Genomic DNA, 65,197 nt, shown 5'->3' on the forward strand with positions numbered 1-65,197 from the left:
GAGCACCAGGGACCCATCTGTCTTTGCCCCTCTGTACTTGGGTTACAAATGCACATAACCAGGGTTTTACATGGGTGCTAATGACCTTAGCTTGGGTCTGCATGCTTGCACAGCAAGCACTTACCCACAGAGCTATCTTCTCAGCCCTTGAATCATGTATTTTAAATATGAAAAATATAGTGTGTGAGTTGTTAAAGTTTAAACATTAACGACAACAAAGTGACATGCATTCAAGGACAGATAATGTTATATCAGCTATAAAATTTTAAAGATAAAAACCCATCTAGATGCAAAACAAAAAGATGAATTATGATGAATTGTAAGAGCAGGTGTTAATGATCACTGCAAAACATCTCTTGCTTAGCTGTTTGTACTTAATAATCTTCCTTCCCCCTCTGCTGGCCCCACCTCTCCTGAGGTGAGTGTACCCTCTGCTCCTGCCTGACTCCTGCCCAACGCCCCCATCACCCCCCCCATCTCTCTGTGCCTGTGCCTGCCATAGAGTGGACCCGCCCAGACAGGGAGGACCTCCCTGAGTCTGGAAACACCTCACTCTTCCTTCCCCCTCTGCCAGCCCGACCTCTCCTGAGTGAGGAGAATACCAGAAGAGGCAAGACCATCCAGAGCTGCAGACATTGAAGTCTTGGCCCACACACACCACCTGGTGACAAGAGAGAACTCCACCTGCACCCACTGGAAGAAGAGATGGGAAGAAGACAGAGTAAGAACACACTCAACAACAGAAAGATCAATATGACACCACCAGAATCTAGGGACTCCACACCAGCAAGATCTGAAAAGCACAACACAGAGGAAGAAGACGAGACAGACCTAAAAATCTACTTTATGAAGATGTTCAAGACCCTTAAAGAGGAAACAAGAAAATCTCTTAAGGAAATAGAAGAAAAAACAAACAAAAAATCAAGAAATAAGTAATTCTCTTAAAGAATCTAAAGAAAAACAAGTGAAGGAAGCACTCAAAACACTTCAAGGCATGAAGGCTGAAATAGAAACAATAAAGAAAATACATAATGAGGGGATGCTGGAAATAGAAAGGCTGGAAAAACTATCAGGAACTAAGGATGTGAGTATAACCAATAGAATACAAGAGATGGAAGAGAGAATCTCAGTTGTTGAAGACTCGCTAGAAGAAATACAGTCATCGACCAAAGAAAATCTCAAGTCCAACGAATCCCTAACACAAAATATCCAGGAAATATGGGACACTATGAAAAGGCTGAACCTAAGAATAATAGGTATAGAAGAAGATGAAGAAATACAGCTCAAAAGTACAGAAAACATATTCAACAAAATCATAGAAGAAAACTTCCCCAAACTACAGAAGGATATGACTATGAAAGTACAAGAAGCTTACAGAACACCAAATAGACTGGACCACAAAAAGAAGTCCCCATGCCACATAATAATCAAAATACCAAACTTACAGAATAAGGAGAAAATATTAAGAGCAGCAAAGGAAAAAGGCCAAGTAACATATAAAGGCAGACCTATCAGAATTACACCCAACTTCTCAATGGGAACTTTGAAAGCCAGAAGGTCCTGGATAGATGTCCTACAAACACTAAGGGAACATGGATGCCAACTCAGACTACTGTACCCAGCAAATCTTTCAATCACTGTAGATGGAGAAAACAAGATATTCCATGACAAAACCAGATTTAAACAATATATATCCACAAATCCAGCCCTACAGAAAGTTCTGGAAGGAAAACTCCAACCCAACAAAGATAACTACACTCACAAAAACACAGGCAACAGATAATCCAACTTTACCAAAAACAAAAAGAAATAGGAGGGTGAAATCCACACACAATGACACCACCAACAATAAACCCAAAACAAACAAGAACCAACAGTCAATGGACATTAATATCCCTCAATGTCAATAGTCTTAACTTGCCTATAAAAAGATACAGGCTAACAGAATGGATATGAAGACAGAATCCATCCTTCTACTGTATACAAGAAACACACCTCAACTTCAAAGACAGGCGTTACCTTAGAATAAAGGGTTGGGGAAAGATTTTCTAATCAAATGGACCCAAGAAACAAGCTGGTGTAGCAATCCTAATATCTAACAAATTAGACTTCTAACTAAAATCAATCAAAAGAGATGAAGAAGGGCATTTCATACTCATCACAGGAAATGTCCATCAAGATAAGTCTCAATCCTGAACATCTATGCCCCCAAAACTCAGGCACCCACATTTGTAAAGAAACATTACTAAAGCTCAAACCACACATAAAACCCCACACACTTATAGTAAGAGAATTCAACACCCCGCTTTCATCACTAGACAGGACCACCAGACAGAAACTTAACAAAGAAACAAAGGATCTAACAGAAGTTATGACCCAATTGGGATTTACAGACATCTATAGAACATTCCATCCAAACACAAAAGAATATACCTTCTTCTCAGTGCCACATGGCACCTTCTCTAAAATTGACCACATACTTGGCAACATAGCAAACCTCAACAGATACAAAATAATTGAAAAAACTCCCTGTATCTTATCAGACCACCACACTTTAAAGTTAGAATTCAACAACAATACAAACTGCAGAAAACCTACAAACTCACAGAAATTGAATAACACCCATTTGCACCATTCCTGGGTCGATGAAGAAATAAAAAAAGAAATTAAAGACTTCCTAGAATTTAGTGAGAATGTAGACACAACACACCCAAACTTATGGGACACTTTGAAAGCAGTGCTAAGAGGAAAGTTCATAGCACTAGTGCCCACATGAAGAATAGTCACATTAGAGAATTGACAGAACAACTGAACGCTTTAGAACAAAAAGAAGCAAACTCACCACGGAGGAGTAGATGCCAGGAAATAATCAACCTGAGGGCCGAAATCAATAAAGTAGAAACTAGGAAAACAGTACAAAGAATCAATGAAACAAAGAGTTGGTTCTTTGAGAAGATCAACAAGATAGACAAACCTCTATCCAAACTAACCAAAAGGCAGAGAGAGAACATGCTAATTAACAAAATCAAAAATGAAAAGGGGGATATAACAACAGACACTGAGGAAATACAGAGAATCATCAGGTCATACTTTGAAAACCTGTACTCCACAAAATTAAAAAATCTAAAGGAGATGAACAATTTTCTGGATAGATATCACTTACCAAAATTAAACCAAGAACAAATAAGCAGTTTAAATTGACCTATAACCCCTAATGAAATAGAAGCAGTCATCAAAAGTCTCCCAAACAAAAAAAGCCCAGGGCCAGATGGCTTCACTGCAGAATTCTACCAGAAATTCAAACAAGATCTAATACCAGTACTCCTCAAATTGTTCCACACAATAGAGGCAGAAGGGACATTGCCAAACTCTTTTTCCGAGGCTATAATTACTTTGATACCCAAGCCACACAAAGATACAACTAAAAAAGAGACCTACAGACCAATATCCCTCATGAACATAGATGCAAAAATACTCAACACAATATTGGTGAATCGAATCCAAGAACACATCAGAAAAATCATCCACCATGATCAAGTAGGCTTCATCCTAGGGTTGCAAGGATGGTTCAACATATGAAAACCATCAATGTAATCCACCATATAAACAAACAGAAAAAGAAAAACCACATGATCATCTCACTAGATGCTGAAAAAGCCTTTGACAAAATCCAACATCCCTTCATGATAAAGATCTTGGAGAGAACAGGAATAACAGGAACATATCTAAACATGATAAAAAGCAATATACAGCAAACCAACAGTCAACATCAAACTAAATGGGAAGGAACTCAAAGCGATTCCTCTAAAATCAGGAACAAGACAAGGTTGTCCACTCTCTCCATATCTCTTCAATATTGTACTTGAAGTTCTAGCTAGAGCAATAAGACAAGAAAAGGGGATCAAAGGGATACAAATTGGAAAGGAAGAAGTCCAACTTTCACTATTTGCAGATGATATGATAGTCTATATCAGTGACCCAAAAAACTCAACCAGGGAACTCCTACAGCTGATAAACACTTCCAGCAAAGTAGCAGAATACAAAATTAACTCAAAAAATCAGCAGCCCTACTATATACAGGTGATAAATGCAATGAGAAAGAAATCAGAGAAACATCACCCTTCTCAATATCCACAAACAACATAAAATATCTTGGGGTAACGCTAACCAAAAAAGTGAAAGGCCTTACAGTAAGAACTTTGAGTCTTTAAAGAAAGAAATTAAAGAACATACCAGAAAATGGAAAGATCTCCCATGCTCTTGGATAGGTAGGATCAACATAGTAAAAATGACAATCTTGCCAAAAGCAATCTACAGATTCAATGCAATACTCATCAAAATCTCAACACAGTTCTTCACAGACCTGGAAAGAACAATACTCAACTTTATATGGAAAAACAAAAAACCCAGGATAGCTAAAACAACCCTATACAATAAAAGGACTTCTGGAGGCATCACCATCCCTGACTTCAAGCTCTATTATAGAGCCATAGTCCTGAAAACAGCTTGATATTGACACAAAAATAGACAGATAGACCAATGGAATCGAATTGAAAATCCTGATATTAACCCACACATCTATGAACACCTGATTTTTGACAAAGAAGCTAAATCTATACAATGGAAAAAAGAAAGCATCTTCAACAAATGGTGCTGGCACAACTGGATTCAGACATGCAGATGATTGCAGATAGATCGATACCGGTCACCATGCACAAAACTTAAGTCCAAATGGATCAAAGATCTCAACATAAATCCAGTCACTCTGAATCTTCTAGAAGAGAAAGTGGGAGATACCCTTGAGTGAATTGGTACAGGAGACCGCTTCCTAAACATAACACCAGTAGCATAAACATTGAGATCTACAATTAATAAATGGGACCTTCTGAAACTGAGAAGCTTCTGTAAGGCAAAGGACACAGTAAGACAAAACGACAGCCCACAGAATGGGAAAAGATCTTCACCAATCCCACATCTGACAGAGGGCTGATTTCCAAAATATACAATGAACTCAAGAAGCTAGCCACCAAAACACCAATCAATGAAATTAAAAAGTGGGGTGCAGAACTAAATAGAGAATTCTCAACAGAGGAATCTAAAATGGCTGAAAGACACTTAAGGAAGTGCTCAAAATCCTTAGCCATCAAAGAAATGCAACTTGAAACAACTCTGAGATACCATCTTACACCAGCCAGAATGGCTAAAATCAAAAACACCAAATCAAAAATGACAGACTATGCTGGAGAGGATGTGGAGAAAAAGGAACACTCCTCCATTGCTGGTGGGAGTGCAAACTTGTAAGACCACTTTGGAAGTCAGTATGGTGGTTGCTCAGAAAAATGGAAATCAGTCTACCTCAAGATCCAGCAATTCCTCTCTTGGGCATATACCCAAATAATGCACATTCATAAAACAAGGGCATATGTTCAACCATGTTCATAGCAGCGTTGTTTGTAATAGCCAGAACCTGGAAGCAATCTAGATGCCCCTCAACTGAGAAATGGATATAGAAAATGTGGTACATTTACACAATGGAGTACTACTCAACAGAAAAAAGTAATAGAATCTTGAAATTCTTAGGCAAATGAATGGAATAGCAAAAAAAAAAAAAAAAAAAAAAAAAAAATCCTGAGTGAGGTAACCCAGTCACAAAAAGACAAACATGGTATGTACTCACTCATATATGAATTTTAGACATAGAGCAAAGGATTACCAGCCTACAATCCTCATCACCAAGGGAACTAGGAAACAAGAAGGACTCTAAGGGATAAATGCATGGATCCCGGAGAATGGGAAGGGGCAGGATCTCCTGAGCTAATTGGGAGCATGAGGAGCCCTCATCCAGTGGCTGATGGAAGCAGAGACAGTCACCCACATATATACACTAAAGTGAACTCTGAAACCCTGTTGCAGAGAGGGAGGAATGAAGATCAAAGGGGTCGGGACCAGGCTGGTGAAACCCACAGAAACAGCTGGCCTGAACAAGAGGGAGCACATGGACCCCAGACTGCTGTCCGGGAGGAAAGCACAGGACTGATCCAGACCCCTGAACATGTGTGCCAAGGAGGTGGCCTAGTCACTCTATGGGCCCCCTGGTAGTGGATCAGTGTTTTCCCTGGTGTAGGAAGGGACTTTGAGAGCCCATCCCACGTGAAGGGATGCTCTCTCAACACATGGGGGAGGGCCCAGGCCCGGCCCAGGATGATGTGGTGGATTTTGGGGAGCCCCCATAGAGGGCCTTTCCCTCCCTGGGGAGTGAAGGGGGATGGAGTGGGGGAGCTGGGGGGAGGGAGAGGGAGAGGGAGAAGGGAGAAGGGATTGACATGTGAAGCAAGCTTGTTCCTAATTTGAACTAATAATAAAAAATAATAATCTGATGTCATTATCTTAATGGCAAGGTAGAATATAAAAACTTGTGTTTCAATCTACTGCAAACACATAAAGAAATTAGAAAAAGCAATCTGCAGGCTGATGAGATAGCTCGTCAGGTAAACATGCCAGCTATTAAGCCTGATGACCATCTGCAGGATCCACATGGTGGGAGGGAAGAGTTGACTTCTGCAAGTTGTTATCTAATGCCCACGTGGAGGTGGTGGGGAGAGGAGAGGGAGAATAAATAAATGTGATAAAAAATTAAAGAAAAAGCAAGCAACCATGAGTGACGGATGGTTAATTCTCTTTTTCTCCTTTTTCCTATAGTTTCTGTATTTCTGTCCTACCTATTTCTTTGTAACTAGGAAACTTATCTTGTAAACATGGTTTCTAAATCATTTTATTTTCTAAACCTATTTGAATTCTAACAAGAAAAGAAAGCTCATGAAGCCAATCTTCTTCATGAGTGATAGGGTGAGCTCAATCCAGGAGACTAAGAAGCTGCATTCTTACCCAGTGTCAGGCTTCTCATCAGAATCTGTGTCACACAGACAGGTCCTTTCTTCTTCCCCCTTCCTATTCCTTCTTGTAATGAACATAGATGTACATGAGCACGCACACGCGCGCGTGCCCGCATACACACACACACACACACACACACACTCAGACACACAGACACACACAGACACACACACACACACACACACACACACACACACACACACTCAGACACACAGACACACACAGACACACACACACATACACACTCAGACACACACACAGACACAGACACACACACACACAGACACACACACACACACACAGACACACGCACACAGAGAGACACACACACAGACACACACACACACAGACACACACTCAGACACACACTCACACACACACACACACTCAGACACACACACACACACACACAGACACACAGACACACACACACACACACACACACACACACACACACACACACACACACACACACCTGACAAAGAAACAGAGGAACATCCTTTCCCCCAAGGATTGGGGGGAAAGCTGTTGGCTTCGACAGTGAAATTTCTAGGGGACTAGGAAGGAACAACCCCACAGATTCTCCACGAGACCATTAGAGGGCAGTATGGAGCCAGGGCCCAGAGAACTCAAGACTACAGAGAGACCTACCTGGCTTTGGCCTCCGAGACAGCACAACCTGATTAAGTTCTTGTAGCCCTAGGATGGCCACCGGTTAGCTTTCTCTGGCTAGCATTGGCTAGCTGTCTTTGAACTGGAGTTCTCTGCTTCCCAAGCAGGTAGATCCAACCTGCATCCTGAGAACGTGTGTTCCAGCATCCCTATGATTATGGCCTAAATACATCTTACAGACCACAATGGCATGTGTTAAGTCTCTGTCACTGTGACAGAAAATAACACCTGAGATACCCCACTAAGCAGGAGAGCTTTATTTGGGCTCGTAATCCATCCTATGATAAACTGGCCCATTGTTTCAGGCCTGTGGCCAGGCAGAACACCATGGGGTGTGCATGGCCAGAGGAGGAACTGCACACTTTCACAGCAGATGGAAACAAAGGGAGGGTATAAAGAGACTAATGCCCCACTAAAGCCCTTCCTTCTAAAGAGCCTACCACTCCCCATCAGCACCACAGGCTGGGGACCAAGCTTTTAATGCATGAGCCTTGGGGGACACTTACCCAAACCATTGTAAGTGTGCTTTCTGTAACTGTGAGAGGACATTGACCAAAACTTAGGAGAAGAAAGGGTTTATTTCATCTTACGATTTCTAAGCCACACTCCATCACTAACAAAAGTGAGGACAAGACCTCGAGGCAGGAACCTGGAGGCAGGAACTGAAGCAGTGACTACGGAGCAAAGCTGCCTACTGGCTTGTCCTTTGTGGTTCGCTCAACCTGTTTTCTTAGACAACACTGGACCACCTGTCCAGGGGTGGCATCAGCCACAGTAGGCTAGTCTCTTCCACATCAATGGTTAATCAAGAAAATGCTTTACAGAAATGCACACAAGCCAGTATGAGGGAGGCAATTCCTCAATTGAAGTTCCCTCTTCTCAGGTAACTCCAGCTTGTGTTCAGCCAACAAAAAGACTAAAACAGCACAATTAACCCCCTTGTCAACTTGACGCACAAATGCGTCACTATTAAGCTATAACCTTTCCTACAATTTGTTAATCCCAGGATATCATGTCATATCGCAACACAGAAACATAGCATAACTTTAAAAGTCTGACAGTCTTTAAAAAAAAACTCACAGATTTAAAAATTCAGTTCTCTGCATTGACACAGGAGACCACTTCCTAAATATAACACCAGTAGCACAGACACTGAGAGAAACAAGATAAATAAATAAATAAATAAATAAATAGGGCCTCCTGAAACTGAAAATCTTCTGTAAGGCAAAGGAAACCGTCAACAAGACAAAACAGCAGCCTATGGAATGGGAAAAGATCTTTACCAACCCTACATCTGAAAGAGGACTGATCTCCAAAATATACAAAGAACTCAAGAAACAAGACATCAAAAGAGCAAATAATCTGATAAAGAAAAACAGGATACAGATCTAAAAAGAGAACTCTGAACAGAAGAATCTCAAATGACTGAAAGACATTTAAGAAAATGCTCAACATCCTTAGTTATCAGAAAAATGCAAATCAAGACCCCTCTGAGATATCACCTTACACCTGTCAGAATGGGCCAAGATCAAAAACTCTGATGGCAGCTTATCCTGAAGAGGATGTGGAGTAAGGGGAACACTCCCCCACTGCTGGTGGGAGTACAAACTTGTACAGCCACTTTGGAAATCCGTATGGCAGTTTCTCAGAAAATTGGGAATCAGTCTACCTCAAGACCCAGCAATACCACTCTTGGGCATATACCCAAAGGATGCACAATCACATCACAAGGACATTTCCTCAACTATGTTCATAGCAGCATTGTTTGTAATAGCCAGAACCTGGAAACAACCTAGATGCCCTCTAACAAAGAATGGACAAGGGAAATGTGGTGCATTTATACAATGGAGTACTACTCAGCAGTAAACAACAATAACATCTTGAAATTTGCAGGCAAATGGATGGAATGAGAAAAAGCCATCCTCAGTGAGGTAACCCAGACCCAGAAGGACAAATGTAATATGTATTCACTCATAAGTGAATATTGATGGGGGATGTCCTTCTGTATGCTGTGAATATATGTTTCTCTTATTGGTTGATGAATAAATGCTGATTGGCCAGCACCCAGGCAGAAAGTATAGGCAGGGCTACCAGACTAGGAGAATTCTGGGGAAAGGAAAGGTAGAGAGGAGCCACAAGAGAGACACCATGTAGCTGCTGGAGGAGTAACATGCCAGAGCATTACAGGTAAACCATAGTACATGGAATGCATAGTTTAATAAAAAATGGATTAATAATTAAGAGAGAGATAACCAATAAGAAGCCTGAGCTACTGGCCAAACAGTTTATAATTGATAGAAGCATCTGTGTGCTCATCTGGGACTAAACAGCTGTGGGACCAGGGGACAGAAACCTCTATCTTCAGGACACTGGACATAAAGTAAAGGACAACTAACTAGCTTACAGGCCACAACCCCAGAGAACCTAAGTGACAAAGAGGAACCTAAGAGAGACATACATAGATCCACCTAGCAAGGGGGGAAAGACAAGATATTCTGAGTAAATTGGGAGCATGGGGGCAGGGGGGGTGGAAGGAGAGAGGGGAGGAGGGAAGGAGAGTGAGGAAAATTGTATAACTCAATAAAATAAAATAAAATAAAAATTCAAGTTCTCCTTAAAAATGCAAAGTTTCTTAACTGTAGACTCTTTTAAAATAAAAAAAAATAAAATAAGTTCAATAGTTTCTTACACCAACAAGGAAGACCAAGAGCACAGTTACCGTCAGATCAAAGCAAACCCAAATTCAACAGTGTAAAAAGCTCAGTGTCCCATGTCTGGGATTTATGCATGATCTTATGGGTTCCAAAGAGCTTGAGCAGCTCCACTTCTCTGGCTCTGGCTCCAGAACACACACTGTCCAGTCTACATCTGCCACTGTCCCGGGTGGTCCTGCCATCCAGCAATCTTGTCATCTCCAGTGTGCTGGGGCCTCCACTACAGCCCAGGCTGCACTTTCACTAATGTCCACCTTTCCTCTCCTGAGGGACCCTGGCACTGCCACATGGTTCCAAGCCTCAAATTTTCTTCACGATCACCTTCAAGCTTGCAGCTTCTGTGGTGTTAGTGGGGAGACTCTTAACACACCCCAAATTCAGTTGCCAGCTTATACTGCAGCCTTGGGTCCTCTGGACCACAGTTTGTGTGCTGGCCCTGGGGAAATACCTTATAGAAGGTTCTTCAGTTATCAGGTCTCTTATTGCTCTCAGCTGGTTCTTCAGCTCTAGCTAACCAGCAACCACTGACCGTTCCAGTAAAGCCAAGGTTTGACTTCAGTTTTAGTGTTAGTCACAGCCGATTCTTCAGCCTTTCCTGACCAGAAGTCATGGTTCTTAATTCAAATATATCACATAAATGGCCCTGATAGAATCTTTGCTTCCCTTTGAAATTTCATGAGCCAGACCTCTGCTGTTTGCATTTCTCTCAGCATTGTCTTACAAGTTCCCACAGAACAGTTCTCTTAGCCCCAAGCACTCAAGGGCTTCCCTAGCCCAAATTCCCAAATGTTCCTCCAACCCTCCCTTAAAAGACATGCTCAGGTCTGTCACAACAATACCCCATGTTCCTGGTACCGATTTCTGTCCTAGTTTGCTTTTCTCTTTTTGTTTATTTCATCTTATATTTCACAGATCACAACCCATCAATGAGGGAAGTCAGATCAGGAACTGAAGCAGAGACCATGGAAGAGTGCTTGATTTCCATGGTTTGATAAGTCTGCCTTCTTATACAACCCAGGACCATCAACCCACGGTGGGTTGTGCCCTCCCACATAAATATCAATCAAAAAATAAAATACCTACAGGCTAATGCAGAGGATTCGTGTACATTAGGACAAACATTTGAGTCTAAGATTAATTAATTAATGCAGCACATTGACTTTTCCAAAGATGGTCCATGATAATATCGCCTATTACATTTTTATACCCCCTCCCAAATTGAGAAGTACCATGTATGCTTGTTTTCAGTGCTGGGGATGCAACCCATAGCCTCATTCATGCCAGGCAAGTATTTAACAGCTGGCTCCATTCCCAGCTGGAGAAGTAAATTTTGTGTCCTCTAGTATAAGGCATGGAAGGGCTAGACAAGGTATATTGTGTTGTGGGATTTCAATCCATTTAGCCAATGACTTTTGGGACAGCAAACCCTAGGGTGTGGTCTTGTCTCCCTACATGACAGCTTAAAAGCTCAAGGAGAGGGTCATGCACTCTCTTGCTCTCGAAATCTCTTGGGTGGTAGGAGCAGAGCAGGCAGCTTTCGGTTGGTGCTCTTCATCCCCGAGCAGAACGACTGGAGAAGGCAGCTAGATCAGCAGCAGTGTCTAATTGATTCTGTATCAGTGAGTCTTTGTCCCTACCCTATACCTAAATAAATTCTTGAGACCCTTCAACAGATTCTAGTGGCTTCACATAGCAGTGTTGTGATTTGTATGGCTAACCTACACAAGATAGTAAACCTCTTGGTTTTCTTTGGCATGGGTATGCTTAGAGGTCAACTGTCATGGTATGAAGAACAAGTAGCCATCAGGGGGTTCCAGAAAATAACCCCCTTGTTCACCGGACATATAAGAACATAATCCTTCAGATGACTCTAGCTCTAGGGCAGAACACATACCTCCATGTCCCCACAAGTTAGAGACCCAGAAGACCTCTTTTTTACAGTTACCAATATCTGCATTAGAGAACTTATTTTTGTTTATTTTTGTGGGCTAATTTCTTTGGTTGTTATTATTGTTTGGTCTTGCTATGTGTCAGAACACAGTCTAAGAATGAAGCTGTGTGTGGAGAATTCTAGGAACTTGTGAGAAATCTCCAAGAAAACAAGGCAAGAGCCTTGTAATCTGTTCCTTCTAAACAGGGGTTTGTTCTGGAAACATGATTTCTTGCCCCTCCCAAGAGTGGGTTTGATTCAGATTACACATTACTGCTTACTTTTGTTATTCAAAAATATTTCCAAGGGTGGGTTGACCTTGTAACTGTATACAGTTTGAAGTCATATGAACTTTGCTCATATGACCCTGCTTAACCCTTAGCGAATAAATTGTCTGAATCTCTGAATAAAGTTGACTATTGCATGAGACTTTAGTCTGCTTCATTTTTAGGTTCTGCTTTTCCAGATTCATCCTCCAACTAGAGTGGTAATGCTATGTATTTCTGGCTGGTCTGTCGCTTGCTATGTAGACCAGTCTAACCTCTGTAAACATGTGTGCATGTTGAGTGTATATGTGTGTGTGAGTGTTCAGATATGTGTGTGGCTATGCAAGCAGTTCTGTGAACACAAATGTGGATACCGACAGTTGATATTGGGCATCTTCCTCAATACTTATTTATTGAAGTAGGGTCTCTTGTTGAACTCAGAGCTCACCAGTTCTGTCTAGTGTTAACTGTCCGGCTTCCCTGGGGATCTCCTGTCTCAGCTTCCTGGGTGTTGGAGATACAGGCAAGCTACCAAGCCTACCTGGCTTTTATGTGCGTTGTGTGCCTTTCACACCCCAGTTTTCTGTGCTTGCTCGGCAAGTGCTTTATCTGCAGATTCATCTCTGTAGCCTCAGAGCAAGTCTTAAAATTTCTTTCTGCAGTTTTTTTTGTTGTTGTTTTGTTTTGTTTTGTTTTGTTTTTTTATCAGTGCAGCCTTACATGGACTCTAATGTGAATAAAGCAGATACACCCGGTGCTCTCATGGTTGGAAGGACGGGGGTTGGGGAACACAAGCCACTGGCTTGTGTCGGCTGTTGCACCAACACTTTCCCCCATTCAGAAGCCACATTTAAAAAACTGGGTTCCAGGCCCACAGAGGTCCTGGTGAAGTTCTACACACAGCTATCAAGTGACCCCCTAGGTAAGTTCCTTCTCGATATTCTGACTCAATATTCTGAGACTCGGAGGTGTCTTCTCAGCACATTTATTATCTTTAGGGGGTTCTTTTATTGCCAGCCTCCTTTGTATAGGAAATGCACCCTTTTATACCCCAGCTCTTCCTGAGATCGCCAGACTCAAACCACTGAGCACTGTGTCTGTGGCGGGCTCCCTTTCGGCAAGTGAAGGGGGGCAATGTGCTTGCTCCTCTGGCCGCCACCACCAACGAAGAACTCTGGGTCACTCCCTCAACACCCCCTCCAGCCCTACCTCATCCTACCCCACCCTGCCCCACCCCTAAGCCCCACCCCCCACTCCCCACCTCCGGCCCCACTATCTGTTGCTAATGTTTCGCTTCAGGTAATCTGAGTAGTGTGTCAGGAGGAACCGCTGGAAGGCGCTGCTGTAGAAGACTCTGGAAGGGATCATGTTCAGGAGTATTGCCTGGAACAGAAAAAAAATGAGTGTCTGAGACAAGAGCAGAGCAAAGAAATTACAACTCAGCCAGTTCAGAGTCAATCACTTAAGGATTGCTTTCTCTGACGACTATGGTCAAGCCAAGTAGTTCTTTTTAATGCGTAAGGTCTTGTGACACTTTGCAACGGTGAACTTCTTGGACATCCGAGCTGTCTCTTTAAGTGCCCTTTGACCGTCCTGACAAGATCTTTCTGAAGGACATGTTAAAACAAGAGAGAAATTGCTCGTGCTGACCACCCCCACTCTACACCTCTTTTTTTGCCCTATGGAGCATTTGCTATTCCTTCGGGAAGCCCCATTCCCAGGTGGCTTTGTGCTCTTTCTGCCATGCTTCCTTCCCTGTTTACTCATAGCAAAGGAAAAACATTTCTTTAGGGGCCACCTTTACTGAAACACAGAGCCCAAGGAGGTGGGAGCGATCCAGGTGTTTCTGTTTTTCCTACCCAAGAACTCCCAGGAGCCACTAAGGGGAGCCTTGGTGTTATTTATAGGCTGAGCACAGATGCCTCAATTCTTACTACTTTCCCTTACTGCTTTCTCTGGATGTACTGTAGCATGCTGGCCCTGTGAGCTTGCTGTGAGAGAAAATGGCTGACTTTCCCGCTAGCAAGAAAGAGCAAGCCCCATCGTGCCAAGGACGTTGTCACAGCCTTCCTCCCTTGCTTCTAAATAAGGCATTAACTACCAAGATTTCATGTGCAAGACATCCACAGGTTTCATCTCCACTAGCGATGTATTTCAAGGACTCTTTAACAAACTCATCGGCAGTCTTGGTCACCATGTTGGTATTTAGATACTTTGTCATTGGAGTTGAGACAGCATAAGGGGTCAGGACCTGCAGAGAAACATGAAGAGCATGACACAGAACTGCATACCCCAGTGGAGACCGAGACATGAACACACATTTCACCATCCACCCTCAGTTCCTTTCTACCTGTGGACTGTTCTAAGAGCCTTGATAAAAGACACAAAGCTGGCACAAAACTGGAGAGCAGGAGGTTTGATTGCTCAAGACGAGGCCTCAACTGCTCATCTTGAGATGCTCAACTGCCCTTCAGTGTGCACAGGGCAACTGGTAAACCCAGAAAACAAAGGTGCTGCACAACAGTGAAAGCTGAAGTTCAGGGAGGGCTGGAGGTAAACTCAGAGGTAGAGAGCCTGCACGGGCCCAGAGTTCGATTCCCAGCACCACTTACACAAATAAAAAGAACTCAGAATTGGAGTTCAGACAAGCATAAATAGTCACCATAATTATGTCCCAAGTATTGCATTGAATGGACTTACACCAGAAAGTCAATCAGCCAGGAGTGGTGGCACAGACCTTTGGTCCTAAGGCTGGGGGAAGGGAATTGAAAGTCCAAGGCCAATGGGACTACTAGTAAAACTGTGTCTCAACAGACAAATTTATTCACATTCCTTTGAAAATCAAATTTAATTGCACATCCTATATTAAGTCTGGCAACGCTAAATGACTGAGGTTCTGTGTATGCTGCTGTTTTGTTTTGTTTTTCGAGACAGGGTTTCTCTGCAGGTTTGGAGCCTGTCTGGGAACTCACTCTGTAGACCAGGTTTCCCTCAAACTCATAGAGATCCATCTGCCTCTGCCTCACAAGTAATGGGATTAAAGGTGTGTGTGCCACCACCCAGCTCTGTGTGTTACTTCTAATACACATAACCAAAGCAGGAGCCACCTAAGGTGCTCTGGACTCCCCCTCTCGTCCTGTTAGGGTCGTGCACACAATCTTTTCTGTTGTAGTAAGAATTATAAACCACTGCACTGATGGTTCTCTGGGCAACCATGTCTAAACATGCTGCAGCCTGACTGAGGACTGAAAACCAGACTTCTGATGTTACTGTAGATGCAAAGACCTTCAAATTTTCAGTTAGGAAAAAAAACAAAAAAAAAAAAAAACAAAAAAAAAACAGGGATGTCAAGATGACTCAGCAGGTGAAGGTGCTTGCCCAGGTGACCTCATGGTACAAAAAGAAAATTGACTCTTCTGATTTCCACTCATGTGCCTTTGTGGGCTCTCTCTCTCTCTCTCTCTCTCTCTCTCTCTCTCTCTCTCTCTCTCTCTCTCTCTCCTATAGTAAAATTCCCAAAAAGAAAGGAAGAAAAGCAATTCATTTTAGTTTCCCTGGTTTCATCACGTCTCTTTTGTAATTATGTGGTTCTATAACTAAATCCACTTACTTGCCAGCTCGTCTATTTGAACTGGTTCTTGTGTAAATTAATGCTGTGTTTTATCTTCTTATCCATGTTCTCTGCTTCCAGGATCTCAAAGGATAACTCTTAGAGAAAAATTCCAAACCCAGTTTTCAGATAGATAGCAAAATAGTATTTTCATTCTTATAGTTAACTTTGGTGGAGAAAACACCTTTGTGTATAATGTAGGGACTCATTAAATATTTAATTATTAGATGCTATATGGTAGCCAAAATGTATGGTGATAATAAAGGCCCATTTCATGGATTGAGAAACTGAGGCTCAATTTAAACAAGTTATCCAGTATTGCTTGGGTAATGTGACAGAACTGGGATGAAATTCAGAGCCAAGGAAGCAAGAGACAACTCAGTTGGTAAGTACTTGATATACTAATGAGAGACAACTAAGGTCGTCCTAAGAACCCACACACACACATGTACACACATACATACCCAATCACACATACATACTTGCTCACACAATACATACCTGCTCACACATACATCCTGTTCACACACATACATACCTGCTCACACACATACATACCTGCTCACACACAATACATACCTGCTCACACATATACATACCCAATCACACATACATACCTGTTCACACACAATACATACATGCTCACACAATACATACCTGCTCACACATACATACCTGCTCACACATACATACCTGCTCACACACAATACATACCTGCTCACATAATACATACCTGCTCACACATACATACCTGCTCACACAAAACATACCTGCTCACACAATACATACCTGCTCACACATATACATACCCAATCACACATACATACCTGCTCACACACAATACATACCTGCTCACACACATACATACCTGCTCACACAATACATACCTGCTCACACACATACATACCTGCTCACACACATACATACCTGCTCACACAATACATACCTGCTCACACATATGCATACCTGCTCACACATGCATACCTGCTCACACACATACATACCTGCTCACATACATATATACCTGCTCACACACATACATACCTGCTCACACATCATACCTGCTCACACAATACATACCTGCTCACACAATACATACCTGCTCACACAATACATACCTGCTCACACACATACATACCTGCTCACACATACATACCTGCTCACACAATACATACCTGCTCACACACATACATACCTGCTCACACACATACATACCTGCTCACACACATACATACCTGCTCACACAATACATACCTGCTCACACAATACATACCTGCTCACACACATACATACCTGCTCACACACATACATACCTGCTCACACATACATACCTGCTCACACAATACATACCTGCTCACACAATACATACCTGCTCACACATACATACCTGCTCACACACATACATACCCACTCACACATGAACATGCAACACATACCCTCATATGCATGTAACACATGTGAAAAAAGATATAATTTTAACTGTGCCTACTTCGTCTCTAATAGTAGTTCCTAAAACGCCTTCCCAGACTGTACTACTAAACCAGGCACATGAAAATCACTGACACTTAGGCTATCTCATTGTTTAGGCCAGGGATGGCAGTGACAACCTGTTTCAGTTAGTGCAGGTAGTCTCCACAATGGCTCGGCTCCTCCTCCCATTGCCCAAGGACCAAAGTGTGGGGTGTCCATAGCCCATCACAGGTAAACCCCACCCAAGGAAAATCCATTTCCCTCCCCTAGTCCCAGCATGTTTCTTTTGCTCCTTCTCCACATATCAAGGAGGACCCAATAGTTAGGCCAGACTTCATTGTCTGTTTAATACATCACCATGCAGCAAAGGGTCACAGTGTTTCCCCGCAGACATCTCATGTAGCTAAGGCTAACCTTAAAACTGCTGTGTAGCAAGGATCACCCTAAACTCCTGCCTCCACCTACTAAGTGCTGACATCACAGGCATGCACCGCCACACCCATTTTTATGCAGTTCTGTGGATGATACTCCGGGCTTTGTGTGTGCTAGGCTACATCTCCAGCCCTCCACAGCATTTTTGAGCTACCACACCCATACTCGATTTTCCTCTCCAACCGACACCCAGGCTGAAGGGAGGCCAGCAGAAATCCCAGCAGCAGGAGGGGTTGTAGAGGCAGCAGTTGGCCTGGTCTTGGTCAGGGAAACCCAACAGCATGGCTTAGCCCATCTTCACATGTACAGCCTATTTTGCAAGGGACGACAGAGTACCACCCACCCAGCCAAGGTTCCCACTTGGGAGAGCCCACAATTGCCCACCCACCTGGATAATGATTCCTTTAGCTCTGTATTCCACATGCAGGGCCTTGGAAAACGTGCACACAAAAGCCTGCAGTGAGAGAGAAAACACCTCAGGTCCTGGAGTTCACTTCCTCCTGCCCTTATAGACAGGCCCCTTAGGTTCCCAAGAGTACGGCAGACTCTTGGAGTAAGAAGGAAGAGACTTGGATGACTTGTCACTCACCTTGGAAGCAGAGTACAGGGCATACAGAGGCCAGGGACGAAGGGCTATCCCAGAAGAAACGTTCAAGATGAGGCCTCTCCGACTGAAAGGCAGAGAGTAAAGGCTGCACTGTTGGCTGCTCCATCCCACCGCAGTAAAGACACCCAAGGGCTGGGACTGTCAGAACCCACAAAATCAACTTCGTGAGGGATGATTTTGCAAGAACTGTGAGGGAAACATTCCCCAAGATCTCAAGGAGGACATTGTGTAGTGATGTCACTCTGCAGTTGTGTGACATAAAGGGCTTGGTACTCCACACAGGAGCTCTGTTATTGTTTCCCTGCCAAGCTACAAAAAGCCAAATTGGCTCAGACAAGAGGAAAGGAGGAAGGGACTCTGCAGTCTCAATGGGACCACATGCCCTGGGTCCCTTTGGACTCACAGGGATGACCTGTCACAGTAGGGCATGTGTCATGTTGTGGAATCCATCTTAGATGGGATGTGTTTCACTGAGATAACCCTATGCTCTTGCGGCTCTTACTTAATCTTTTGACATTCAATGTCTTTTGTTTATTTCATTTCTTGAAACATATTTATGTTGCTATATAATCCAGGCTAGCTTCAACCTTACTATGGAACCCAGATTGGTCTTGCATTTGTGGTGATCCTCTTGCCTCAGCCTCCCCATTACTGGGAGAAATTCAATTCTCTTTAATCTTCCCAGTTAGATGCCTGGGGTGCAGTGGCAAGAAACTGCAAATTAGAAAACAAAGCTACCCCCTCTTATTCTAGAAAAATTAAACTATCAGCTATTTGCTCTTAATGAATAATAGGTGATAAAAACCAGCCCCTAATGAGTGTTGTAATAGGGTGACCCAAATACCAACTGCTAGAGACTGAGAGGGGGCAGTTACCAGAGAAATGGAGTATTCATTCTGACAGAAGATGGAATTCACAAATAAAAAGGACATGGTCTTGATCTGAGGCCATCTTGTTTCTTTTATGTTCAACATGAGTTAATTTTCTTTGAAAGCTAATGTGTTTTGAAACATCTGTTCTCAATCTCCCTCTAAAACACGTTACTCTTGACCTTCACATATGCACATATATGTGAAAAGCTGGCCTGGCCTTCCCCCCATAACCCCTGTGTTCTGTCTTCATAGGTTTTAACCATAAGCTGAAGCAACAGCTTGATGAACCAAGACCCCTCTACCACCCAGTCCCCAAGCAAGGTGGCTGCCAAGGCAGGAAGGCCACCTGGCTCCAGACTTCTGTGAAAGGCCTTACCTTGATTCCATGTGCTTGAGAACCAGCTGTGTCATCTATAAGAGAAGGCCAGGGTTAAACCTTGAAAAAGCAACTAAGTAGCAATGAACAGGGTCCTTGGAGGAAGTTACGGAAGCTTAATCTTCCCAGAAGACCTTGACAGTTGTTGGCAACCTTAAAGGCCATTCTGGCAACCTGAGAACCTGGCTAGAAGCCACAGCAAGCAACCTAGACAGATAACAAACCTTAGCTATCCAGAGCCTCTGGTTTATTTCCTATAAAGTCTCCCTGGAAAAATAGGGATTGGCTTAAGGCGGCAGGAGCTATTTCTGAGTTCTCAAGGTCCTCCCTATAACAGGGATGAAGGAAGGGTATGGCAGCCATCACACACTTCACCCACAAATTGGGAACTAGCAGAACACTGAACAAGAGTCTAGCATCTTCTGTACACCTAAATTGAGCCTACTCAGCACAGGTTTGCAGAAGTGGGAGAGAGAAAACAAGGAGACTGATGGCCACAAATGCAATGTGCCCATGTGCCCGTGTTGGCCAGGGGCCCTGCAGCAGCTTCTAGAGAGACTCTCCTGTCACTGTACCCATCACATACACCAGGCCTCTGTGTCAGAGTCTCCAGATGGTCTTCTTATGGCTGGGTGGGCCTACGGCAAGGAAGACCCAGAACTCTGTAACATCTGCCTCTGCTTCCGAGGCAAGTGAGAGAAGGATGAAAGACTAGACTGAGCCCACACAATCTCTAAACTACACACACATACACACGCATGTACAAACACATGCATATAAATACACACAGGCACACACATGCATATAAACACACACATGAATATAAACACACACAGACACACACATAAACACACACATGCATATAAACACACACATAAACACACACATAAACACACACATGCATATAAATACACACATAAACACACACATGCATATAAACACACACATAAACACACAGGCACACACATGCATATAAACACACACATGAATATAAACACACACATAAACACACAGGCACACACATGCATATAAACACACACATGAATATAAACACACACAGACACAGACATAAACACACACACGCATATAAACACAAACTCACAGGCACACACATGCATATAAACACACACATGATTATAAACACACACAGACACACACATAAACACACACGCATATAAACACACACATGCATATAAACACACATAAACACACATGCACATACATTCATATAAACACTCACACACTCACACAATACTCTAGGGGAACCACTTGCACCTTTTGGATACTCTTGAGCATCCTCAGTGTCTCTTCTGTGAGCTCACTAGCTTAATGGGTGAATGATCTCAGTTACACAGACAGCCCTGGGCACCATCTGTCCCTGCATCAAAGTTCCCAGTGTCTAGTCTCTCTGGTGGTTAATCTTTATCACAGTTTGATAGGATCTGGAGTCACTTAAAGACACAAATCTGGGTTGTGTCTGTGAAAGTGCTTCCAGAAATGTTTAACTGAGGAGGGAAGACCTCCCTGAGTGTGGGTGGCACCATTCCTTGGGTTGGAGTCCTGGACTGATAAAGAGGAGAGAGGGAGCTAAGCACCAGCTCTCATCACTCTCTGCCCCTGACTTTGGACCTAATGTGACCAGCTGCCTGCTTTACCACCATAATAGACCATACCCTCAAACTATAGCCGAACTATCTTCCTCTCTCTTTGAGCTGCTTTTATCAGGGTGTGTATGTGTCTGTGTGTCTGTGTCTGTGTGCCTATGTTTGCATGTGTCCATACACACAGAGGCCAAAAGAGGAGTCTTCCCCATCCTTCTTCACCTTATTCCCTCAAGACAGGGGCTCTCACTGAACCTAAAGGCTTGGGTTTTGCTAACCTGGAAGCCAGCAGGCCCCAGAAATCCTGCCCCTGTTCCCCAGCACTGGGGTTACAGATGTGTACAGCCATACTCAACTTTTTTGTGTGGGTGCTAGAGGTCCAAACATAGATCTTACCTGCTGAGCCACTTGCCCAGTCTCTTTTGCACAGTAACAAGATTAACTATAACATCGACTTCCCACCTTCCCGATTCCCCACACCTTCTCCCATCTCTGCCCTTGACCAGCAAGAGTGTATGCTTGCTTGTACACACTGCTCCCAGTCAGCATCTTTGAAATACTTAAGAGATGCCGATCATGCTTCCAGCCAGCCAGCCTAATGAAGGTGTGGTGGTGTATTTAGAAGCTGAGCTTTAATTTATTTTCTTTGTTGCTTAGAGAATTCAATGTCTATAAAATACAAAACTTTTTAAAAATACAAAGCAAAGTGTTTCTTCACTAAAGGAATCAGAAGGTTGTCAGATCCCTTTGGGGAAACCTAGATGACCAAACAGTCTAATATTGGAAGAACAGTGTTTAAAATGATGTAAAAATGTTTGAATGGTGAGTCTTCAACAATGGTTGAATACATAACCCTTAAAGCCACATCAGCTGGGAATTTTTTAAAAAGTTGCCCACTGCTCGGCACACAAAGTCTGTGAGCCCTTGGTAATGACCAAGCAGGAAGCTGTAACATGCCAGTGCCGACAGGAAAACAACCAGTGATGAAGTATCTATTGCCAATTCAGCTTACCCACCTGAAAATAGCTGCATGGGGAGAAGGGCACTGACCAGCTTCCCCTCCTGAGAGCAGAAAACCAGTTCTCCTCAGCCATTTCAGGTTTCAGCCCCTGAAACTGAGCCCACACACACCAACAACCCAAAATCAGAGTCCCTACCTCACTCTTCCCTAGTACTGTTGGTTGCCAAGAGAGATCAACAGGCTACCACACACAGTTGTGGACTTCATGGATGAGCTAGATTGTAGGCAGAAAGCTCAGAGCCCACTCACTAGCTGTGTAGTGTGGTGGAGGTAGAGGGCTCCAGCACTCAGAGGAAGGGGAAACATTTTGCTCACACTAAGCATTTTGCTCACCGTGTCACACAGAATCTGGACGTGTCCGTTTTTAAGTAACACCTGATCCTAAGCTGTCTTTCCAGGGGGAAAGCCCTTTTCTTCTTCACACAAAGGCATAAACAGACTAGCCTTGAGGAAATCAGTATAAATGATTCTGCAGCTGACTCAAACCAAAGGGCCCAGGAGCTCTACATACCCAAGACATTGCTTCACCCAACACTGTTGTGTGTCTCTGTATAAGGAGAGGTGCATGTATGGTGTGCATAGCACAGAGGCAGAAGAACTTCAGTGTCCTCAGGCACCTTCCATCTGTTGTTTGAGATGGGTTGAGTTCTCATTGGCTGGAACCTCACCATGTGTGTCACTTTAGCAGGCTCACAAGTTTCCAGGGATCTACCTGTCTCTGCTTCCTGCCTCAACACCACTGGGATAACAGGCATATAAACATTATACCTGGGGTTTGAATTCAAGACCTCATGCCTGCCAGGTAACTAAGTAAGCCCTCTCCCCAGCTGCTCCATCTAACACTTGTCTTGTGCTGTCCAACTAATTAGCTGATGAGCTGAGCTTAGAACACCACAGTAGATGAGACACACACACACACACACACACACACACACACACACACATAGTTAATCTTGTTACTGTGCAAAAGAGACTGGGCAAGTGGCTCAGCAGGTAAGATCTATGTTTGGACCTCTAGCACCCACACAAAAAAGTTGAGTGTGGCTGTACACATTTGTAACCCCAGTGCTGGGGAACAGGGGCAGGATTTCTGGGGCCTGCTGGCTTCCAGCTTAGCAAAACCCAAGCCTTTAGGTTCAGTGAGAGCCCCTGTCTTGAGGGAATAAGGTGAAGAAGGATGGGGAAGACTCCTCTTTTGGCCTCTGTGTGTATGGACACATGCAAACATAGGCACACAGACACAGACACACAGACACACACATTAATGACTAATAATAAAATATAACAATTATAATAGTATACCCTAGTAAGAGTTACATGAATGTGGTCCAGTGTCTTTCTTAAAGCAGAGAATCTTCCTTTTAGCATTCCGGAACCATGGCTGACCACAGACAACTAAACCACACATAACAAAGGATTACTGGGCTAGAGACGGGACTCAGGGGTTAAGAGCATGAACTACTCTCTCAGAACCCATGTCAGGCAGCTCACAACTGCCTGTAATTCCAGCTCCAGTGCATGTCACATGTGTGGTATTCAAGTGCACCTACCCACACACAGGTATACATATATACACATAATTTTAAAATAATAAAACAATGAATTTTTTTAATGAAGTGCCTAATCCATAGATGACTTTAAGCTCAATTCAACAAATACTGAACAACAAAACAACTAGAAAACCCAGGCCCTCCTGACATAGTGAATGCCCTTCTCTTAGAAACAAATAAGCATTTCTTAAAATATTAATTTTTAGGGAATTGCTTTAAAATCCTGAGGAAGTGTTGGTTTCTGCATTCGAATGCAGAAACAGTGTTCAGATACTGGAGAGAATGACCTGATGAGAGCAGAGTAAGGCAGCCTGTGGCTAAGAGCAGTTGAATTTCAGTTCAAGGAGCACTTTAATGTGTTTAGCACACATGTCCATCACATACCTTGACTACAGAAGTGATGTTGCAGTGGATGAGACTCTGCAATAAATAATTACAGACACGTCAGCCCAGTCCTCAGAGAACCATCCTGGGAATAAGTTGGTGCTAACGAATCATTGAATGGGAAAAAGCTGAGTTCCAGCAGCTCCATCGCAAGCTCCACCTGCACTCTGGCTCCTAGATGAGGCTTGGTGACATTGCCCTGTGGTCCTGCCCATGTGTGAGCCTCAGCAGGAGAGTTGCCTCAGAAATTCAGAAGGAAGTAGAATAATAGATGCGAAAGGAAGACAGAGATGGTCCCTAGTCTCTGATGGTGGGCCAGCTTCTGACAAGCAAAAGAGGTGTGCGTCCAAAGGAAAGCACACTTCAATTGTTTTATAATTTATTTATTCTTCTAAATTTTATTTTACATTCCAACCACAGTTCTCCCTCCCACCCCCTCCCCTCGCCTCCCCCTCCACACTTCAAGTTTTGAATGTGCGGTTTCCCGGGGGCTAGCGCCTCTGGAATGATACCCTCTGCCACGCTGGACCTCGGCTGCACTGCAGTCTGCCTCTCTGCCCTGAGAAGCAATCCTATCCTTCTATAGTGGGCCATGTCTGGAGCTGCGTTGGCCAGGAGGTAAGATTTACTGAGACATTTTATTTTCAACTACAGATAGACTTACTAGGAGGAACCGAATCATCGTGGAAAACTGTGTTGAAATTCCAGCTAGACAATGAAGGGTCAGCAAAGTGGGGTTTAAAAGACAACAGCATAGAGGATAAAAAGGTGAACAGTCAGATAATACAAGATGGAGTTTCTGAGCCAGGCATTGGTGGCGCACGCTTTTAATCCCAGCACTCAAGAGACAGAGGCAGGTGGATCTCTGTGAGTTCGAGACCAGCCTGGTCTACAAGAGCTATTACCAGGACAGCCTCCAAAGCCACAGAGAAATCCTGTCTCAAAATCAACACCACCACCACCCCGGAAAAAAAAAAAGAAAGATGGAGGTTCTGAGCTAGAGAAGACAGGAAAAGAAAATGCTAGTGAAGCAAGTAGGCATGGGGATGACTGAACAACCTGGGACCATGGCTTGGGTTTTTTACACAACCCTCTCCTAGTGATGCACTTATCAGCATGGGACTTCCATCTGAATGGGCTGCAAGCACACCCTGATCCACATAATGGCATATGTTGCTCCTTAGCAAGCCCTTGGTGACTCGGTTTCCATTCAGGTATGCTCCAAGACATATCTGAGATGGAGAAGTTGGTTATGGATGCCTGCACAGGAAGGGAAATCTGTCCTCTGAGTAAATTTTTAGGGGAAAGCCACTTATATCTATATTTGCCATATTATATCTATAATTGAACATGCATATGATTAAAATGAGATGCAACATGGGAAAGCACATACAGTGAGCAAGCCTGTCACTCAAAACAGAGAACCGCCCAGATGACTCCCCTTAGAAAACCCCCTCCTCCTCTCCTTAACCAGTCTTGAGCACACCAGCTCACAGTGCTGGCTGTACTCTTACAGCATACTGATTGGGCGTTATCGATTTTCCTCTCAAGAAGTTCTTGACACTTCATATAATGTGTGTGCGCTTCCTCAATTGTTTTTTGTTTGTTTGAACAAGAACCTGGAAATACCTGTAACTGTCCAGAGAGTAACTCCCTCAGGAATGCTAGAATCCTCTTACCCAAGGCAGAGAGAGGAAAAGAGGAAGACACAGACAAGAGCACAAATGCAGACATAAAGAGAAGTGTGGTAACGGAGCTGCTGAAGAGAAAGACAGACTTGAAATAGGGAGTGTGAAACAGAAAGTACACTTGGAGAGGGGGTGGTGAGGCTAAGCAGCCAGTCCCGGTGACCTGGTGTCTTATCAAGTCACCTGAGAAAGGAATCTCAATTGAGTACTGAACAGGCTAGATGGGCCTGTGGACATATCTGTAGGTAATGTCTTGAGTGATGATCGATAGAAGAGGTCTCAGCATGCTATACGCAGAACTATCTCTAGGCAGGTGGTCCTGGTCTATGAAAGAAAGCTTAGCTGAGCCTGAGACTGTGAGCCAGCCATCCAGCAGGCAGGCAGCATTCCTCCAAGATTTCAAGTTCCTGCCTTGACTTCCCTTGATGATTGAACTGTGACCTGGAAGAATAAGCCAAACAAACCCCTCCCCTTGCACAAGTTGCTTTTGGTCAGAGTGTTTTACCACAGCAACAGAAAAGAAGCTGGGATACCTGGTGTCATAGGCCAGGCAGCAGATACAGGACTTAAACGGATGGCAGGGACACCTAAGGAACTGAGGCACGGAAGCATGACAACCTGCCCAGACTGGGGTAAACCCCACCACCTCAAAATCTGGGCTATACGGAACAAAACAATGGAATCTTGAAATTTGCAGGATAATGGATGGAACTAGAAGAAACCATTCTGAGTGAGGTAACCCAATCACAAAAAGACAAACATGGTATGTACTCACTCATATGTGGATTTTAGACATAGAGTAAAGGATTACCAGCCTACAATCCACACTGCCAGAGAAGCTAGTGAACAAGGAGGACCCTAAGAGAGACATATATGGTCCCCTGGAGAAGGGGAAAGGGTCAAGATTTCCTGAGCAAATGGGGAGCACGGGAAGAGGGGGGAGGGAGCTAGGAGAATGAGAAGGGGAGAAGAGGAGGGATGCAGAGGACATGAGGGAGCAGAAAGGTTGAGTCAGGGGAAGAATAGAAGATAACAAGAATGGAGATACCATAATAGAGGGAGACATTTTAGGTTTACAGAGAAATCAGGCACTAGGGAAATGTCTGGAGATCTACAAAGATGACACCAGCTAACAATCTAAACAACAGAGGAGAGGCTACCTTAAATGCACTCCCCTGATAATGAGATTGATGACTGACTTATATGCTACCCGATAGCCCTAATCCAGCAGCTGGTGGAAGTAGAAGCAGACACCCACAACTAATCACTAAACTGAACTAGAATCCAGAGAAGGAGGAGTAAAGAGCAAAGGGGTCCAGACCAGGCTGGTGAAACCCATAGAAACAGCCGACCTGAACATCGGGGAACTCTTGCTCCCCAGACTGATAGCTGGGATGCCAGTATGGGACTGATCCAGACCTCAGGAACATGGGTTTCTGTGAGGAAACCTCAGAAATCTACAGGACCTCCTGTAGTAGTTCAGTACTTATCCCTAGCACAGGTGTGGACTTTGGAATTCCATTCCACATAGAGGGATACTCCCTGAGCCAAGACACACGGGGGTGGGCCTAGGCCCTATCCCAAAGGATATGACAGACTCTGATGACACCCTATGGAAGGCCTCATCATCCAAGAGAAAAAGAAAGGATATGTGATAGGTAGGGTTTTAGTTGATGGGGGAGTGGGGTGGTAGGGGAGGACGGGAGGGAGAGGGAACTGGGATTGTCAAGTAAAACAATCTTGTTTCTAATTCAAATAAAAATCTGTAAAAAAAAAAATCTGGGCTATAGAAAGGGTCAGTAAACAAGTGCCTTCAAGGGCTGTTCAATACATTTTTAAAAATTCTTCTCCTGCCCTACAATGGCAGCTACAAGTCTGGCCTCTCTAGAATTCTCCAGCCACAGAATCTGGGCCACGTGCAGTGAGCCCCCAGCATTCACAGACTCTACACTCTTGGGTTCCACTAACTATGGATCAAAAACTTTCAAAAGCACACCTTCCCGGGGTGTTGCTGGCTGCTGATAGGGTTGGGGTTGTCATTTTTTTCTTCAGTAGTATAGCCACTGACAAATTGCCCATTCCCTAGGAAATAACAATCCATCCATGCTCATGCAAGCAACCCTAATAAAACTCATTTGTTTGTTAGAAGGAGGAGGAGGAGGAGGAGGAGGAGGAGGAGGAGGAGGAGGAGGAGGAGAAGAAGAAGAAGAAGAAGAAGAAGAAGAAGAAGAAGAAGAAGAAGAAGAAATGATAATGTCTTCTGTATATACCATAACCATTGAACTCATGAACTCACAGGAACTGTGGTTGCCTGCATAAGATCAAGCCAGTCTACATTCCAGCATGGAGTGGTGAGGGGCTAATGAGTCCCCAGCTCAAGCTAAGGAGTTATTGACAGTTGATGGCTTCTGGGAGAGGAAAAAGAGGTTCTCTCTAAGGGTGTAGCCCTGTTAGGTCAACCATGCTCCAATGGAAGGCTCCACATCCTTGAGTACATGGGCAACACAATCTGATTCTGTGTCATTGAAAAACAGAAGACACAAAATAGGAAAAGGGTGGGAGGGGTGAGATGGATCTGGGAGAAGTAAGGAGTGGAGGGTGAATAGTTCCCAAGAATTAATAAAATATGGTGTTTAATTTTTAAAGAATGAAAACAGGAGGGGACTTACTAGGAAGAAGGAGTAAGAGGGAAACAGAAGGGAGCAGAGATTATATACATACATACATACATACATACATACATACATACATACATGCAAGAAATTGTCAAGGGAAAACTTTAAAATTAGAGTAAAATTTTAAAATGTCAAAGAAAAAAATTTTAATAAAATCAATTTAATTTTTTTTCAAAAACAATTAACATCTGTACTGAACATTTACAGACTTGAATGGCTTTGTCTTTATTCTGTAAACACTATGCTTAACTGTCCTCACACATTTACATCATGTTAGAGATAAGTTACCAAGAGGAAGACATGTTCATCCTGGCAGTGAAGCATTGTGGGGAGCCACACCCCAAGATGGCGCCTGGCTGGATGCCAGGAGATGGAGCTTAGCTGTAAACAAGCCTTATTTGGAAGCGCTTAGTGGATCTGGTGTGCCTCCTCCAGCTGTGACCTATCCAGGATCGCCAGGTGGCGTGAGCTAATTGGGTAATGAGCTTGCTATCTGGGATTGCCAGGTGTCATGAGTTAACTGGGTAATAAGCTTGCTTTTAAGGGCTTGCCAGGGGGCTGGGAGATATAGAAGAAGCAGAGAGAAGAAGCAGAGAGAGAAGCTGAGGAGAAGCTGAGGTAGAGGTAGAAGGAGAAGCTGATGTACAAGGTTCCTGAATAAACTGCTTGAAGAAGAGTCGTGGTCGTGTCCTTCTTGCTGGTCGAGATAGGCGCGACAAAGCATGATGCCATTTTATCAGAAACTTGAAGGCTCAGGGACTTTGGTATCTAAGGGGAGATGACGTGCTTAAATACTGAGATGTCTAGACTTCCCTATCGCTGAAAGTCGGCTACATCTCATCACCTGGGAAGACAGACATGGCCAGAAGTTGGCTGCTCCCATGACACTAGAGCTGTGAATTTATTGGGCAGAATTCCCCTTTTATGAAGGAGCACAGAGTCCCAGACGAATGTTATAGTGGTTAGGAAGATTTTTGATGGGCATAGATGAAAAGTACACACTTTATATCCAGTTCTAGGGTGAAGAGAAAAATATCAGGACAGTCACCACGCAGCAGAGTTTGGCCTGACCTGGTCCGCATTTCTCTTCCATGAGTCCTGGTGACCAAGTGAAGGGTCCATATCTGGCTGAAAAACAAGCAGACTCAAAGGGAAGAAGCTCACCTGGATCTCACCGGGAGTGTTCAAGAAATGGCTTGGGAGCAGGCTAGGGAGCATTCCAACATTGTTGACTGGCAGGAAGAGGCAAAGCAAAGGGTGTCAGAACAGGTGGGAAATCTTCCTACAGAAACACGTGCAAAATGATTGCTGTATATGGGTGCTCATTGCAATATGATTTAATAAAGACAAGGGAAGTAGTTGTAGGCTAGGGAGATGACCCAGTGAATAAAGTGACTGTTGCAGGAACATGGGGACCTGAGTTAGATGCCCGGTACCTACATTAAATAGGAAAGGAAGAAGGAAGGGAGGGAGGGAGGGAGGGAGGGAGGGAGGGAGGAAGGGAGATGGGAGCTGGAGAGCTGGCCATTGAGTAAGAGCACTAGCTGCTCTTGCAAAGGACCAGAGTTCCATTCCCAGCACCCACCCTGGTGGCTTACGGACACATGGCAGTGCATATCTATGATCCCAGTACTGCTGGAGCTCACTGGGCAGTGAGCCTAGCTGAACCAGTGAACTCTGGGTTCAGTGAAACACCCTGATCCAAAATATAAGATGGAGAGTAATAGAAGAAGATGCCTGACATTGACCACTGGCTTCATATGTACAGAGAGAGAGAGAGAGAGAGAGAGAGAGAGAGAGAGAGAGAGAATATGGCTATGGCTATTCAGAATGTAAACACATTAGGAAACAACACTTGTGATACAAGGTTTTCTAACCATGCATCTGACGGTAAGAACTTCCAATCCTCTTCCCTCCCACTCCTGAGTGCTTGGATTACAGGTGTGCACTGACATGCACATGACATGTAAGGCGCCGGAGATGGGACAAGCCCTCTACCAGCCAACCTGTACCTCCAGCTCTGTGTTTCTGGTTTTAATGATACAAAGCAGTAGGTAGATGCAATCCCAGTTTTGAAAAAGCTTGTTTGTACCTTGAAGGATACACACCAAAATGCTGCTGCCAGGTCTGGAGGGCTTTAAGAAATTTGTCCTTCTTGTGTCTATCCATCCTTTCCAATTTCTTCTTCATTGGTGTATTTTTATATTTTCTACTTATGAAAATGTAATCATGGCTTAAATTTTAGGGACACTTTAAAATTCAAGTCTTACTTTCTCCTATGTAATGCCGAGAGTGCACTCTATGTGTGATAGCAAGATGTCTTCTCTATAAATACAGAAAAACATTTTGATTTCTGAGTAAGAAGTGAGTCCTTTTTTAATCTGTGTGTGTGTGAGAGAGAGAGAGAGAGAGAGACAGAGACAGAGACAGAGACAGAGAGACAGGGAAAGAAAGTACATGTATGCCATGGCACATGTGTTGCAGAGAACAACTTGAAGAACTCAGTTCTAGCCTTCCACCATATGGATCCTTGGGATTGAACTCAGGTCATCAGACTTAGTGACAGATGTCTTTATGCATCAAGCCATCTAACCAGGCCCCTCCCAAAGGGGACTTCAACATTCAGTTTAATACTACAACATAGTTGTGGGTTTTATCTAAGCTGTCATAAAATAAACTGTAACTAAGGGATTATCATACTTAATTGTAAAACCAAGAACTGCATTTTTTTCAATTTACTTACCTAAAATTCCAATTTCTAAGCCTTTTAGTTTTTCTTTAATATGGTCATAGATGTCTTCTTTGGTAAAATCTGCTTGTACAATCTTCACATGGCTTCCAGTGGTCCATTCTGTGTGAGAGACCACAGGTATTTCTAGCAAGCATAAGTAGAATCATCCCTCTTGACCATGAAGTCCCCAGCATTAAGACGGATTTTGTGGGACTGGAAAGATGGTTGAACAGTCAACAGTACTTTCTGGTCTTAAGGGAGACCCAAGGCTGGTTTCCAGCGGCTACATTAGGTGGCTCACAACACCTGTAACTCTGGCTTCAGGGGATCTGACAACCTCACCTAGCATCTCCAGTCACCTTCACACATGTGTACACACCCATACAGACATACACACATAAACACAATTAAAAATAACAATGAAATATCTTTAAAAAAAAAAGAGTTGGGACTGTACTTCTCAGATTCATATCAAAACCATTGGGAATCTTGTTAGATACCTAGATCTGTCTCTACCCTGAACCTGCTGGTTTAGACACACTGGCCTGAGCCAGACTGAGCTACACAAGCCACCAGCTGATTGACATAAACTCAAGTTTGAGTCCGTGTAGGAGGGCTGTAAACACCATCTGATGTTTTCCCAGCTCTGCAGACACAAGTTCCCTCAGTATAGACACAGGTATCCTTTGCATGTGTCCTGTGCTCGTCCACCTACAACCTGAGGGAGTAGACACTCTTCTTCCCATTTTCCAGAGCAGCAATATTGAGGATAAGTGTAGCCGACTAACTTGTCCAAGAAACCCATTCTTTAACCCCTCCAAGTTCAGCGCCTTGTCACAGTTTTGTGCTCATGTACATGGTGAAGGCTTTTTCGGGCAGCAGTAACAGCTGCAGGTAGAGCATCCCAGTCTCTCTCAGAAGTGCCTTAGCTTTGTGTCTAGACCCAGCTCCTCTAGATCAAGCTCATGAGACACAGTGTGAGAGCCAGGGATCCTTTAACATAAACGACATGACTTGCCTTCCAATAACACGATAAAAAGCACATTCAACATCTCGAGGGAAATGCTCAAGAATGCCTATCCTAATCAGAGTGACTCCTAATTCCCAGATGCAGAACAAAAGCCAGATTCATCATTGCAAGGTCACTGAGCCTCCAGTTTGACCTCGTAGCCCCCGCCCCCACACTCTTCTTCCATTCTGAACTTCCCCCAAAGAAACAAGGCTGGCCCAGGACAGCCTGCTATAGTTCAAAAAACCTTCATAATTAAAGACTCACACCTTTTGCCTTGATATGTCAGTTCATTATTACCTTAGTAATTATTAAAATTAAATACATAAAAATAAGGATTATGGTCATTTCCATTTTAAAAAGTCTAAATAATTCAAAATAATAAAACATCTGTAAAAAATGTCTTTTAGGGTTGTACCACGTAAAACTTACATGGTAGCCCTGAATCATATCTCTTTTTTCTTTCCTTTCCTTTCCTTTTCTTTTCTTTTCTTTTCCTTTTTTAACCTGATGACCATTTATCATTCTCTCTGCAAGGAGCAGAGCATAGACACAAAAAACTGACACCATTTCTGGCTTTAAAGGGAGGGATGGAAGCTAAGAGGCAGCTGAGGCTCTGGCTGAGCAGGGCTGATTCTGAAGGTTAAAGGCCCAGAGAAAATTCCTCCTTCACTCAGGCCACAGAATTCAGGGTGGCAGCCTGTGCCTTCCACTTTGCCCTTCCCTTTGCATATTGGTTCCTTCTGTGTACAGAGGACAGATGGCAGCCCAGGCTTCAGGAAGCAGATGTGGCATGAACAGGCAAGACAGTGCCATGCTTGCCCAGTCCCACACACATACCTCCCTTGCTGTGTAGGGTCACTCACCAATCTCTTCTGCAATGGCCTGTAGCTTTTCCAGTGTCCGGCTGATAAGTACGACATTGAGTCCATGTTTGGCCAGCTGCAGGCAGGAATGGAAAGACCAGAAAGACACTAAGCAGATGGGAGGCCTTATTAGAGTGACGTACCTGGTTACAACATGAGTCACCTGCTTCCCCTGGCCTTATATGTTATGGAGGTTCCTGAGCTATGAGTGAAACAGCCATTGTAGGTAAGGCTGAAGCTAACCAACATTGTAGCTGTTGTGCATGCTCATTATATGGCAAGAGCCACTGTGAGAAGTCTTCCTGCACAGACCCATCATCTGAAACTGGTGCAGCTCACTGCAGCCAACCACAAAGTCTGGGGTGTGTAAACCTTACTTTTTGATAGGGGCTCTAACTGGACTGGAACTCACCAACTAGACTTAACTTGCTGGCCAGCAAGCCCTGAGAGTCTACCTGCTCCCATCTCTCTGGTGCTAGAATCGCAAGCCCACATCAGATCACCTGGCACTTTCATGTGTTTTCTGGGGATCAAACTCAGTTCTTTGTGCTTTCACATCAAGCACTTTTATGACTGAGCTATCCATCCACCACTTCTTACATGTTACTGGGAGACCATCAGGGTAGAAGGGCTTACACTCAATGCCAGGCTGCCTGGCACTGTGAGTTCTGGTTCCCTTCTGACGAAGCTACATGGCACCCAGAGACCCAAGATACACATCAGAGACCAACAGGACTCCTCTTTCTGGATATTTTCACTATATATATATGCATTTATTTCTTTATCTTCCTCGAGCTCCATGGCCCCTGCACCTTTTGCAATTCCACGGGTTGAATTTTACTCGGCGGCAACAAAACAATTGCTTGGTCACTCAACATGAGTTCCCATCCTCCTTCCTTCTTTGGAACACTGATGTGAAACTATCCAAATCCATCTTCCCAAATCGCAATTCTTAAGACCATGATAAAGTCCTTTCACTTTTTTAGTTTTTCATTTTTTTACATGTTTTCTGTAGTTGTGAGGGTGGACTTTCAAAAGAGGTGCTAAGACAGAATGGATATCCCTGGGGCTAGCAGGATGCTGTGTCAGTAAAACGCTTGCCACACACTCATGAAGACAGTGTTCAAGCCCCAGTGCCCATATAAACAATAATCCACAGCACTGACAATAATCCCAGTGCAGGGGAGATGGAAACAGGATTATTCCAAGAGATAACATTTCTAGACAGTTAGTGACCTCCAAGTTCAGTGAGAGGCCTTGTCTTTAAAAAAAAAAAAAATGGATAGGAGAATGAAGGAGACACTCAACGTAAATCTCTGGCTTCCACACACACAAGCACACACATGAGTATGCCTGTACACATTCACCTGCACACACACAAAAGAACACACACACACACACACACACACACACACACACACACACAAAGATATAATAGGTAGCTGATCATAAGATGATTTCAGAAAGACAACAAAAAGGCCAATCATACATTTGCTTCTTGTACCTAGCTGGTACAGAGGTTCCAGGACCTTGTAACTTTCTTCATGTTGGGAATGATAAGTGTGTCTTTCCTGTGCGTGAGAAGATAAGAGAATCATTCCATATGAGACAGAAACTGCAGGGACATTTCCTGCTCCTTCTTTGGTCTTGGTCCCTCATTCCTGACCCCCTGAGATCCTTGGAATATTCTAAGTACTGGGTGTCTCTCAGCACACCAATGAGTCAGCTGCTGTCTGGAGACCCTAGGTCTTCAGGGTTCAAGATAGAAAATTGTGTAACTTTGGAGTGTTTATGTTATAGCAACAAGAGCAAAGGAAAGCTTAATAAAGACCAACCAAAAGAAAAAGACAGCTCTATTAAGTCAATCAAGGTCAGTATTAATGCCAATAAATATTGTTAGAAATAGACATCATAAAAAGCTAACTCTTCCTGGAGACATGCCAGTTCTACTCCTGGTTATCTAGATGAAAAGCTCTACATGGAAGAGTTAGCACAACAGGAGGTAAAAAGTGCACCAGCTTAACTGGAGATTTTAATTGCTGGATGAAGCAAGGAGACATCAGGTAAGGAAACAGACTATAGAAACCACACAAATAATAAGCTGGCTCTTATGAACCACTACAAACATGAAGCAAAAGTTCATCCATTGAAAGCTGTTTCCGTGAAAACAGAAAGAAGGCTCGAGTGTAAGAGACACTTGCTGCTCTTCCAAAGGACCAGAATTCGGTCTCCAGCTCTAGGGAATCATCTGGCATCTACAGGCATCTGCACTTATATGCATAGGCCCCTTCCCCAATGCATAGACATAATGTAAAAAAAATATATGTATATATACCTATATATACATACATGTTTTATATACATAGGTTTATATAAAGATAACATATGCTCTTTTTAATTGGCATTTTAATGTGACATTTCAGTGTCTGTGCACAGTGTGTAATGTTCACTTTGCAGGCCTGGCATATCTGATATCTCAGATATAGATAATTTATTTGTATTTCAATATTCAAAATTGTCTCTCCTATTTTGAAATAATCAATGAAGTTGCTATCAAAATCTCTTTTAAGCTCTCCAGCCTCACAGGCACCACAGCTGGAGCAAAGAAGCCAGATGAAGAGTTCTGGGTCCCAGCTCTTTCTAAAGCCATTAGCCAAGTGCCCTTCTCTGCCTCAGAGCTGAGTGTAGGGTACATAGTACAAAGAGGAGATGTAGGGAAAGACCCAACAGTCAGCAACCAGGCAGGAAATGAGAAAAGATTCCAAAACACCTCTCCTACAGGCAGCACAAGGACCTACACAACAGTATGTCATGGCAGGCCCTTCACCCTGGACAGCTGGCCCAGGCACATCTGTGGGAGGCAGCAAACAAGCCGGGCAGAGAATCAGGCAAAGGAGAAGAGGCCAGCAGGGAAGAGCCGCTGGAGACCACTTTTAAAAGAAGAGAGGCTGCCATCCTCAGAGGGGTGAGAGAAAACTGGAAAAGCTGTTTATTTAAAAAAAAAAAAGTGTTGAGTAGATACAAAGGAGTCCTCAGAAGTGCAAGGCACCCTTGATTTCCTTGGAAAGTGGCAGGCAGTTACACAATTCCAGCCAGGTGTGGCGCATACCCACACCCATCCCAGTACATGGGAGGCAGAGGCAGGAGGGTTGCTGCTGCAAGTTTGAGACTAGCCTAAGCTTTGTAGCAAAATCCTGCCTCAAAAACAAACACAATTTTAATTAAAGTACACCCTGGGCTATACAATAATAACCTATCCTTTTAAAGTTATTTTTAATTTTACATCAAAACAGAGCAAAGTGGTGGCACACGCCTTTAATCCCAGCACTGGGGAGGCAGAGACAGGTGGATCTCTCTGAGTTCGAGACCAGCCTGGTCTACAAGAGCTAGTTCCAGAACAGCCTCCAAAGACACAGAGAAACTCTGTCTCAAACAAACAAAAAAAAAAGAGTGTAGTAAAATAAAACAGGGCTGAAAAGATGGTGCCGTGGGTAAAGCCATTGCTCTGTAAGCATGGGGGCCTGAGATTGGATCTGCAGAAACATGCACACATCTATAATATTGCTCCCGCAGGGAACTTGAATTGGGAGTTCAATACACATCTGGGAGGTGGAGAAAGGGAAATCCCCAGAAGCTCACAGGCCAGCTAGCCCAGCATAGGAATCATCTACAGCAAGAGACACTGCCTCAAACAAGGTAGAAGGTGGAGGCCAACACTTAAAGTTGCCCTCTGACTTTTCACTGCGGCAAACATTTGCCTGCACTCATACACGCATGAGTACATTCCCATGCACACAAGCATGTGTACACATGTGCACACACATGTACACATCTGTGTATACACATGCACACACTGAGGCAAACATTTACCTGCACATACAAACACACACAGAGACACACAGACACACAGACACACACACACACACACACACACCTTTAATTCCAGCACTTGGGAGGCAAAGGCATGAAGATCTCTGTGAGTTCAAGGCCACCCTGGTCTCCAGAGCTACTTCCAGGACAGCCAGAGCTGTTACACAAGGAAACCCAGGGAGAAAACATGCAGGCAAAACATTCATACACATAAAATTAAAATAATCTTTTTCAATGAGAAGGAAAGAAAAATACAAATTTTAAAAATCAATCCATGAGAAATAACTTGAAGAATTCTATTATCATTTTAAAAAATAACAAGTGTTTCCAGTCCCAGCACTTGGGAAACAAATGGATCTCAGTAAGTTTGAGGCCATCCTGATCTACATAGTGCCAGGACTATGTAGAGAGACCCTGTCTCAAGAATAAACAAACAAATAAATAAATAAATAAAACAAAAAAGTGTTAATGATAAGGCAATAAGGATATAAACTAGTATTTAAAATTGTCCCACAAAGAAAATTGCAGGCACAGATTATCCTCTGGGTAAATCCTACCCAACATTCCAAAAAAAAAAAATCATTCTAAAATTGCATAATCCTTTAAAAGAATAAAACGAGGCCAAGTTCTCTCTTTTTATGGAGTGCCTATAACCTTGACACCTCAGACTCTCTAGAGAACAAACACCATCATTTAGTCATGCTGACCATCGGGAAACATAGCCCATGACTAGGCAGTTCTGGTCTTACGGATGCTGTTAATGTTACTTGCCTGTCCTCTAAGAGACAGAGACAGACATAATGGGAAAACATGGGTGTCTGTTGACTGAAGAAAGCATAGCTGAATTGGGACACACTGGGATGCTGTAACAGAGTGATAATAGGACACTCTACAGCACTGAAGAATCAATGGACCACACTCCAGACACATCAGCAAGGATGAATTTTCAAAAGGCCAGATGGGAAAAGTAAACTGGGGGTTGGGATAGCTGAAGTCAAACAGAATGGATTTTAAGAACTTCCCTGCTAGGATAAGACAGCCTGACACAGGGCAAGGGAAAGAGATGATTTCCAAGGCCAGGGCAAGGCAATTCCTTTTCTTGGGTTGGTGACTTTAATGCATGGATGAACTCTGGGCCATTTCTTGCAGACACCAGGAACACTGTCTCCAGAAGGATGACTATTCTCATCTGCCACACTGTGGGTGGAGAGCCCTCCAAGATGGTGGGGAGGAGCTCCCAAACTTCCAGACAAAGAGGAATAAAAATAAATGGCTTTTCGTGGTGTTTTTTGTTTCTGGAATTCTCTGGCTATTAACAACCAAGAATAATGTGCCAAAAAAGCAACGCTATACTATGTCAGGCTATATTTTGGTGAATAAGAGACCTCAACTTCTCCTAGGTGGCATCAGACCATATCAGTCTCATAAAGAACAAGGTGGCAGTGGTGTCCAATATTGAAGTTCAATACTACCCTAGCTAGTAGCAGGCTTCCTGATAAAGTAACCCTCTTGGCTAACACCGTAACACAGACATAAACATACATAAACACACATACACACACACACACACACACACACACACACACACACACACACACACCACACCACAAGAACAGTCAAAGTCAACTTTAATGGCCATCCCTGAAGGCTGACAACAGACATGAGGCTTCCTTGAGATAACTCACCCTGAGAACCATTATGGAGAGCAGAGCTGTCCAAATGTCTGTGCCAGGATGTCCCACATTAAATATACTCTGTGGTATATTTCGAGTTGGTTACTCAAAGAAATTGCAGACCATTGAAAACAGACATTTCTAAAAGCTGACCTTTTGCAAAAATAAAGCAATTAAGTAATTAATCATAAAAAAAACAAGGGGCTGGAGAGATGGCTTAGTGGTTAAGAGTGTGTACTGCTCTTTCAGAGGACCGGAGTTCAGTTCCCAGCTACCTGTAACTTCAGCTCCAATTCAGGGACATCCATGTGTACATTAATGCCCACAGACATAACACACACATAAATAATCATATAGAAAACATAAGATATAGACAGAGGCTTTTCTTGTTACACACACACACACAAACAGCTTGCAGTGTGACACTTGCCAAGAGGGACCATGATGGCTACAACCTGGAAGACTCTCATTTGTATCACCAAGAATATATTAACAACCAAGAATATACAACACCTGTACCACCTCCCTTATCCCCAAAGGCCCTATCTCCTTTTGCTCTACATAAAGTCCAGCCATAGGTGGATCTCTGTGAGTTTGAAGCTAGCCTGGTCTACAGAGTTCCAGGACAACCTCCAAAGTAATACAGAGAAACCCTATCTCGAAAAACCAAAAAAATAAAAAATAAGTAAAAATAAAGTCCAGCCATTTTGCCCCCTCGTAAGTGTTGTTTGTTGCAGTTGTGGGCCATGAAACACAAACCACAAAATTCAACAAAACCCACAAGGAGTTTATTGGGGAAAGGGAGCAAAGGGAGGGGTAGGTGTTGGCCAGCAGGAAGACCGAAGAGGAAAGGGAAGAAGCAGAAGGGGAGAACAGGTGGGAGGCAATTGCTTCCAAGGGAAAGCTTGAACATGTGTACAGAGTCCTTATGCAGCCACATAACACATGACGTAGCCACACAACACAGGGCCCTTTGAACTGTCTAAGTATCTGCCTGAATGCCTGTTGTCGGGGGCGGGGTTAGCATAATGCCAGGATATCAACAGTGAGCCGCATACACGAATGGCTTAGGATGGTTTGAAATCTGTGTACTTTTGCATGTTATCTGTCTGTCAGTTTACTCATTGAAGTAGCCAGCCTTCTGAAGGAAGGGTCCCTTTAGGATATCACTAAAACAGCAAGTTGCGCCAGGCAGTGGTGATGCACGCCTTTAATTCCAGCACTAAGAGGCAGAGGCAGGTGGATCTCTGAGTTCAAGGCCAGCATGGTCTACACAGTGATTTCAGGACAACCAGGACTACACAGAGGAAACAAACCCTGTCTCGAAAAAACAAACGGCAACAACACCACCAAAAAACGGAGTCGAGAACAGGATTTAGAGACAGAGGGCCCTCACTGTTGCTCAACGGGCAGAAAAGCTAAATTACAGGATAAATTCAGACACTAGAAGTCCCAATAATGCTGGGTCTGGGCATGTGGTTAGGCAGAAAGCCACAACCTTTAAAAGACCTGGCTCTGTCCAAGAAAAGATGAGCGTGTGCAATGGTTTCTCTCCGTTTCTCTTTAGGCACAGCAGGACCAGAAGGAAGGATGCTACCCTAGACAGAGCTCTACCCAGGGAAACACCCACCGCTAAGAACCCTCTGAATGTTATCAAGGCCCTTTGCTACTGACAGCCATATTCTCCACATCTGTATCTACATACGATTAAGAGTTTTCTTTCTTTAAAAAAAAAAAAAAGTAATCCTTTTTATCTTACGTATATGGGTTTTTCTGTTGTTTTCTTTATATCTTTCTGAGTCAAAAACATACACAGAATCGTCACCACGCCTTCTGGAGAATGCAAATTAAAATAAGATTTCCCCAAGTAGTTTTAAAAATAAAATAAAAAATATTAATTAGGAGGGAAAAGCATAAAAGCCCAGAGCTGTGGAAATTCTGGGCTGATGGTGCGGTAGAGACTCCCCACCCCCACCACTTCTGAGAGTTGGATTCTGTCACAAAGGTGACTTAAGAATGAAGGACTTTTGTCTCCCAGTTCACTTCATCAGCTTCCTGAAGGGGAAGTTGTCCATTAAATGGAAAACAATTTGCATTTTCAGCACAAAGGGTGCTCTTTGCCTGTGGGCTCCAGCCTCTCCTTGGTGGCGCCTTTTTCTGGAGAGACTTTCCATGCGGCATGTGAAGTGGTCTGGGCCAAAAGGGGCTCAGACAGCACTGTGCTGTCTGGGCAGTATTGTCCCTTTTGTCTGCTCAAGCAGGACTCAATCTTATTTTGCGAAAGTCGGGGCTGACAGGCCCCATATGCGGGTCTTCAGCCCCTTTTCAGAGAGTTAAGCCCCGAGCAAGGCCTTTCCCATCATGCACTGCCCACCAGTCCTGGATCTCTGCAGCGACTGCTGGCTTGAATAGGGGCCTGGGTCAAGGAAGGTGCTTGTGGCTGCTAATCTACACCCGGGGGTGGGAACCAGACAGGGCTTCTTCTGTGTAGCAGAGAATAGAAGACAGGGCTGGAATTCAGGTGCAGACAGAGAGCCACAGAGGTGGAAGGCCACCCTCTGCCTCCCAGTCCAGCCCTTCCAAAAGTTTTTTTTGTTTTGTTTTGTTTTGTTTTGTTCCCACCTGCTTTGGTTGATACTTGAAATTCCTTGAACAGGAGGCAAAGCCTCCCCCTACCACTTTAAAGATGAGTGTGGATTAGACTAAAATGCGCCCCGAACAGGCTTCCGGAACGCCAGAGAAGCACGTTCCCTTGCCCCTGCCATTAGGCACTACCTTGAAATTCCCAGAGTTATTTTAACTAAACTGGAGCAGCGGATAAATGATAAATGTGAACCAAATCCCAAGGAAGCTCACTTTCTCTGTTTACAAGATCAGAAACGGGAAACCTAAGGAGAATTAGTGAGAGAGTGCTTAGGCAGGACTAGGAGAAGGCTGGCTAGTGGGTCTGTGCAAGCCCAAGGACCTGAATAGCTAGCCCGAGCATCCACAGAAAAGAAAAAAAATATGGCTACGTACATCTGTTATCCGTGGGCTGAGGAGGCAGAGGCAGGTGAATCTACAAGGCTAACGAGGTGGCTTCAGGTTCAAAGAGAGATCTTGCCTCAAAATAAATAAACACAATAACATTTCTCTAAGACAGACAAGTAACATTTTACTTCTAATTTCAGGAACTCCATTAAAGGAAACACAGTTACCAAGGTCAGAGAGACTTTGGGAAGGAAAAAACAACACTTCATAGGGAGCTGGAATACAACGTCCCAGATTCCAACTGCTTTTTGCTAGAGTAATAATAATAATAAAAAAAATGTCAATGTACCATCAAGCCTGCTGTTTCTTTTCTTTGTCTTAATTTTTAAATTTTATTTTAGGTGTATAGGTGTTTTGCCAGCATGTCTGTATGTGCCATGGAGGCCTGGAGAAGGTGTTAGATCCCTTGCAGTTGGAGTTAGCAGGTAGCTCTGAGCCACCACGTGGGTGCTGTGAACTGAACCCAGTTCCTCTAAAGAGCACTCGGTGACCTTAACACCACCAAGCCATCTCTCCAGCCCCAAGCCTGTTTTTTCTAATATATATATATATATATATAAATATTTATATTTATTATGTATACAGTATTTGCTTGCATATATCTCTGCAGGCCAGAGGAGGGCACCAGATCCCATTATAGATGGCTATGAGCCACCATGTGGTTGCTGGGAATTGAACTCAGAACCTCTGGAAGAGCAGGCAGTGCTCTTAACCTCTGAGCCATCTCTCCAGCCCTCTATGGTATATTTTTACATACAACAACACCAAGATCAACACCAATATACAGTGTAAGGAAACAAAAGTAATAACCTATGAGGTAATAGAGGAAGACACACGATACCAACTTCTAGCCTCTACACATATCCACATGAGTGACACACACACACACACACACACACACACACACACACACACACACACAGGTAATAACTACTCTATTTCAAATACACACCTTAGAAAAAAATAACTATGTCCTCAGGCTGAGTGGGAGACAAGACTCATATTTGGTTAGGTGGTTTAGCGTGCGTGTGTGTGTGTGTGTGTGTGTGTGTGTGTGTGTGTGTGTGTGTAGCTCTGACCTGCACTTCCCCCTTTCCCCTAGCAGTAGCAAGGAGGCAGAGGCCTTAGTGGAGGCCAAGTGGAAAACCTGGGTCCCTTCCCCAACTGCTAATGTGCTGTCAGTATAAACCAAGCGAACAGATTTAAGTAAGAACCAGAGTTTCAAGACATTTTGCCAGAAATGTCTAGCATCCACTTAAAAAATTTTTACTCAGCATACAAAGAAGTTTGAATGAGAAAAAAAAAAGATATTCAGATGCCAATATTTTAGAATTCTTTGACAAGATTTTCTTTGTTGTTGTTGTTGTTTTGAGGCAGGGTTTCTCTGTGCAGCCCTGGCTGTCCTGTGTAGCCCTGGAACTCACTCTGTAGATCAGGCTGGCCTCCTCAGGTACCTACACTTAAAAGGTGCTTACAAACACACATGTAGCATGCACATATACACAGATAAAAATGAATCTTTTTAAAGGGGCCTTAAAGAGTCCGTGTGGGCACATGAAAACAAAGAAACAAACAAAAAGTTCCAGGGGGAAAGTCCTGTCTGTTTGGGGGGGGGGGAAGGACAGGGTCCTGTGTAGCCCAGGCTGGCCTCAAACTCAAATTGATGGTCTTGAACCCCTGATCCTCCTGCCTCCACTTCTAGGGTAGTAGGATTACAAATATGCACCACTCCTTCTGCCTCAGCAACATTTCACTCAGGGGATGAGTTTTCACTCAGGGCATGAGCTTAATAGTAGAATGGAAGGTGCACTGGCTGGTTTTGCGTGTCAACGTGACTCAACTAGAGTCATCAGAGAGGAAGGAGATCCAGCTGTAATGCATTTCTTAATTAGTGATCAGTGCAAGAGAGCCTATCTATGGTGGATGGTGCCATCCCTGGGCAGGTGGTCCTGGGTTCTATGAGAAAGCAGGCTGAGCAAGCCAGTGAGCAGCATCCCTCCATGGCCTCTGCATCAGCTCCTGCCTCCAGGATCCTGCCCTGTTTGAGTTCCTGTCCTGACTTCCTTTGGTGATGAACAGCAATGTGGAAGTATAAGCTGAATAAACCCTTTCCTTCCCAGGTTGCTTTTTGGTCATGGTGTTTCCTCAAAGCAATAGAAACCCTAACTAAGACAAGTTGGTGCCAGGAGTGGGGTTTTGCTGTGACAGACCTGACCAGATTTGGGGAGGACTGTAAAAGAACTGTGGAATTTTGGAATAGAAGAACCATTGAGTGTTAAAAGCTCTGTGGGATGTTCTGTGAGAACTTGGAAGATAAGAATGTTGAGAACAGTGCAGAGGACCGAGGTCTGGCTTGTGAAATTTCAGAGGGAAGTTTAAAGACTTTTGAACTAAGTTCAAAAATTTGAACTAAGATTACATAGTTCTGGTTAGCTGGAGCTGAAGAAGCAGCTGTGATTAACAAGATACCAGAACTGCAAAATCGAAACTTTGCTTTGCTGGGACACTTGGCACTGGAGCTAAGGAATCAGCAGTGATTAAGAAGAGACCAGCATCACTGAGGTGAAATCTTCTAGGAAGTGTTTCCTGAGAGCACAGAGAAGCTATGTTCTAGAGGCGGCCAAGGCTGTACCTTGTGCTGGCAGCCAGACATGATAATGTGTAAAGGTCACCCAGATGGTACTGGTTTTGAAGACATGAAGGGGTCATGGAGAGTAGCTGAGGCTTGGTACTTGGTACTGAGGCTTGGTATTTGGAAGCCAGGAGAGGCCATGCAGCCTCAGTAGCAGTTGAAGGCCAGGACTAATAGGGTCATGCAAAGAAGTCGGGGCTTGGCACCATGAAGAGGGCTTATGAGAGGCTATTCATGAAAGTCCAGCCCAGTTGCAGCAGAAAACCCAGCATTTTGGAGGTGCCAATACCATGGGATGACCTCAGGCAAGATAACATCAAAGAAAGTTGAACCAAGGCATGTCAAAACTAGGATTCCGGCAACTAAAGACAAAGAAAACATATTGAAGGAAGCCAGAGAGAAACAACACCTTACCCACAGTGGAAAAGCAATTCAAAATCTATCCAACATCTCTTCAGAAATCAAGGTCAGAAGCAAGCATTACAATCTTTTTCAAGTGTTGAAAGGGAGGGACTGTCAGCTACAAATTGTACACCCGCAAAAACGATCCTTTGAGAATGACAGGGAAACCCAGAAGTTACAGAGTGAAGAAAAGCCAGAGGAAGGCTTTGTCTACAGACCTGTCCTGAAAAATCAACCAGAAGTTCTCTAAACAGACAGGAAATGGCTAAAGGAACTTAGGACATGGTGAGAAAGAAATAACAATAAGTCCCAGACATTCCTTCTCCAGAATGGCATGTTCCATGTGTCAGCCTGAGTAGATTAAGGTCAAACCAGACACGTGGTCAAACATTAATTACTCTGTTCTGTGAAGGGGTGTTTATACTTGTGTTTCTTTTGTTATGGCCTTTTGATTTTTATTTGTTGGTCTTTTAAAACAGGATCTCCTGTAGCCCAGGATGACCTCAAAACTGCTATAGAGATGAAAGCAGCATCTGCCTCTACTTCCCAAGTGCTAGAACCACAGGTGTGTAATGCCACACTTGGCATGTAGATGTGTATTTTACTGAGGAATGACATAGTTAAAAGACTTTAACTTGAGTATTTGCCCACCATGGTGTGGGAGAACCTCATCCCTGGATCTCCAGCTACCATTCTGTCCTGCACATCTTTTGTTTGGTTGTTTCTGTTTGTTTGTTTGTTCATTTGTTTTGTTTTTCAGGCTGCCTTTGAACTCAGAGATCCACCTGCCTCTGACTCCCTAGTGCTGGCATTAAAAGTGTGTGCCATCACCTCCTGGCAATCCTGCAGATCTTGAATACATCAGCTTCCAGAATAATGTAAACCAATTTTTTTAAAAGGATCTCTGTCTCTCCCCAAATATACATATTCTACTCTGGCTCTCTCACCCACTCTCTCCCCCTCCTTCCTCCTTCCTTCTCCATAATTGGTTTTGTTTCTCGAGTGAACACCATGTTCATGCAATCCCTGTGGGATCCAGAAGGGGGCGCCTGATCCCCCAGAACTAGAGATAGAGACGTTTATGAGATACCATATGAGCGCTGGGAACCAAAGAGTGAACAATCTTTCTAGGAAACACAATTTAAACTTTCAACGTAAATAGAAGCTAAACTTGTGAAGTCTTCTCTACACTGCTTTCTGCCCTCCTCATCCTGTTTAACCCTTGCAGAAGCCCAGGTGAGAATGCTACCACCTTCCATTGGTTGACACAGATCCAGCCAGTGATAGTCAGAGGCAAGCTGTAAATACCTACATATCTGGCCAGTTCTCAATCATGGAATCCTGACCACCCCAAACTGAACCACTTTCCCTGGAGCAGCAGTTAGCAGGAGAGAAGAGTGGACTCCAGAATGGAGAAAAGCCTGCATGAGGAAAAGTTTGGAGCCCAGGAAAAAAAATTAATTGACTTTTTATTTTTTAAAAAGAACACAAGGAAACATTAAAAAGTTTGTACAGAAAAACAAAGCAAGAATTAGTCAAGGACGGAACAGAATGTCGATACACAAGGCTCACAGGAGAACTCTCTAGTACTTGCTGGCGGTAACTCAGCACGATGAGTTAACTCAGCCAAAGTCAGAGTCTGAAGATCCTGCCTGGCAACCCCCAGCTCCTGACTCCTGACCGTTGTCTTATAAGATGATGGCTCAGGCATCGTTGAGTTGGGATCTCCTCTAAATACCAAGGAAACTAAGTCAGGTCCACATGGAGTCAAGGAAAGAATGAGAAATCTGAAAGAATCCAAAGAGCCCAGAGTATAGGGCACTGTGGTGGTTTGAATGAAAATGGACCCACAGAGCAGACACCCACAGCTAAATACTGAGCCAACTCCTGGGATCCAGTTGGAAGAGGGAGGAGTGATGAGCAAAGGGGTCAAGACCAGGCTGGAGAAACACACAGAAACAGCTGACCTGAACAAGGGGGAGCTCATGGGCCCCAGACGGATAGCTGGGAAACCAGCATAGGACTGACCCAGAACCCCTGAATATGGATGTCAGTTTGGAGGTCTGGGCAATCTATGGGGCCTCTAGTAGTGGATCAGTATAAATCCCTAGTGTACGAATGAACTTTGGGAGCCCATTCCCCATAGAGGGATACTCTCTCAGCCTAAATACATGGAAGAGAGCCTAGACCCTGCTAAAAATAATGTGACAGACTTTGAAGATTCCCCCTTGGAAGGCCTCACCCTCTGAGCAGAAAGGGGATAGGATAGGGGATTGGTGGGGGGCAGGGGGAGGGGAAGGAGAGGGAACTGGGACTGACATGTACAATAAGTTTGTTTCTAATTAAATTTTTTAAAGGAAAAAAAAATGGACCCACGGCCCATGGGAGTGTCACTATTAGATGTGGCCTTGTTGGAGGAAGTGGTCACTGGGTGAGGGCTTTGAGGTCTCAGAGGCTCAAGCCACACCCAGCGTGGCAGTCACTTCCTGCTGTCTGCACAGTCAGATGTAGAACTCTCAACTCCTTCTCCAGCACCGTGTCTGCCTGCATGCCGCAATGCTCTCCATCATGATGATAATGGTCTGAACCTCCAAACTGTAAACCAGCACCAATGAAAAGTTCTCCTTTGTAAGAGTTGCCGCGGTCATGGTGTCTCTTCACAGCAATGAAACCCTAAGGCAGCCACAGACCTCAGTCGGTTTTCTGTCGCTGTGACCTAATACCGGAGGTAAACAACTTAAAAGGCAGCAGGGTTTATTTGGGCCCAAGGTTACAGACATTCCTATCTGTGGCCTTTGCTATGGACTCAGCAGGAGAAAGCTGCTCACTCGGGGCAGCTGGGAATTAGGAACACGTCTCAGAAGCCTCGTTCCCGTCTAGGTCTACCAGAGGTTCCACACCTCCTAGTGCACCACAAGCTGTAAAGATGCCTTTAAGGGAAAGTCAAGCTCCAAGCTATAGCAGTGAGAGAGACATCCTTCTGGTTAAATATTTTTTATTATATTGTGTGGGGGTGGCGTGGTGTGGGATGTGTGTGTGTGTGTGTGTGTGTGTGTGTGTGTGTGAGAGAGAGAGAGAGAGAGAGAGAGAGAGAGAGAGAGAGAGAGAACATATGTGGAGGTAAGAGAACAATCTGCTGGAGTTTTTTCTTTCCATCATAGTGGGACTGAACTCGGGTTTCCAGGCTGGGCCACTGAGCCGTCTCACCAGCCCTTTCTTTTGGTAACAGAAGACATACTACTTTGGGAAGCAGGTTCTGAGCCCTCTTTCTGTTCTCCACACTCAAATGTGACCACACATCATGGTTGAAACTGCTTGCGAGCACATCCTTATATATGAAATAGGGTGAAAACGAAGAACTCTTCAGGTTAGATGAAACAGACCTGGAGCAGACAACCAGAAACCACACATTTTCCTCTGGGGTGGAAACAGGACACAGATGTTTTTTGCCAGCACCTGGAACTTTTCAAATGGTGTGCATAAGACATGTCACACCCAAAGTGTTTATAGAGTGGCTCCAAGACACCAGGAACTGTCATTTCACACAATGTGGTTTATTATGATGCTAGCCTCTGGGATGGAGAGATAGGGGTACCATTCTGAGGTTGAATGTAGTCTTCATAGCCACTAAACATTTGTGTCCCCTCAAAATTTACATATTGAAATCCTAACCCACTGGGTGTGGTGGCACGCATCTTTAATCCCAACACTTGGGAAGCAGAGACACGAAAATCTCCATGAGTTCAAGGTCAGCCTAGTCTACATAGTGAGTTTCAGGACAGCCAGAGCTACATGGTGAGACCGTGTCTCAAAACAAAACAAACAAACAAACAAACAAAAAGCCCTTTAGCTGGGCAGTGGTGGTTCATACCTTTAATCCCAGCATTTGGGAGGCAGAGGCAGGTAGATCTCTGTGAGTTCGAGGCCAGCCTATTCTATAAAGCTAGTTCTAGGACAGCCAAGGCTACACAGAGAAACCCTATCTTGAAAAAAAAGCAAGCAAACAAACAAAACCCTAACCCTTGCTGTGAAAACAGCCAAAGGTGTAATTTACATCATGTGAATGTACAAAACAACATGGCAATGTGTGTTCAGCCCTAGCTGTGGGGTTAGCACCCTTAGAATATACCCAGAGAGCTTGTTCCTGGGGACCCACTGAGAAGTTCTCAGCATGGGGCCTTTTAGTCTCAGAACTTCGAGGAATGTGTTGTCTGGGCTACCCAGCTTATGGCAACATTTGTGTGACAGCTGGGACTGGCTGGGACTTCGGAGCTTAATGAATCTCTACAGCTCACTGAGACCATGGGAGCCTTTAGTATGTTGGCAGTGTCCATCCCTCCACATTCCATTGAGAGGTGTCTCCAAGTTTATGGAGAATGAAGAAAAATTAGGAAATTAACCTAAATTTTTTCAGTGAGAAAAAAAATGGCTGAGTTACAACCCTTCATTTGAGAGAATATTACACTGCCACTTAAAAATATTTTTGGGGGCTGGACAGATGGTTCAGTGAGTAAAGGCACTTGTCACCAAGTTTGATGACCTGAATTCAATCTACAGGACCCACTTGGTGGAGGAGAAAATTGACTCTGCAGTTGTCCTCTGTCCTCTACATGGACACACACAGACACACAGACACACACACACAAATAAATGTGGGAAAAATAAATAAATAAAATTTAAGGCAATATTTTTGATATAAGAAAAATACTAACAACTAAACAGCATTTTAAAAATGATGATAGGATTTGAAAGAAATTTAGGGAAACTGACAGGTTCTGAATATGTTTCTGTCTCCCTTGCTCAGGTGGACTCTTTCCTCTCATTGGAGTTTTGTAATATTCTTTATAAAGATTGGCATACTGTTTCTTGGTGCATGTGTGGTGTGTATGTCTAAGTACACATGGGCTCACATATATGTGCTGGCTAGCTTGCATATGGATGCTAGCTTACAGCAGGCATCTTCCTCGATCATTCACCTCTTTATTTATGGAGGCAGCTTCTCTTGGTGGACCCACACCCCACTAGTTGTCTGGGCTACTTAGTTAGCTTGCCCAGGGGTATTCCCTGTCTCTGCCTCCCCCTCCCCGGTGCTTTGAAACAGGAGCTACGTGGCACATCTAGCCCACACAGTCTTTGAACCAGCATGTTCCCTATTTGTGTGGGATAAATAACAGGGATTTTTGTTTGTTTGTTTGTTTGTTTGTTTGTTTGTTTTGAGGCAGGGACTCACTATGTGGCCCTGGCTGACCTGGAACTCTGTAGACCAAGCTAGCCTTGAACTCACAGAGATCCTCCTGCCTCTCAAGTGTTAGAGTCAAAGAAGTGTGCTATCACACCAGGCTGGGTTTACATTTTTAAAGGTACATTTAAATATAAACACTGGGGCACAATTACCACCTCAAAACACCAAATGCCCTATAAATCCCTAAAGTCTAAATGGAGGCACCGCTGGTTCACTTCTTTTAGAGAAGAGGCTGGAGAGATAGCTCAGCACCTGCTACCCCTCCAGAAGACCAGAGTTTGATTCTTAATACCACATTGGTGGCTCACCCATGGGTATCCCCAGCTCCTCTTACAGCTAGGTAAGTGGCATACACACACAAATACACATAAAACTTTTTTAGTGTCTAAAGGATATTTTTTTTTAGTCTACTCTCACATTAAAGACATTTTACTTCTTCAATGAATGTCTATAACTTTTGAACTCAGGAAAGTGATGGGTGGGGTGGGTGTCCCATAACAACAGGGGGTTAGCTTTAAAGCTAGACTGATGAAATTCACCTGTAGTCCCAGATATCGAGGAAGCTAAGGCAGAAGATTCATTTGAGATTAGTCGGTGAGACATGGCAAGACCTGATCTCAGAAATCCAAACCACAAAAGAGCAGCCACCTCACCTCAAATGAGTAGGCTTTCCCGATGCCGTCTCCTGCTCCGGTGATCACTGCAAGAAAACAGCGGCAGCCTTGAAGAACAGAACAACTCTCTCTCACATCTGCATTCTCTTGTACATCTCAGTCTATCTCAATACCACAAAGCCACGTTTTCCCACTCCAAAGCATCCAGCTTTTGGTAACCCCTGACAGAACACTGGAAGTGAAGGGTTTTTCTGTCCTGTTTTGGGGGTGAGGGGTTGTGTGTGTAGCTTTTAGAGGGGATCTGTAAATCTAGGAAACACACTCTGAAATGCAGCAAAGCACTAAACCAACAAGTTATTTTATTCAGGTTTCTTAAGGTTTGGGGCAGTGCAAGCCTTAGCACCTCAAGGGCAAGCATATGCCCTGTTATTGCTTCACCCTTGCCCGGTGGTTACCCTAAGAACAACACCTCAGAGTTCCTTCTGAGAAGCGAAGTCTGGTCCCTTCCCTCCTCCACCCCATGGGACAGCAGCCCTCAATGCCTGTGGAAGATAGGGAGCCTAGCAAAAAGGACACAGGAATGAGGGGGTTCGGGAACCCAAGGACTTCAGATAGTTAATCCTCAATACCACTATCTGCTAATACCTCAAGAGCAGTCACACCCTTCATTGAGGACAGATTACCACAATTCACTACACATACACCTGCAACTGACCTTGGCACCAATTAAAGGGCACAGGTTTTAAAAATGTTTACCAAACAAATCCATTAAGTTTTTTGTGCATGAATCTCAGGATATTCTCTCTGGGTGTTTTTCCAGCCTTACTACTGGGATATTTGTCCCCTACTTGAAATATTTTCCCTCGCTGGTTTGTCTGTGCCTGAAGGCATCACATATTTGCTCATGATAACATTATTCATTCTTGACTCCCAAACAAGCTAAGATTGCATTTTTCACTTTGAAGCCACAGAGTCTCTGCTTTGGGGGAGTGTTCTGAGAGGGTCTAAGTGGGCAGGATTGTGCAGACATCTAGTAGAACCAGGAATGTGGGTGTTTGATCGTGCACAGTGGGATATTTGGATCTAGAGCATGAAAGCTCAGGTGGCTTAGTAAGTTTGCAAACATATGTATTAACACACCATATATATGTGCACATATATGTACAGGTGTGCACACACAGTGGGAGTGTAAGAAGCATCAGTTAGAAACTCATGGGTTCATCCTAAACAATTTCCCATACAGTCATTTTAAAAAACATCTATGACAAAGTTTGCAAAGTTGCCAAGTTTAGTGTATAAGGGTATGGAATGCATTTATTACAAATTTTTTAAGTACTCTTTAGCAAAATGGAAGCATAATAGCCCAGGGTTTAGAAATCTATAGATGAGGAGACAGGTATTTCTGCCTTATTTATTATTTGTATTATTGGAAAAACTCCAAAAAGGAGAAAATCTAGCACAGTAATAGATGCATGGGCAAAAGCTGAGGGGCAGTCTCCCTCCACCATCTCCTGACCCATGCCTTGATTTTCAGATAGTTCTAATTCCACTCATGCAATCTAGCCACAACATTGCATTTTACGTGAAGCCACAGAGGTAGGTATTCTGAGACACAAGAATAAGAAATAGGAGCAATCAAATCAGTAAAGACTCAGGGAGTCCTCTTACCTGCCCATTGACCCATCGATTGCAGGAAAGACCTTGGTGAAACATTCCAGAAACACAGCAAGAGGTACTGGGAAAGCCTCATGCACTTCAGCAGGCAAACCAGGCACACAAGCAGCCCCACAGAAACGAAGAGTTGCTCCATGGCTTCCCTGTGGCTGTCTTGCTGGAGATGCTGCTGGGACCTGGCCCTTGCCCCCTGTGTGCCTCCTGGGGCAGACGGCCTGGGGACCTGCCAGATCTCCTTCCGGGAGGGACTGGGTGTGTTCCATGTATCCGGGGGCATTTAGATTAGAGTAACTTCTTTATGTAACCTTGTGATTCACAGGCTTTTGAATCAAGTATTCTTCATAATATCTTTATAGCATGGTTGGGCTTTTGTGACAGTGGAGTTGCTGCTGAGTGAAGGAGACTGTAGACTTGCAGAAAAGCAAAGCCCAGAGAGATGTAAGGGATACTTTGGTCTCCAAAGGTCTCTGTATTAAAAGCCCGATCCCCAGGATGGTAGTGATGTGGGAGGTGGTGGAACTTTTAAGAAATCGGGCTCACACTTCGGAAATATAGCAATTTTTCAGAAAATTGGGAATCGATCTACCTAGAGACCCAGCTATACCACTCTTGGGCATATACCTAAAGAATTCTCAATCACACCACAAGGACACTTGCTTGACTATGTTCACAGAAGCTTTATTCATAATAGCCAGAACCTGGAAACAACCCAGATGTCCCTCAACTGAAGACTGAATAAAGACAATGTGGTACATTTACACAATGGAGTATTACTCAGCTGTTAATGACATAAAGAAACGTGAAAGCAAATGAATGGAACTAGAAAAAAATCATCCTGAGTGAGGTAACCCAGACCCAGAAAGACAGACATGGTATACACTCACTTATAAGCAGATATTAGCAGTAAAGTGAAGGACGGCCATGTTACAATACATAGGCCCAGAGAGGTTAGGTAACAAGGGGAGGGAGTTGGCCTATGGATCTCCCTGGGAAGGGGAAAATCTATCTCATGGGTGTAGTTGGGGCAGGTAAGGCTAGGAACATGAGGGATGAGGGATTGGGTTGGGCGTGCAGGAATGGGGAGAGTGCTGAAGGAGATGACTGGAAAGGGAAAGCAGAAACCTGATACAAGGAAAACTCCTAGGAATCTATAAGGATGACCCCAGCTAAGACTTCTAGTAACAGTGGATACGTAGCCTGAATTGTGTGTAACCAGGCAAGAAGGATGACCTACAGTCTGTCGTGTCTATGGGATGTGCGGGGTTGGGGTGGGGGATGGGCAGGGTAAGGGTGGCTCAGAGATTGTGGGAGTGGCCAACCAAGAACTGGTCCAGCCTGAGACCCAGGCCACGAGAGTGAGCCCACCTCTGACACTGCCTGGAGTGCTAGGACCCAGAGACTGGATGACGCTGATACCTAGGATAGAACCAAACACACAATTGGAGAAAAAAATGCCAACATAATGATGCCTAATGATAATCTGCTGTACTCACAGATTGGCGACTACCCTGATTGTCATCAGAGAGCCTTCATCCAGTATCTGATAGAAACAGATGTAGAGACCCACAAGCAAACATTAGGCTGAGCTGTGGGAATCCTGCTGAAGAAAGGAAAGAAGGACTGTAACATTATATAGACTGAGCAGGTTATATTTAGCAATATATGTGTATTCATATATACACACACATATATATCTGAATGCAATAACAATTAATGAAAAATAGGCCATGAATTTGAAAGAGGGCAAGGAGGGGTATATGAGGGACTATAGGCAGATTTCCTCCATATTTGCCAAGACAGATTTTGAGATTAAAGTCACCATTACAAATACCTGAGCTAGTCATTTTAGAAAGTTAATTACCTGCTGTTAAATAACAAACTGCATGTGATATTCCAGGACAGGACGTAGAAGAGAGCTACTGTGACGTCGCGGAAACCAACACAGTAGCACCAACTCTATATGTTCATATTTAAATTTAACATAGCTTAGCTTAAAATTTAGCTCCTGAACTGCATCAGCCATTCCTGGCACTGGGTTTACATGTATGTCCATGCAGGAAGTTCTACTGGACACTCAATGTTTCCAAACCATTTGGTTTTACTGTTGCCAAAACGATGAACCAAGAACTCATCACCACCAAAACTAAAGCAAAAAGGATAAACATCTGTGCTTGGGGCACACTTCTCAGGGCTAGATATGTAGCTCAGCTGGTGGAGTATTTGCCTTGTATGTACAAAAACCTGTGTTTGATCCCAGCATAAACTAGGCATGGTGGCTCACACCTGTAATCCCAGCATTCAGCAAGTGGAGGTAGAAAGATCAGAAGTTCAAGGTTGTCACCGGCTACATTGTGAACTCAAAGCAAGCCTGGGCTACTTGAGACTATCTGAAAAGAAAAAGATAAAAGGGAAGGAAGGGAGTAAGGAAGGAAAGGAGGGAGGGAGGGAGGGAGGGAGGAGGGGAGGGAGAGAGAGAGGGAGGGAGGGAGGGAGGGACCTTATTGTGATCACTAAATAAGTGGTCAAAGTAGACAGACCTCCTTGTCCCTGGTTTAGAAGAAATCCTGTCCACTTCTCTGCATTTGGTATAATATTCACTGATGGTTTTTCATAGAAAGATGTTATCATGGGGAGATCTGATCTTACTGTTCCAAATTAATTTAAGGTTTTTAGTCATAAAGGATGTTGAATTTTGTCACTACCAATTTTATTTTCACTGAGATGATTCTTTAATTTGTCTTTATTCCACTTTATACTGTATTACATTAACCCATTTGCTATCCCAGCATTCCTGGAGTGGATGCTTGCTCCTGGGGTTTTATCATTTTATCCTGTTGTTTAACTTGGTTTGTTGTTGTGTTTTACTGAGGAATTTGCATCTGTGTTCATCGAGGAATTGTCTATAGCTTTCTCTTTGTGTGGCATCATCACCCATTTTTGCCATCAGAGTGGCAGTAGCTTCTTGCCATGAGTTTAGAAGCATCTCTTCCCTTCCAGTTGTGTGAGGTAGCATAAGAAGGTCTTAGCTCTTCTTTTGGCTATATGGTACAATTCAGCAATTAATCCACCAGGCACTTTGATTGTCTTTTTTGGAGACTATTACTTTCCAGTTTCATTGCTCACTATCATTTTGGGTACTGCTTATATTCTTTTGGTTCACATGTGTCTAAAAATTTAATATATTTTTCTATGTTTTATAATTTATCAGGATACACATTTTCAATAAACCTCTGGATTTCAGTGGTATCACTTAATATTCCTCTTTTATGTCTAATTTAAAAATTTGAGGTCCTCTCTCTTTTGTTTAATTTGTCTAAGAGTTTGACAATTCTATATCTTTTCAAAGAATCATTCTGCTGATATTCTATATGTTCTTTTAGCCCCTGAAACAGCTGGAATTATAGGAATGCACACCAACATGGCTCCTGCTTTTCACCGCATCCAGCTCTAGTTTTCAGGTGACTTCCCTATATTCTTTTATATTTATCTTTTTTTTACTCTTTTTGATTCTTTGTGGATTTCACACCATGCATTCCATTCTACTTATCTCCCCTTCTACTCGGGAACCCACCCTCTGCCCTCACAACCTCCCCCCAATTAAAAAAAATTAAAAGAAAAACTAAACCAAACAAACAAATAAAAAAAAAAAGCAAATCTTGTTGTGGAAGCTGTAGTGTGGCCCATTGGGTCACCCATTCATCTTTACTTGCAAGTGTTCACTGCCACGAGTCATTAGTCTGGCTTGAGGCCTCTGGTTTCCATAATGGACTCTCACTGGGGCTCCTCTTGGATATCCTGTTGTCCTTTGCCATGGAGACCCTGCTGTTTTGGATCTGTAGGTTTTTCCCCTTCACATGCTCCAACAGCTCATAGATTCAGAGGATGTTGGGGTGGCCAACTCATAGCCCTGGTTCTGGGCCTGGGTGGTAACTGGGTTGGTCAGTCCACCAGCTCTCCCTGGTCATCAATACCTGGTCGAGCTCCCCAGCCTTGGCTAGCTCACCCAAAGCAGTCTGAAGCAAGAAGTGAGGCTACTTCTCCTACTCTCAGGTCCTCGGATCTGGGACCCCCATACCCATATCACCAGGGCCAGCTCTACTGTTTTGCCCAGGTGAGGTGCAGAGCCCTCTCTCCCAATTGCTGTAGGAGGTAAATGAGGGAGGGCAGGGTCATCTCTCCTGCTTTCACCCCCTCAGGGTCAGCTCACCTGCATCCCAACCACAGGGTCAGCTCTAGTGTGCTGCCCAGGTCAGAAGCATGCCTATAGTGAGGGGTGGGGCCAGCTCTCCTGCTGCAGTATCCAGTGAGGTTCAGGGCCAGCTATCCCAGAGCCAGTGAAGGACAGGGCTTGCTCAGCACAGCATGGTTCCAATGACCACTTATGCTAACATGGGCCATGGACATCATCACAAACTCCTGCAGCAGCAGGACCATAGACCCAGATATGGCCCTTGGCAGTGGCCTGTGCCTGGATATCTCCAAGGCTCCAGGTGGCAGCACCGGCCACCCAGATCAGCATGGCAGTGGCATGGCTCTCAGACACTGGCATGGTCTGAGGTGACTGATCATACCCTGGTCATGCCATTGATGGTAACAGGAGCCCCAGACCCTAGCTGCTGTAGGGCCATGACCCCAGACATGGCCCTGGGCAGCAGTGCTGGCACAGCGAACACCATGATGCCCCAGGATGATAGCACAGGCCACTCAGACCTGATTGCCCTATTTTTTAATTGTGCTTTGCTCATCAGTTTGAATCATTTAATTTCTGACAGAGGCAATCACTGAGACACTAAGAGGCCTCTTCTTAACTGTATTTTCCCTGGCTCTCCCTGCAAAGCAGGGTGTTTCATTAACAGTGCCACCAACTAGGAGCCAAGTGTTGAATGCATGAGCCTACAGGAGACATTTCTCATTCAAAACATGACAAGGCTGCTCCCGTTCCCATGAGCTGTAGATTTAAAGAGTGTCCCCAAACCAACCTTAGCGGACAATTTGCTAGGGGGGACTCTTAAACTTCACAGGAAGCTATTATACTTGCAGTTACATTTCATCACAGGTAGAGAAAGAGAGAGAGAGAGAGAGAGAGAGAGAGAGAGAGAGAGAGAGAGCCAGCCACCGGGAGAAAGGCATAAAACAAATGCCTTCTAGAGAAACATCAAGTGTAAATCACCCACTGTCTTCCCAATGTGGAGTCAGTGACAATACAGAGTGTACTGGTGACAGAAACTAACCCCAACCTCAGTGCTCAGTGCCTTTGGAGCCCAACACCAGGTTTGATTGACTGACCATGGGCTGACTTCAGTCCCCAGTGGATTTAATTTTAAATAGAGAGCAAGGGTTATACATAGGTAAGAAGTCCTGGTCAAACAGTGGCCCTGCCCATTCTCTACCCATCATTGTCTGGGCTCTACTCTTTCCTACAAGGTAGTCTAAGTGTCAGAGGCCAGCACTCTGACCAGCTCTGACCAGCACTCAGAATAATGTCTCAGAGACCTTGCCAGGGCAAGGCAGCCTGCTTTGTATATATGTTTGAAACCTCCTAGGAAGCAAATTCCTCTGTGGCTGGCCCTAGACTTCAGCCTTTTCCTTCCCCAACATGCGATTCCTGGGAAATTCCAATTCCTTGGAGACCATTGTTTTAATAGCCTGATAGACAAATGAAGGGGCCCAAGTGTCTCTGGGGCCAGTGAGATGTCTACACGCCCATGAGAAGTTCATCTTCACAGGTGTGTCAAGTTAGTGCCACCTCATGCAACCAACACCCCACCTGACCTTAATTCAGAACCCTGACTGGAAACCCCACGTTCCTAGAGTGAAGAGGGCTACTTTCCATCCAGATACAAATGCTGTTCTTAGGGTGCCCTCTGCTGGCCATATGAGGAAGAGGAGGAAAAGTCTTAAAATGACTTCTGAAAGAATTCCAAAAATAAAACTTAGAGATAAGGAAAACAGCATTGGAAACAGCAAAATTTGTTTTCACTTATTTGCTGAGTAGATTCAGAAGAGATGCCAGAGATTGCTGTAACAATAGTCTGGAAGCCCCGATGTCATGTTCCCGAAGCCTTAAAAAGTAAACAGAAGCAGTTCAGTTGCAAGAGTGCCTGGCTAACACACATGAAGCCTGGTTGTGATAGACAGCACCATATAAGGCAGGCATAGTGGCACATAACTTGAGTGGTGGAAGCAAGAGGATCACAAATTCAACCATCCTTGATTGACAGGAGACCTTGTCGAAAACAAAACAAACAAACAAAACAACTTGAACTCAACAGTAATAAAAGAAACAACATTATTAAGAAAAGGAAAACCAGGCCTGGTGGTGCATGCCTTTAATCTCAGCACTAGGGAGTCAGAGGGAGATCCCTGAGTTTGAGACCATCCTGGTCACATAGGGAGTTTCAGTCTAGCCAGGATTAGATAGGGAGAGCCTGTCTCAAAAAAAACTCCAGGAGACTCCATAGGCCCAGGGTACAGTCTACACCAGCCTGAAGAACAGGTGAGTGACCTGCCTCCCAGCCGCACTGCCCCACTTCCCAGACCCTGATATAGTGCATAGCCTATGCCCACCCCTCACCCCAGCAGCTTCACTGGAAGCTAGGCTGGCCCTAGGAACCCCAGGCAACACACCACCCACTGCCTGCTAACACTCCTTAAAGCCTGCTCAACAACCCCAGACTGCACCCTCTCCCCTGGAGTCCATACTCTAGCCTACAACTTTGGAAGAAGACTTAGGCTTTACTGGAGGCTGGTCCTAGGGACGCAAGATCACCAAAAACCCAGCAGACACACCTGCAGAGAGAAACCAGAACCACACCTCCTAAGGGCATGGCTACGTGTGTGCATGACCCCACCTGTCAGGGCGTGGTCAAGGTGAGGTCAGGATGACTTGTGATAGGTTTGTTTTTTTTATTTAGAGAATACTTTATTAGTTTTTGAAATCAAACCCACGTAGATAAGACCTTACATATTTTATACAGTGCGTTACCCCTGTACAAATGGAAAAAAATTAAGTTCAACATTTCTAGACCAATATGGCTGTTAATTTCTGCACAATGCCAACTCAACACGATAAACTGGGATACTTTTTTCCAAAGTTGACAGCACAGCTAAAGTTTCCAAAAATTCAAATATATATATATATATATATATATATATATATATATGGACCAATAATAGCAGTATGTTATGCATCAATAGCAGCAACAGCTTTTCCAGGTTCTGCATCAACAAAATTGTAGAGACATCCAGCACTCTCCATTTAAAAAACAACAGCAACAACAAAAAGTAAAAAACAAAATCCCAGAAAACAGCACAGTTCTGTTACTCTTGTGGTACCTGGCACCATTTTTTTTTAATTAGCTTCTCAATCATCATCTGGAAGGAAACCATTCTGAGTAACATCATTAAAAACAGCTCTGATAAAGCACGGTCGCTACTATGTATCATAAAGCAGGTCCACATATGAGTGAGTACATATCATGTTTGTCTTTTTGTGATTGGGTTACCTCGCTCAGAATGGTTTCTTCAAGTTCCATCCATTTTCCTGCAAATTTCAAGATTCCATTGTTTTTTCCGTTGAGTAGTACTCCATTGTGTAAACGTACCACATTTTCTCTATCCATTCTTCGGTTGAGGGGCATCTAGGCTGCTTCCAGTTTCTGGCTATTACAAATAATGCTTCTATGAACATCGTTGAACAGATGTCTTTGTTGTATGAATGTGCTTCTTTTGGGTATATGCCTAGGAGTGGAATTGCTGGATCTTGTGGTAGACTCATTCCCATTTTCTTGAGGAGTCGCCATACTGATTTCCAAAGTGGCTGTACAAGTTGGCACTCCCACCAGCAGTGGAAAAGTGTTCCCCTTTCTCCACATCCTCTCCAACATGAACTGTCATTGGTGTTTTTGATTTTGGACATTCTGACAGGAGTAAGACGGTATCTCAGAGTTGTTTTGATTTGCATTTACCTGATGGCTAAGGATGTTGAACACTTTCTTATGTGTCTTTCAGCCATTTTAGATTCCTCTATTGAGAATTGTCTATTTAGTTCTGTACCCCATTTTTTAATTGGATTGTTTGGTGCTTTGGAGAATAGCTTCTTGAGTTCTTTGTATATTTTGGAGATCAGCCCTCTGTCAGGTTGGTGAATACCTTTTCCCAGTCTGTGGGCTGCCATTTTGTCTTGCTAACTATGTCCTTTGCCTTACAGAAGCTTCTCAGTTTCAGGAGGTCCCATTTATTAATTGTTGATCTCAGTGTCTGAGCTACTGGTGTTATGTTCAGGAAGCAGTCTCCATACCGATTAATTCAAGGGTATTTCCCACTTAATCTTCTACTAGGTTCAGTATGGCTGGGTTTATGTTGAGGTCTTTGATCCATTTTGACTTAAATTTTGTGCAGGGCGAAAGGCTTGGGCCTATCTTTAGTCTTCTACATGTTTGCATCCAGTTATGCCAGCACCATTTATTGAAGATGTTCTCTTTGTTCCAGCATATATATTTGGATTGTTTGTCAAAAATCAGAGTTTGTAGGTGTGTGGATTAATATCAGGGTTTTCAACTCTATTCCATTGGTCTACCTGTCTATTTTTGTGCCAATACCAAACTGTTTTCAGGACTATAGCTCTGTAATAGAGCTTAAAGTTAGGGATGGTGATGCCTACAGGAGCTCCTTTATTGTACAGGGTTATTTTGGCTATCCTGGGTCTTTTGTTTCTCCATATAAAGTTGAGAATTGTTCTTTCAAGGTTGGGGAAGAATTGTGTTGGGATTTTGATGGGGATTGCATTGAATCTGTAGATTGCTTTTGACAAGATTGCCATTTTACTATGTTGATCCTGCCGATCCAAGGGCATGGGAGATCTTTCCATTTTCTGGTATCTTCTTTAATTTCTTTCTTTAGAGACTCAAAATTCTTATGGTACAGGTCTTTCACTTTTTTGGTTAGTGTTACTCCAAGGTATTTTATGTTGTTTGTGGCAATTGTAAAGGGTGATGCTTCTCTGATTTCTTTCTCCACCAATGTGTCATCTGTATATAGCAGGGCTACAGATTTTTAGGTGTTTATCAGCTGTAGGAGTTCCCTGATTGAGTTTTTCGGGTCACTTATGTAGACTATCATATCATCTGCAAATAGTGAGAGTTTGACTTCTTCCTTTCCGATTTGTATTCCCTTGAACTCCTTTTGTTGTCTTATTGCTCTAGCTAGAACTTCAAGGACAATATTGAAGAGGTATGGAGAGAGTGGACAGCCTTGTCTTGTTCCTGATTTTAGAGGAATTGCATTGAGTTGTGATATGATTTTAAGGAGCTGCAAGGCACATGGGAGCCCCGTCCTTTCTCTCTCTAGCCTGCCTGCCTTGCTGTCCCTGGCATGCTCTGGCTTGCGTTTGGCTGGTGTTTATCTGAATAAAGATATCTTAACCTTATGGACTATGGATCAGCTCTCGTTATAGACACCCTACTGGACCTGAAGACTTGCCAGTCCAGAACCCTTGCCAATTAAGCCAGAAGACCAGAGAGGAAACAGAAACCAAAGAACAAAACACCCATCCAACAAAGACAAATGCAGGAACCAATCAATAATTATCCCAAATCCAGATGCCTAAATGCCAGTGTAAGACAAAATCAGTAACAGAAAGGGCCATATGGCACCACCAGAACCCAACTGTCCTACAACAGCAAAACCTGAACATCCAGTGCTGCTGCAGCACAAGAAAATGACTTTAAAAATAACTTTATGAAGATAATAGAGGTACTTAAAGAGAAAATTAAAATATCCTTTAAAGAAATTGAGGGAAAGATAAACAAAAATATTGGAGAAAATCAATAAATCCCTTAAAGAATGTCAAGAAAGGGGCTGGAGAAATGACTTAGCAGTTAAGAGCACTGACTGCTCTTCCGGAAGAGCTGGGTTCAATTCCCAGCTCACAACTGTCTGTAACTCCAGTTCCAGGGGACCTGACACATGCAGGCAAAACACCAATGCACATGAAATTTAAAAAAAAAAAATGCCAAGAAAAAACAAACAGGTGAATGAAACGTTTCAAGACCTAAAAACAGAAAGAGATCTAATAAAGAAAACACAAACTGAAGGAATTCTGGAAATTGAGAATCTGAGTAAATGAACAGAAACTATAGACACAAGATTCACCAACACAATACAAGAGATGGAAGAAAGAATTTCAGGCACTGATAATACAATAGAGAAAACAGATTCATCAGTCAAATAAAATATTAAATCTAAAAAACTTCTAACCCAAAACATCCAGGAAGTCTGGGACACCACAAAAAGACCAAACCTAAGAATAATAGAACTAGAAGAAGAATCCCTGCTTAAAGGCCCTGAAATATGTTCAACAAAATCATAGAAGAAAATTTTCCAATTTAAAGAAGGAAATGTCTATAAAGGTACAAGAAGCTTACAGAACACCAAATAGATAGAACCAGAAAAAAACCCTCACCACATAATAATAAAAATACTAAACATACAGATTAAAGAAAGAATACTAAAGCTTCAAAGGAAAAGGACCAAGTAACATATAAAGGCAGACCTATCAAAATCATACCTGACTTCTCAATAGAGACTCTAAAAGTCAGAGGGGCCAGGACAAGTATCTTGCAGACTCTAAGAGACCAAAGATGCCAGCCCAGACTACTATCTATACCCAGCAAAACTTTCAATCACCATAGATGGAAAAAACAAAAATATTTCATGACAAAGTCGAATTTAAACAATATCTATCCACAAATTCAGCCATACAGAAGGTACTAAAAGGAAAACTCCAATTCAAGGACACTAGCTACACCCACGAAAACACAGGCAATAAATAATCTCATACTAGCAAAAACCAAAGAATGAAAACACACACATACACCACCACCACCACCACCGACAACAACAACAAAATAACAGGATTAACAATTATTGGTCTTTAATATCCCTTAGTATCAATGGACTTGATTTGCCTATAAAAAGACACAGGCTTACAGAATGGATACAAAAACAGGAGCCATCCTTCTATTGTATAAAAGAAAAGAAACACTACTCCGGTGGTGGTGGCGCACACCTTTAAACCCAGCACTGAGGAGGCAGAGGCAGGCAGATCTCTGTGAGTTCGAGGCCAATCTGGTCTACAAAGCTACATAGAGAAATCCTGTCTCACAAAAGAGAGAGAGGGAGAGAGAGAGAGAGAGAGAGAGAGAGAGAGAAACACACTTCAACATCAAAGATAGACATTATCTCAAAGTAAAGGGTTGGAAAAAGTTTCCAATCAAACAGATCTAAGAAGCAAGCTGGTGTAGCTATCCAGGTATCTAACAAAATAGACTTCAAACCAAATTAATCAAAAGAGATGGAGACGAACACTTGATACTCATCAAAGAAAAAAACTCTGCCAAGATTTCTCACTTTTGAACATCTATGCCCTAAATGCAAGGGTACCCACATTTATAAAAGAAACATTACTAGAGTTAAAATCATACATCAAACCCCACTCATTAACAGTGGGAGACTTCAACACCCCACTTTTACCCCTGGACAGATTGTTCAGACAGAACTAAACAGAGAAATAATGGAACTAACAGGCATTATGACTCAAATAAATGTAACATATCTACAAAACATTCGCCCAAACACAAAAGAATAAAACTTCTTCTCAGCACCTCATGGAACATTCTCTAAAACTGACCACATACTCAGTCACAAAGCAAGTCTCAACAGATACAAGAAAAAAAAAGTAATAACTTCTGTATCTTATCAGATCATGACAGATTAAAGCTGGAGTTCAACAACAGCACAAACTATAGAAAGCCTACAAACTCATAGAAACTGAACAACTGTTAAATGGGTCAAGGAAGTAATAAAGAAAGAAATTAAAGACTTCCTAGAATCCAATGAAAATGAATGCACAGCATACCCAAATTTATGGGACACAATGAAACTGGTGCTAAGAAGAAAGTTCATAGCATTAAGTACCTACATAAAGAAACTGGAGAGATCTCATACTAGCAACTTAATAGCACACCTGAAAATTCTAGAACAAAAAGAAGCAAACACAGCCAAGAGGAGTAAATGGCAGGGAATAATCAAACTGAGAGCTGAAATCAATAAAACAGAAACAAAGAGAACAATACAAAAAATCAATGAAACAAAGAGTTGGGTCTTTGAGAAAATCAACAAGATAGACAAACCCTTATCCAAAATAACTACAAGGAAGAGAGAGAATATTCAAAATTAGCAGAATCAGAAATGAAAGGGGGAACATAACAATAGACACTGAGGAAATCCAGAAAATCATTTGGTCATACTTCACAAACCTTAAATTGAAAAAAATCTAAAAGAAATTGATAAATTTCTTGATAGATACCACATACCAAAATTAAATCAAGATCAGATAAACAATTTAAATAGACCTATAGCCCCTAAGGAAATAGAAGCAGTCATTAAAAGTCTCCCAACCACAGAAAGTCCAAGGTCAGATGGTATCAGTGCAAAATTCTACCAGACTTTCAAAGAAGAGCTAATACCTCAAATTATTCCACAAAAAAATAAACAGAAGAAACATTGCCAAATTCTTTTTTATGAGGCCACAGTCACCTTGATACCCAAACAACACGAAGACTCAACAAAGAAAGAGAATTATAGACCAATTTCCTTCATAAACATCCATGCAAAAATACTCAATAAAATAC

The 65,197-nt window shown here is 43.4% G+C and overlaps 1 protein-coding gene across 1 annotated transcript; it reads right to left on the reverse strand.

Moving 5' to 3' along the window:
- Positions 1–13,748: 13,748 nt before the first annotated feature.
- Hsd17b3 (hydroxysteroid 17-beta dehydrogenase 3) lies at positions 13,749–52,641 on the reverse strand. The gene is made up of 11 exons (XM_027410024.1): positions 52,500–52,641; positions 50,871–50,917; positions 33,369–33,444; positions 31,506–31,613; positions 29,927–29,994; positions 24,400–24,435; positions 19,844–19,878; positions 18,578–18,659; positions 18,377–18,442; positions 14,578–14,727; positions 13,749–13,859 (listed from the first exon to the last, which is right to left on the reverse strand). Exons 1-11 carry the CDS (start codon positions 52,639–52,641, stop codon positions 13,749–13,751), a joined length of 921 nt encoding a protein of 306 aa, XP_027265825.1.
- Between the last annotated feature and the right edge of the window lie 12,556 nt (positions 52,642–65,197).

Source organism: Cricetulus griseus, chromosome 3, assembly GCF_003668045.3.
Source record: "Cricetulus griseus strain 17A/GY chromosome 3, alternate assembly CriGri-PICRH-1.0, whole genome shotgun sequence".
Taxonomy (NCBI): domain Eukaryota; kingdom Metazoa; phylum Chordata; class Mammalia; order Rodentia; family Cricetidae; genus Cricetulus; species Cricetulus griseus.

What these genes read in the sequence shown, in the direction of transcription:
- Hsd17b3 (XM_027410024.1), bottom strand. Translation starts at nt 52,641, where the DNA reads ATGGAGCAACTCTTCGTTTCTGTGGGGCTGCTTGTGTGCCTGGTTTGC. An exon ending in CTTAGAAATTGGAATTTTAG is followed by an intron (nt 29,995 to 31,505) that starts GTAAGTAAATTG and finishes TCTTCCTGCCAG; the next exon opens with TCAACAATGTTGGAATGCTC. An exon ending in CTCAAGCACATGGAATCAAG is followed by an intron (nt 18,660 to 19,843) that starts GTAAGGCCTTTC and finishes TCTGCCTTTCAG; the next exon opens with TCGGAGAGGCCTCATCTTGA.